This window comes from Hibiscus syriacus, unplaced genomic scaffold, assembly GCF_006381635.1.
Source record: "Hibiscus syriacus cultivar Baekdansim isolate YM2019G1 unplaced genomic scaffold, ASM638163v2 tig00111272_pilon, whole genome shotgun sequence".
Taxonomy (NCBI): domain Eukaryota; kingdom Viridiplantae; phylum Streptophyta; class Magnoliopsida; order Malvales; family Malvaceae; genus Hibiscus; species Hibiscus syriacus.
In genome coordinates this window covers 15581-76686 of record NW_024063039.1, presented here as the reverse complement: position 1 = coordinate 76686, position 61106 = coordinate 15581, and the positions used below count along the sequence as shown (strand labels likewise).

Here is a 61106-nt window from a genome sequence, read left to right as displayed (position 1 = left end):
GAGATGAAAAATAATATCATTGTACAAATGTAATTATTTAAAATAATCTAACTTTAGTTATAATAAAATAGATATTGTAAATTGAAACATAATATTTTATCCACTTGAGACCATAATATTTTTTTTTCATATTATACTATTTTATATATTAAATATGATACTTATGAAAATTATTTAAGAATATAAGTTTAATATATTAATTACATATTTAATGTATTATTCCAAAAGTTAGATAGTATAACAATTAAAATATTTTTTATGAATTTTCATACAAATATTTATAATTTAATATTAAAGTTTAACTTTTTATTAAAAAATATCACAAAAATAATTTGATAAAATATGTATTAAGTAATATTATATCATTCAACCTAATACTATAATTTTACATTCTGCTAAACAAACCAAACAAAGTAGTAATATTCCTATAGTAATATTATATTTCAATAATATTATTTCTAAATATAATTTTACATTCCATCAACCAAGCAATCCTAAAGATTTTTTTATGGAATAGATGAATTGAAGTTTAATTTTTTTTGTTGGGGGAGGGGAGGGGAAATGTTCACGTTCGGCGTCTTAATATACGGCTAAAAAAAGATATTATTGGTTTTGTTATTTTTTTATCGATTTTGTTATTGTTGGGTATTTTATCAGAAGAAAAATATTAATATTTTAAGTAGAAATAATAATTTTTTAGATATTTTTTACCGATTTTATTATTTAAATAATATAAAACTGATACAATCTTTTTCTAATTATATATGAGATATTCGCCTCAGTGACCAAAAGTGCCTTATAATATACGATTTTAACCAACTTTTTTTGGATTTGTCAAAATGACCAACAAAATCGCAATGCGAAATAAAAATCGCAACGCGATTTCCAGAATCGCAAATCAGGTTCCCAGAATCGCAACGCGATTATGAAGAATCGCAATGCGATAGTACAAATTCGCATTGCGATTTTTCAGAATCGCAACGCGAATATGAAAATCGCAACGCGAACATATAAATCGCAACGCGATTCTGACTATCGCAATGAGTATCCGTAAAATCGCAACGCGTATCTATAAATCGCAACGACAATACGTAAAATCGCAACGCGTATCCGTAAATCGCAACGAGAATACGTAAATCGCAACGCGTATCTGTAAATCGCAACGAGAATACGTAAATCGCAATGCGATTTTGGTTTCGCATTTTATACAGTTAATCTTAGTCATTCATATCATTTTTTTTTCGTTTTATACTATATCAACCGATTTTGTCGAATAAAAATATTATCATATCTGACCATTATAGATAATAATTTGGAAAATATATATTTTCGAATTTTAAGAATTGCCATGTCAAGATTATGCGATAAAATAACTAGACTTTGACCCTCCTTTCAATTAATAAAAATTTGAATAATCAATTAAGGTTGGTTTTTATGTAAAATAGTCTTGAGAATCAAATTCCAAATGCATTTGATAAAAGAGAAAACATTAAAATCTTTAAAAATTTATATACTTTTAACATTATTATAAAATATAATTATATTTAAATATATTTGAATTTATAATTTTTATATATTATAATAATAATGTCAATTAAACTAATGTTCAATCAACTTATATTTGAATATGATATTTTTAATTAATTTAAAAAAACAAACACTTATTTCACTTTATTTTTAATCATATAAGCGACTCTTTAAATTAAGACTTGTAAGTTCTTAGATAATATATGACAAAAAAAATTATATTTATCTACGCACTTAATTTTATATATATATAAGTTATAGTGGCTTGATGATATCCTTCAATCTCATCACTGTTAATTTTAATAGACAGTCGTTAAAAAATCATTTACCTGCGTATTTATCACGATTGATTTTTGTTAGTGTATTCATAATGATATTTTACTCTGTAAAAACATAATTGATCTTCACTTTCCAATCAACGGATGGATCTGAACCGCTTGTAAATTATCTGATTCAATCTCCATTTTTTAAAATCTAGTCTCCGTGTACGTAATAAGATACCATGAAGTGCTTACAATTCAACACAAAGGGTTGGGCGACTCCCAAACTTGTAAATCCAATTACCTTGATTATTTCCCCACCATAATATCACTATTATTTCCCAGCATTGACAACCATAGTTGGGTTTTTGCCATTCTTTCAAGTTTATCGCGCAAAACTCATCAAATGTATTTTTGTGAACATTCAAAAGTCATGGCATAACCACAACAACATTGAGCCTACAAAACGAACACTGAAATATCTATATATTATTTCACTTATATGATTAAAAATTAAGTGAAATAAGTGTTTGTTTTTTTAAATTAATTAAAAATATCATATTCAAATATAAGTTGATTGAACATTAGTTTAATTGACATTATTATTATAATATATAAAAATTATAAATTCAAATATATTTAAATATAATTATTTTTATAATAATGTTAAAAGTATAAATTTTTAAAGATTTTAATGTTTTCTCTTTTATCAAATGCATTTGGAATTTGATTCTCAAGACTATTTTACATAAAAACCAACCTTAATTGATTATTCAAATTTTTATTAATTGAAATGAGGGTCCAAGTCTAGTTATTTCATCGCATAATCTTGACATGACAATTCTTAAATTTCGAAAATATATATTATCCAAATTATTATCTATAATGGTCGGACATGATAATATTTTTATTCGACAAAATCAGTTGATATAGTATAAAACGAAAAAAAAAATGATATGAATGACTAAGATTAACTGTATAAAATCGCAATGAGAGAATCGCAATGCGAAATGAAAATCGCAACGAGTGAATCGCAATGCGAAAATGAAAATCGCAACGCGAAATTAGTTTCGCGTTGCGATTTTCATTTTCGCATTGCGATTCACTCGTTGCGATTTTCATTTCGCATTGCGATTCTCTCGTTGCGATAGTCATTTCCGCGTTGCGATAATATGTTTTGCATTCAACATAATGCAGATTGAAATCAACAAATCAACTATTACATTTCAATCAATTAAACAAGCACAAATATTATGTACACATCAATTAAACAAATCAACATTTACAAATCATCTTTTACAAATCAATTAAACAATAAAAATAATAATGAAATCAACTTTTGCACCCATATATCCATTTCACGCAGCTCACTTCAGGATTAACCTGCAGAAACCAAACATTGAATCAACAACACTTTCTACACATATAAAACCTACAAACAACAAATTATTGAATTCTAGCTACTTAACCAAACATTTTCAAACCAAAAAGAGTAAATATGTTTAACAACACTTGCATTTGACTTACAAATTGTTTATGGACACTTTCATAACGCGGATGCAGGTAGGCAGCGTCTCGCATATATCGCTCTAGCCATAAAATGCCGAAACCACAAGCCTACTGCACCTCTATCTCTATCGGTGGGAGGTAGAAAATGTGTACTTCCTATCGTCAAACGCTCCAAGCACATGCATACGAGAGGACCACAATCCCCTCTGGCTTCCTTCGTTTGTTGTGGCGCGATCTCGTCTCTGATAACTGTAATATTGAACTTCTTTGGCTTCTTGTTTCCAGACTTAGTCCAATAATCAATTGCATCCAAGAATTTAGCCAAATGAGAGCTCCATCCCTTAATCATATCTCTCAAATCAGACAATGATATGTAATTTATCATGATGTCATATACTATTGTCTTTAGGGATGGGAGCTGAAGCTCGACGAGAAGCCAATGAGTACGGTCCAAAACAGGGATAAACACCTGCATCGAAATGTAATAATTCAAATTGCGCACTTATTTATGAACACCTTTAAAATATTTAAACAAATATACTAACCTTATCGACCTCCCACCATGCAGGATAAAGTTTAGCTTGTCCATTAGCCAACACATATGATTCCTGTCGTTGATTCTTCAAGTGAACTACGTGAAAAGACGTCGGCATAATTGTATATCATGTTTTTTTAATATTTTTCTTCAATTTCCTTATAATTAGAAGACGTGTCACCCATGAATCAATATGTTATTTTACAAAAAAAGAAATATATTAGTGAATTACATAAATTTAAAAAAAAATCAAACTGAAATATAATAAATATAAGACTTACCCCCCATCGAAATAGCCGTTGTCTTCAACCCCTAATAATACACCCCACCAAGACCGTTCAATCAACAAATGCATATAATCGTTGAGTTTGTATATGTCAGCGTAACACCCTTGGCTCCGCTCATGTAGATAAAAATCAACTGCGGTCTTAGCCCAAAGGGTATTATCCAGAATTATTTCCTGTAGTTGTTTCCTCTCCACTTCATCTGCCGGAATGGTACTGGCCAGTAACTTATACGAAAGCCAACAGTCATCCATCATGTCCGACACGTGAGGGGGCTTCTCAATAATTCGATATAGTACGCCGTGTGAATCAGGCTCTAGAATGTTGGGAGGGACCTCTTCAACGATGACAGTGGCCTCTTGAACGGTGAGAGGGGACTCTTGAGGGATGATAGGGGCCTCTTGAACGATAGGGGATGCCTCTTGAACGATGACAGGTGAGTCGGGCTTTTTCTTACGGATTCTTCACACTATTGGGGTGAACGGAGACGTAATGGCTCATGCACGCCGTCTGATGCGTGAACTCCGTCTTGCAAGAAAAATCCAACGTAGAGCATCCACCTTAGCGGGCCGCTAAAAATAAATTAATACATAAATCAGTAAATAAACAGACATGATATTAAACAGTGAAAACAAAGACAAATATATTTCAAACTTGCACGGTATTCACCCAAGTCATTATTATATCATTGTTCACAAAATGCATCAGATAACATTCCAGAAGTAAGCACTTATATAAACATTTAAAAGGACAACATATAGGTTTAGTGCAGGTTCAATGACAACATAAAGAGTAGTAGTTTATTCTTGAAACTTAAATTTTCAACACTGTGAAGTTAGTATTTGTCTTTTGGTTGAAGTAATGCAATTCATTCAAGTTTCAATTTGCAGAAGAATAATAGAATCTGAAACTTAAAATCGCAACGCGAAAATGACTATCGCAATGCGAATTTGACTATCGCAACGAGAGAATCGCAATGCGAAATGAAAATCGCAACGCGATTATAGTTTTGCGTTGCGATTTTGGTTTCGCATTGTGATTTTGTCGTTGCGATTTTGGTTTCGCGTTGCGATTCTCTCGTTACGATTTTCATTTCTCGTTGCGATTCTCTCGTTGCGATTCATTTCGCGTTGCGATAGTCATTTTTCACGTTGCGATTTTAAGTTTCGTGTTGCGAAAGTAAACTATTTCTTCTTCTGTAAATTGAAACTTGAATGGATTGCATTACTTCAACCAAAAGACAAAACAAAGACAAATACTAACTTCAGAGTATTAAAGAATACACAGTTTAGCAGAATTGGCAGCAACCGAACAAATTTACTTTCAACCAAAAGACAAAACAAAGACAAATACTAACTTCACAGTGTTAAAGAATACACAGTTTAGCAGAATTGGCAGCAACCGAACAAATTTACTTTCAACCAAAAGACAAAACAAAGACAAATACTAACTTCACAGTGTTAAAGAATACACAGTTTAGCAGAATTGGCAGCAACCGAATAAATTTACTTCAACCAAAAGACAAAACAAAATACAAATACTAACTTCACAGTGTTAAAGAATAAACAGTTTAGCAGTATTGGCAGTAACCGAATAAATTTACTAAGCAATCTAAGTGAAATGGTTAATCTAAGTGAAATTACGAGTAAATTTATCATCAAGTTAAATATGGAAAATCTTAAACTTACCTCGTTGCGTAGAGTATGAACCTCATTCTGCAACAATACTACCATCTCACGTAGAGAGGCAACCTCACCACGTAAAGTAGACACCTCCACACGCCATGCACCATCGTTATCGCGTAGAGTACCGATCTCCTCACGCAAGGCATTGACCTCATCACGTAACTCCCTTGACTCATCCCGTGGATGTGGATGTGGAGAACAGGGAGATAGAAGTCGTGGCATCTTTTCCGGTCGCCTATCATGAGGTGATGGTGGAGAAGAGGCTCGATGATGTGACGGGATAGGTGATGGCTCTCGTTGTAGAGGTGTATAGTCGGGTCGATCAGTGATGGCTCTGGGTGAGGTGATGGCTCTCGAAGTGGAGGAAGTGGAGGCTGCTCATCATTCGTGCCATCAAAAAAAACGCTGACTAGCTTGCCACCAATCAGTGGCAAGCTCAGCCTCCGGGTGTCAGTCTCTGTAATGGAGTGTTGGCCTCCTAAAAATATAAAAACTCAAACAAAGTTAACGTCTACTATTAATAACTTGTTTATATATGATAGTATTTGTGTTAACTTACATTATTTATTATCGCATACGGTATTAAGTCTTCCCAATCCAACAGACGTTTCCTCTTCCAGGAAATAGCCCTAGGAATATCATTTGAAGTTTTTAATGCATATGTTCGTATGCTGGGGAAAGCCTCGAATATCCAAATCTACAAACAATATAATAACAAACATTAGTAATTGTTAAATAATTAATTATAATTTTGAAAACATTATATAGAAATTCTTACCTTAAAGGCCCAAACAAAGCCTGACAAAGTGTATTTCGACCCATCGCCACGCAAACTTTTGCGGTCATCAAAGGCAGACGACAACTTAGTCCAGGTAGCTTTCCATATATACGAACCCCACGGAAATAGATTCCATGCATTTAGGTCATCTACCAATAATATTAGCTCTTGAGGAATAGGTTGTCTGGCCTCTCTGCCTAAAAAGCCGGCATACAAAAGTACTAGAAGGCATACTCAGACAACATCGACGTCATTCATCCGGGTAAAACCATCTTTCTTATTAAACAATTTCTTCAGGTCGTCGACGTGTAAGTTCGGCTTCTCTATTGACTCATCAGGAAAAACCCGGGATAACCATGATGGGCGGGTGATATGACGAGTGTACCTGCCTACATCATCGTGTCCGAATCGTAGACCAGTGATTAAGCAGAACTCCTTCCGCCCAAAACAAGTATACGCCGGTGGAAAATGAAACCATATCTCTTCCTCACCACGTTGTATACTATCGGGTAGATTGCTAGTCATGGTCTGAAGCCACAAATGGGTCAAATTAGCATCTCCACCCGGATGTTGTACTCTCAGCCATGGCCCGAAGTAGGTTTCCTCAAACAATTTTCTTTGTGCAGGTGAAAGCTTCGAAGCAATTGTAGTGGCTAGGCTAACTTTATTCCTTAATGTCAATGAAGCCGAAAAAAATTTCTACAAAAACAATAAACATACCAAGTTAGATATACCAAAAACTACACTGTGAAGATATACCAAAAACAATAAACATAAAGAGTAGTAGTTTATTCTTCAAACTAAAATTTGCAACACTATTTTATCTTTTGGTTGAAATGAAAATCGCAACGAGAGAATGACTATCGCAATGCGGAAATGACTATCGCAACGCGAAATGAAAATCGCAATGCGATTTTGGTTTCGCGTTGCGATTATCTCGTTGCGATTTTCATTTATCTCGTTGCGATAGTCATTTTCGTGTTGCGATTTTCATTTTCATGTTGCGATTTTAAGTTTAGAAACTATTCTTTTGCAAATTGAAACTTTAATGGATTGCATTACTTCAACCAAAAGACAAAAACAAAGACAAATACTAACTTCACAGGGTTAAAGACTAAACAGTTTAGCATTATTGGCAGCAATCGAATGAATTTAATAAGAAATATAAGTGAAATGGTTAATCTATTATTGAAATTACCAGTAAACTTATTATCAATTTCAATATGAAAAACCTAAAATAATACAAATAATTCAAAATAAAAATAATTAAAAAAACTAACCCTCGGATGTTGATTTTCCATTTCTGAATGATTGTGAGGGATTTCTGACCGTGAATGGTTGTGAGGGATTTCGCCGGAGATAGGGACGGAAATCTTCGGAGATAGGGACGGATTTCGCCGTAGAGAGTGAGAGATGGAGATGAGACTGAGTTGTAATTTTAGGTTTTATGTTATGAGTTGTGATTACGGGATATACTGTTGACGGTTCAGTCTTCCGATAATTAATATTCGTGTTTGGAATTTGAAAATAAAATACGCGTAGCGATTCTAATGGCGCTTTAAAAATCGCGTTGCGATTTACGGATACGCGTTGCGATTTTACGTATTGTCGTTGCGATTTACGGATACGCATTGCGATTTACGTATTCTCGTTGCGATTTACAGATACACGTTGAGATTTACGTATTCTCGTTGCGATTTACGGATACGCGTTGCGATTTTACGTATTGTCATTGCGATTTACGGATACGCGTTACAATTTTACGGATACTCGTTGCGATAATCAGAATCGCGTTGCGATTTTCATATTCGCGTTGCGGTTCTGTAAAAATCGCAATGCTAATTTGTATTATCGCATTGCGATTCTTCATAATCGTGTTGCGATTATGGTAACTGATTTGCGATTCTAGAGATCGCGTTACGATTTTTATTTCGCATTGTGATTTTGTTGATCATTTTGGTAAATCAAAAAAAAATTAGTTAAAATCATATATTATAAGATATTTTTGATAACTGAGGTTATTTTTTCATTATTATATATTAAAGGCACTGGCACCGTAAATTCCCGGAGGGGAGGGGGATTTTCCATACTGCTAATTGCCCTTTGGCAAACTTTTTAGCTAAGTGGCTAAAATACCCCTAACATGGATCCCAATAAATCCCCTGTGAAACCTTTAATCATTGAAGCACATAGTTTTAAAGAATCATTATTGAAAATGTGTACTTGGGTCGACTGGGAACAATCTTTTTAGTAATAATAATTTTATAGTAGAAGTTTAATTTATTATATATTTTTTTGTCTGGTAAAATATGTTTATTATTGATTATTTGTCAAAATTTTTAAAATTTTAACTAGTTATTATTTAAAATTTATTATCAATAAAAATATGTAAAACATATCTTCGGTCAAGTAATTTTCAAATATATTTTCTATAACATTTAATTATTTAAAATATTTAAAAAAAAATTGTGGTCAAATTCAAAAAATTGAATAAGAAACATTTTTATAGGATGAGAGGAGTAATATTTATAATTTTCAAATGGCTTAATTCAACGCTAAATTCTTAAATTATATTTATTTTTTAGTTGAAAACTTAAATTATGTTTTCATTAAACGAGACATTTAAATTATAATTTTATAATTCTTTTATACTCTATTTTCATTGACGTTAAAAAAAGTTTAGTTCATCACTAATAATATTTAGAGTACATATATAAAAATTATTAGTTAATATCTCATTTTTTTCTTAGATTGTGAATTCAATATTCATTAGAATAAATTTTTTAATCCCTCTCCTCTAGATAGGAATTATTCGAAAGAAAAGGAAAACTTTAATGCATCAAACTTTTAGCAATTCAAACAGTCAGCGAGTATCAATATACCACAAAAATATCACTGTCTAATTTTAGAATTACTGGGCTGTCAAATTTGTAATTCAAAGTATAAAAAATGAGTAATTAAAAGAGATTTTATAAATATGAGAATTATTTTTTAAAATGAAACTGAATATAGAAATAAAGATACGAGTGTAAGAGCTTTATTCAGTATAAAAATATTGGCGTAGAAGGTTGGCCTGATGGTGATGACGAGAGGTGCAACGATACTGATAATGAGGAGTTCAGACGGTTAAAATGTACGGGGACTGTATTTGCTATTAACTCAATTATTTTTTTAATTTTCAATTAAATTTTATTAATTAGTCCCCCATTATATGGGGCAATAAATGAATCGTTGAAGGTTTCTATGAATTTATAGTTGAGATATCGGTTTAACAAAAATAGGTTAAATACTTAAAAACTATAATTTGAAGACTTGCGGTTGAATCAAGCATCTCTAAATTTGTTTGGAAATATTAAAAATAATTAACATCTCTTGATTTATAATTATTATTATTTAATAAAAGATTATTTAAAATATTACCAACATATAATTTTATGCATTGTCAGTAAAGGTGTGACAGATCATTAAGAATGGTTTAATTTTAAAATTTTACAAGATTATATAATCTTTTCTTTATTTGAATATGCGTAGAATTATACAGTATTGATGCATCAAATATTTTTTTTTAATTTTTATTACTTCTTAAACATATTACCTTTCTTGTGCTATCAATTTAATTAGAAAGTTTAATTTTAATATAATTTAATAAATCTCAATTTAATTTACATCCTCAGTGAGACTGGCGAAGAATTTAAAATCGTGGCCAGAAGGGTCTATGTGGAGATGGTGACAAAATATTGGGAGTATTCTTAAGTATGATTTAAAAATAGACATTAGGATATTACAGTGGGATCCATTTTTTAAATAAATAAACACGTTAGACGTTGTAGGTCATGTTATTAGGGGCCAAACCATTTATGAATCGAAGTAATTTGGTGTCGATTTTCTGTTAGGTTACAACCTACCGTAATTATTATTGCTGTTTTTATTTTAATAATTTTATATTTTCATGGCTATAAATCGGTCTTAAGTCTATCATTTTCGTCCATGGTTTGGACTTTCTTTTTAAAAAAATCAATCAATCAATTGTGAATTTTTGGGACCATTTAACTTGGTTGGGTCAATTGGAATTCTGTCTTAAGAGAGGTGACTTGTACCATACAATTGGCGTGGGATGCGACTCCCATGCCTACCCGTCCAGATCAACAAGTTAAAAATAATTTGATAATTTCTTTAATTAAAATAATTTCAATATCATAGAAATATTAAAATTTTCAATATTTCAGAATTATGAAGATTAATTTTCGAATTTACAAATTAAATTACAATTTTTAAAAGTAAATTTTATTTTTTAAAACGTCGACTCGCATGACCCCCTCGAGAATGTAACGTTACATTATTTGTCTGTTACGTAGTTTTCAAATTCAACGGCCCTTTTTATTTTTGTGCAGATGCCCAATGAGTTGTTGTGATAAGGTTATTGATAGCTATTTTCCAACGTTACTTTTGGAATAAGCTTTTTCATTTCTTGTTCAATTTTATTTATGTACTTAATCTCTGTTAAAAAATAACGTTAATAATGCATGTTTCTTTCCTTGTTTCAAGTGAGTCAATTCAAGTTTTATCAAATTTATTAATTTATCTTATTTTAATAATAAAACTGAGATTTAGAATTGGATATTTCTAATGTGTTTTATTGGGCATTTCTATTTCCCCCCCCTATATTTATTAGTTGTGCATAAAAATATGTTAAAAGATTTTATCTTAATTTTAGAAAATTATTCAATTTAACTTTAAATATAATTATTATTTATGTGATTATCAAATATCAGATAATATGTATAAAGTCAATAGATACATCATACGTTCAAAAGTAGAAAATTTTAGGTCAAATCTAAAAGACTTGCGAAGCTAACCTGTTACACAAGAAATCGCTAAGGTATGTTGGTGAAAAGATGAACGCAGCGTTAGTGGTAAAATAGGTGATATTTTTTTCTCAATTAAATAATAGAAAATAGACATTTTATTTTTTTTAAAAAAACTACTATAGGTTAGTTATTATTTAGAAAAAATCGACTGCCATAATAAAAAAAGGATAAAGTACTAGAACGATGATTTTTGTTTCAGTTTTGTTCACTTTTGATCATCGATTTTGGAAAGTATATAATCCAGTCACTTACATTATCGATTTATTACATTTTTGTCACTTACATTATAGATTGTTACATTTTGGTTATTGAACCGATAAATTTTATTAATTCGATAATGTACATTAGTAAAAGGGATTAATTTTTAATTTGACCCATAAACTTTAGATGAAATATTATATTTACCATAAACTTTAGATAAAATATCAATTTGACATTGAATTCAACAAAAATATCTCGTTGTCAGCCACCACTCACTATCTTTATTGACGATTGTTGGACCCTAAAAATATATAAGCATGAATGATACAAGTAGTTTAAATATTAAAATTTTTAAAATCAATATAATTTATAAATATTAAAAATTATAATTAATATTATAAATATAACAAAAAATTACAACTTAGCAATATTATAAATAAACAAGTATGGATTTGATTATGATATAGATGTAAATTTTGGGTCCTTATTTTTAAAAATAATATTAATGATATATTATTATGATTAAAGTAAAAAAAAGTGCAGGTTAAATTTATTGAGTTAGAGACATTTTTCGATGAAAACATACACCTGATTCACGTCATGGAGACAAAAAGTGAGTGAATGAGAAATTTTAGGATATAATGATCATCGATGATGGTAGCCGATGGTGACTAGAAGCGAAGGTGGCGAGTGACATTTTGCGACATGATATTTTGATTCAATTTATAGGTTAAATTAAGGCAAAATGTGCTTGAGGTCATGTACTTTTCCAAAAAAAAAAATTAATGTGGCCTTCGAACTTTGAAAAAACTCAATGTGGTCTTTTGACCAACTGTTTCTGTCGTTAACCGTTACGATGGTGGCACGACACTTCATGGTGCTGACATGGCGGCCATCGTGGCTTATAACATGGTTGTTGATGTGACAGATGGGCTAAATTAATTCTTTTTAAAAGTTTGATGGCCAATTTGATTTTTTAAAGTTCAAAGACTTATTTGATTTTTTTAAAAATACAAATATTTTAAATTTAAAATATAAAATATTAAAAAAACAAAATAACCCATCTAACACATCATGAGCCACGTCACAAGTCACTGTGAATTGTCATGTCAGTACCGCGGACCATCATATTAGCATCGTGAAGTACCACGTCAACATTGTAATTGTCAACGATGAAAACCGTTTGTCAAAGGGTCACATTGAATTCCTCCTAAATTTGAGGGTCACATTGAGTGTAAAAAAAATCTAAGACAACAAAGTACATGACTTAAATACTCTTTTACATTAAATTAATATTTTATCTAAAATTTAAGATAAACATAATATTTAATCTATAGTTCAAGGATAAAATTTAAAAATTAATTTATTACACTAATACATCACATCATCAAACTAATAAGGTTAACAATGTCCAATGATTTATTGACAAAAATATAACAATCGATAATATAATTGATTGAAATTTAATAAATTAATAATATAAGGGATAAAGTTTAATTTTTTTTTCAAAATCAGTAATAAATGATAAACAAAATTAAAACTAAAATGAGCATTTCGACAGTGAACCCAATAAAATGTAATCATATATGATACTCTTTTTTAGTTCCAATTAAATTTTAAAAGAATATTTATTAAACGGCAATTTAAAAAAACCTCCAACTGAGCAAGAGTTAAGAAAAATATTCTGTCATCAAACTCAGTAAATCAATCTTTTAAAAAAAAATTGGATGTTAAGTCCAAAACATAAAGAGTAGGAGGTGAATTCATAAGAAAATAATTCTATCGTAAAAAATATATATTTGTCAAAACCATTTTCCCCCGGGTGGGAAAAAACTTGGTACGAGTTGGAGGTTTTCTTTGAAAAGATTTTAAACTGTGAGGAGTCGCCACCAATAATTTTAAGGTGCGATTGGGACACCATAAAAACCGTGTGATTTTAAAAAACATCATTTATGGAATTATCATCATTCACACAAGAATCTTTCCTCGGAAGGGGATTATCATCGAAAACAACATGTATAGACTCTTCTACAACTAAAGTTCTTTTATTAAATACTTGATAAGCTTTAGAATTTAAGGAATAACCCAGAAAAATTCCTTCATCACTTTTAGCATCAAATTTGCCAAGATTGTCTTTACCGTTGTTTAAAACAAAACATTTACATCCAAAAAGATGAAAATAACTAATGTTAGACTTTTTATTTTTAAAAAGTTCATATGGAGTTTTCTTCAAAATAGGCCTAATCATTACTCGATTAATAATGTAACAAGCGATATTTGTGGCTTCCGCCGAAAAATATTTTGGCAAATTGTTTTAACAAAGCATGATTCTAGCCATTTCTTCTAAAGTTTGATTTTTCCTTTTAACAACTCCATTTTGTTGAAAGGTTCTAGGTGCTGAAAAATTATGGCTAATATCATTAGAATTACAAAATTCAGTAAATCCAAGACTTTCAAATTCAATTCCATGATCACTCCTAACACTAGTTATAGAGTAACCTTTTTCGTTTTGAATTACTTTTGAAAACATGATAAATTTTTCTAATGCTTCATCTTTAGTACTTAAGAATAGAACCCAAGTATATCTAGAATAGTTATCTACCAATACAAATGCATATTGTTTTCCACCCAAGCTAGTAGTTCTAGATGGCTCAAAAAGATCTAAATGGATCAATTGTAATACTCTACTAGTGGATACATCATTAATGGTTTTAAAAGAAACTCATTTTTGTTTTCCTTTAGCACAAGCATCACAAATTTTATCATTATCAAATTTCAGTTTAGACAGTCCTCTTACTAAGTCTCCTTGAATTAACTGTTGCAAAACACTCATGCTAGCATGTCCTAGTCTCCTATGCCATAACCAACTATCATGCTCATCCTTAGCAACTAGGCATAAATTAGTCATATCTATAGACTCTAAATGAACCATGTAAATGTTTCATATTCGATGACCAACAAGCATATTCCGATTAGATGCAATATTAATGACTTTAAAACCATTAGTATCAAACATGACATTGAATCCTTTATCGCACAATTGACTAATACTCAATAGATTATGCTTTAATCCATTCACATATAAGACATTCTTAATTTGTATGGAAGAGGTATTACCTATAATGCCTATACCTTCAATGTGACCTTTTGAGTTATCACCAACAGTCACTTCTCCTCCATTTTTGGCATTGAGCTCTATGAACCGGCTTTTGTCACCAGTCATGTGTCTTGAGCATCCACTATCAAGGTACCATGAATTTGAATTTGTTTCCCTTGCCTTGCAGCAATGCTCATTTTCCTATAAACATAGATTAATTTTTGATTTTTGGTACCCAAATTCTTTTGGGTTCATATTGATTAGTTTCCAAAATCCTAGTCCCCTTAGGTATCCATTTTTGTAGGATATCTTTATCTTTAGTAGTAATAAGTTCTTTAGGAACCCATATACTTCTAACAATTTTTCCATTAGAGGTTCTTCGGGGACCTCTATGATTGTAGTTTTTTAAAACCTTTTCTAACAAAGTTGGATTTTGAATTTTCTCCATTTTTAAAACGTTTTGTTCCAACTTTATCAAAAGAAGCTTTAAGATCATCAATTTTCTTTTGATGATCATCATTGACCTCTTTGAAAGTAAATTATGCAAATCAGAATTTTTATTTTCAAATTCTTCTAGTTTGATTTGCAAATTTTTTATTTTGCTTTCATGATCATTGTTGGTCTTGGATATGAGATTATTTTCATTTTTAAATTTTGAAATATCATTTTTATATTTTAAAAATAATTTCTCATAATCCAAAGCTAATCCATTATATTCCTCTAATAACTCATCATAAGATAATTCATCCGAATCGAATAAGTTAGAGGTTACCTTAGAATCTTCCCCTAATACCATCAAGCACAAGTTTACTACTTCTTGTTCCTCTTCATCAGAACCTTCTTCATCGCTTCATGTAGCCACGTGAGTCTTGTGCTTATTCTTTGATTGACCCTTTCTCTTCAATTATGGGTAATCATATTTGACATGCCCTGGTTTTTTGCATTCATAGCAAATGATCGGGTCATTCTCTTTAGGTTCATTCTTGAAGCCTTCATTTCATTTGAATTTTCTTCCTCGGTTTGGCCTCATCATTTTTCTGAACCGTTTGGCAAACAATGTCATCTCCTCATCATCGTCATCTTCATCCGAATAACTCTCATCTTTTGTTGATTTGAGAGCAACTCCTACGTTCTTCTTCTTATTCGTCTCCTTCTTTGAATCGTCTCTTTTCTCGAGGTCTTCCTCTTCTTTAAGCATCATTTCATGCGTGAGGAGAGAGCCAATAAGCTCATCGAGAGTCAAAGATTTTAAGTTCTTAGCCTCGATGATCGCCGTCTTCTTTGATTGCCAAGCTTTTGGAAGAGAGTAAAATAACTTCCTTACAAGCTTGTCATTTAGAATGATTTCTCCATATGATTTGAGACTATTGACAATCGTGAAGAAGCTATCCATCATAGCTTTGACATCTTCATCCGGTTTCATCCTGAAATTTTCATAGCTATGAGTTAGAAGACTAATTTTAGATTGTTTTACCTCGTTTGTGCCTTCATGAGTGACTTGTAGTTTTTCCTATATCTCCTTGGCGGTTGTACAAGATGAAACTCTCCCGTATTCATCTGGTCCAAGAGCACAAAAGATAATGTGAATAGCTTTGGAGTAGAGCTGGAACATTCTTGTCTCTCCTTCACTCCACAATCTCGGGTGAGTGGAGGGTTTGATGTATTCATCTTCTATGACATTCCATGCTCCCGTATCACTTGCTTGAATGAAGTACATCATTCTATTCTTTCAATAAGTATAGTTAACTCCATTGAAGAAATGAGGCTTGTTGACGGGTATTGAATCGAGAATGAAGTCGGAGCTTGAAGCGCCGACCATTGATAACTTGAATATCAATGTAACTTTTCACAAATCGATTCAAGAGCCGATTAAACCTTCAAATGAGTGAGGCACTGATACCAATTGTTGAGTTAATCGATTGATGGAATCGACCAAGAGGGGGTGAATTGGCAATTAAAATTTTGGTGGAAGCTTTTGCAGAAAATTGAAAGTAATTGCACAACGATTTGGAGTGGTTCGACTTTCTCAACCAAAGTCTACGTCTACTACCTTAGCTATCCACACTAAGGATTTTCCAACAAATTCACTAATTTGTTCTTTCTTTTGAGGCCAAAGAGATAACCTTACAACTCCCTCAAGAATATACCCCAGTTCTTGAGAACACTCTTTCTCAAAGAGAAAATTACAAATTTGCAAACTTACAAGGAAATCCTCACAAGACAATATGTTTGCACAATTCTAGAACAAAGAAAGAACACTCAAGAATTATACAATTGAGCACAATAAGTGTTCTTTAAAGCAAAATGAATATTGAATGAAAAATAGGCTTGAAATGCTCAAACAACGAGTTTGATGCTTTCTCTTTCATTCTCTCTTGATTCTTGTTGATTGTTGTTTCTTGTTGTTGATCAATGGCTTCTAAGCTTGTTTAAATACTCCTTCAATTGATTCTGAACGTTGGGGATGATTAGTGGAGTTAATAGAGCCGTTTAGGTGTGAAAACAATTAATAAAACTGCTTGGAGCATGGGGGGAATTGGTTCCCCCTTGTAGGGAATCGGTTCCTACAGTGTAAAAATATACTTATCACAAGTCTAGAACTGAATATACTACTCTAATAATACTATGCATATGCACTGACCTATATTTCCTTGTCTTTTCCTTAATCAATCCTACTTGTCAATTGTTCCGGAACTCGTTTAGGCTCTGTATCTACATAAATATAATTTTCAAAACAATTATCAGAAGCCTAAACCTTATAACTTGATATTAATAACTTAAGCTAATTTAATGAACCAAACTTCAACTTTTCCTTTAGGAGTATATACACTCCTGGTGTATCGGTACCTAAATTCAATTTGAAATTCGCAGGTATCGATATACCCCTTACTGTATCAATACATCTTCAAAATTGGTCTTAGTGTATCGGTACCCATTCATAGTGTACCGATACACCCTGCCCAGATCAGACTTTTTCACTCGAAAATTCCACAACTTTTCATTAAATTTCCTTATATAAAACTTCTTTTATATCACCCAACTCAACCACAACCATTTTAACTATTTTTATCATTCCAACACCTTATTATATCTCATATCTCATTCAGATTCTTAAAACTAAGAATCTTACTAAATTTTCCATGTAATCCAAACTTACTTCTAACACTTATAACTTCTTATTCATTCTTATGACAAGTCAAATTTAACTTCTAAATTCATTTATACATCCTTATTCAAAATTTTACTTATCCACTTCTTATCTTTAATCCTTCATAACTTACAAATCTTTGAGTTTCTATGACCTTTTTCATCTCCATCATGTTTCCTAAATCTTCATTAACCAAAACCATACTTGAATCTTAAGGATTAACTAAAAGAAATCAAACTCACCTTGTCTTGGGGTGCTTCACTGTGGAGAAGAAGAATTGTCTGGAAACTTTGTTTCCCAAAACATGCTCCACATGGGTATTAAAATACCCACAATTATTATTTAATTATTTTCCTTGTTCAATGACTCATTTACCCCTTTCTTCTTCTTTCATTTGTTAAATCATCATTCACCAAATGTTTCAATTAAATCCTTGATTTTTTTCTCAATTTATCTAGTTTGGTCATTGAAATTTAAAATCTCACAATTTGATCACTAACCCGGTATTGAAGATGTTACACGAATAATAGATATGGTCCCTTGAGCATTTAGGCGAGGGTCAATTCATATTACTTCTTAAATTAAAGGGACTAGATTGAAATCTAACTAAAAGTAGAGGCTCTAATTAATAACCTATTTAATTTTAATCAATTATTCAATTCGAATAATTAAAGTGGAACCTCGAGCAAAAGCGAGGACCAAATTAATAATTCTCCTAATTTAAGGATAAAGACCAAATTTAAAAGAGTCTAAATTTAAGGACTAGACCTAAAATCTAAGTAATCTAGATTAGTATTAAAATGTTCTAAATCTCAATAAAAAGGGTTTAATTAAAACATAAAAATTTAATACTAATTTAAAGAAATCAAAATTAAAGATAAAATTAAAAGCAATTACCAAGTAAAAGGACTAAATTGTAATAAATTAAAAATGCAAAGCTGAAATTAAAGCATAAAGTAAAGGATTAAAATGAAATTAATCAGAATATAAAGCTTAAATTAAGAAAATACATAAAATCAAAGCTATAATTTAAAAAACTGAAATGTGTATTAAAAAATAAATTAATCGAATAAAAAGAGGTGATGGGTTAATTTAATTTTACCCAGACCATGAATAACGTGCATCACATCCCATGGCGGGTCATAGAATAATTTGAATATAAAAGAAAACAGTTAGGGGATTAGTAAATTAATGGTTAAAAATTAGAAGTTTACATGGACCATAAATAATGTGGATCATACCACAGGGCGGGTCACCACAAGGTCATATTAACATTCGAATATACTTATACCAGTTAGAAGTTAGGAGTTAATTCGAAATACAAAAAAATGAATACAATTAGAGGGCTCAAATGTAAATACTGAAAAATGAAGTATATTAAACTGTGGGACTAAATAAAAAAATAGAAAAAAAACAATGAACAACTTCTAAATAAAAAACAATGACCAAAATGAAAGAAAATGAAAAATAATAGTTAATTCAAAATAAATAAAACACAACATGTCGCTAAAATGAAACTGGTAAAATCAGAGCATCATATTCAAATAATAAATAAATAAGGAAATGGTGGCTATTTTGGAAAAATGCGGCAATACTTGGGGAACCGAAGCATGTTTTTCCCTTTTTTTACCTTAACAATTACCTAACAGAACAAGAATGGGAAAATAACACAAACAAGACCTACAAATTTGAAATAAAATTAAAATAACCCAAACCAGTGACTAAGATACAAATATGTGGCTAAAGTATGAAAAGTTATATAGTGATTAGCCCAAATTTTTTTTCCTTTTAGGGTAATTTTTCTTAGGGATGGGCATGAGACCCGAACCCGACGGGTTCCGACCCAATCGGGTTTGTTTAAAAAAAATCTGGGTTCGGGTTGGTCAGGTTTTTTAAATGTGATGTTCGGGTCGGGTCGGGTCGGGTTCGGTTCGGTTTAAGGTGAAAAATACCCGACCCGACCCGACCCGAAAAAATTATAATTTTACCTTATATATTTAGGAATAATTATAATAATACACCTCTATATATTATTTTTTTCAATTAAGTCACTATTTTTATTAAATAAAAATAATATTTTATTATTATTTCGGGTCAGGTTTTTAAGTTATATATCGGGTCGGGTGAAATCTTGTTTTGGTCGGGTCGGGTCTCGGGTGGAGGACTCCTTGTTCTCGGGTCAGGTCGACCAAAAACCCGACCCATGCCCATCCCTTATTTTTCTAACCTAAAAGAAAACCTTTCCCACCATAACATTTTCTCTCAACTCGTCTCCTCCCCCTTCACACCGGCGGCCGAAAGACCAAAGCCACAAGACCACGTCGACAGTCCTTTCCCCTTCCTAGCATTGATCACGACGCGAGTAATCGACGAGGTTACTCACATGAGCCAAAGTCCTCTTTTTTCCCTTCCTCTCCCTTTTTCAACCGAAAAGGCCATGGATCTAGCCAACCACCTCGATATCGTCGATACTCCCCTCACAGGCCACCACCTATGGTGGCAAATGACCTCAACACGGCCTAAGACCAAAAAGAATAGCCCCTCTCTTAAAAAAAAGGCTAAACCGATACTAAAAATGGACTAAGACTCCCCCTTTCCTCGAACGACCATAATGGCCTCCAACCGATGTTCCTCGACGGATCACCTTCTCGTCGAAGAAGGCTCACTCTACTCAAGGTAAGGGACCGGTTGTCCGGTTTTCTCTCCCCTCTCTAAAGTTCATTATTTCTTCCGTTTCATACATGTGCACCAAAGAGAGACAAAAGAATGGAAAACCGGGGCTGAAATTTTCACCAAAAATTGATTTGATATTTTTATTTATTTATATTATTATTTATTTTGAGATAAAAAAATAGTGATTACAATATTTAATTCTAATAAATCAATAAAGTGGTGCCCACTCAAATCAATATACCATTTAATGTACTGATAATCGGAGATTAACATTCACATGGGGATGTATACCATCATTAGGTGCTCAAGTAAACAAGCAACCTCAAAATCATTGATATAAAAGATATTTTAGTAAGCATTTTTTATAACTTGGAAAAGTAATAAATTTTCAATCTCAGTTAAAATAATACAATTGATTTTTTCTATTTTTAAAACGTCATCTTCAATTATTTTAAATACTTTAATTTATTGTTTTTAGAAAAATATATACTTGAAAACTAATTTATTAGAAATTAAAAAAATTAAAATTTTTATCACTAATAAATAATTAAAGATGTAATTTCTTGTTGTTTTGATTTTTTCTGTTTGGTTGGATAGAGAAAAGGAAAATGCATACTCTACTTTAGCTTATTTAAAAAAAAAACTGGTAAATGAAAATAGGGTAAAGTACACAAATGGTCATTTAATTATAAGATATTACTTTATTTAGTCCCTCAAATATTAAAAAAATACAAAATGGTCCTCTAACTATAGAGTGTTGCTTTGTTGAGTCCATCTATTATTAAAAGTTACAAAATGGTCATCCGACTATTTATTATGTTTCGAACTCATCCTATTCCGTTAAAAATGAATGGTATTATGAGCTGAATGTTAATATGTTAAATATGATATAATAAAATTTGATCCTATAATCTCAAACGGTTATCATACCTCAATCATCATGTTAACATCCAACTTAAACAACCGTCAATTTTTTAACAAAAAAATGATAAATTTGATACATAATAAGATGACATTTTTATAAATTTTAATAGTTAAAAAAACTTAACAAAACAATATCATATAGTTCAATACTTCACTCTAGAAAACAAAAGCACTCTTATTAAAGTTAGGTTGATAGTACTTTTACAGAGAAAACATAAAAGTGTGAGGAGAGAAGATAATTATTTACACTATTATTTGCTTGTACTTTTAAACTGTTTTATTCAATTCACCAAATATTATATTAATGATTAAATAAATTTTTAAAATTAAAATATATATTGATTAAGTTATTGTTTAAAAAATTTATAATTAAATTTCAAAATTATTATTATTATTATTTGAATAACTTTGAATCATTATAAAATAATATTGTTTAGAAATTTCTTAATTTATTGACACATCATGTAGACACAAATGCTTAAACCTATTACTTATATATATTACATCCTTATATGAAATTCCAGAGTACATGTCTATCTCCAAAGATGTACTGGTCTTTTGTTCTATATTTTAGAGTTAAACCCTTAAAATATTTTATAATAAGATAAAATTATAAAATATTAATAAAATTTATCATATTATGATTATTTCTTACAAAATATAAAAAATCAAACATATAAAAGTAATAAAATGTTATAAAAACATCTTCATATTTGTGACATTTTATTTAAAACGTATCATCTTCGAAATACTCTTAAAAAGTAAAACTATGATATTTTTTTTAAATATATGATCCTAAATTTTGAGATGTTGATATATACGTAATATTTCGTGGCTTAATTAATATGATTTGTTCAAGTGGTAAGTAATTTGATTTTGTTTAAGTAATGTCTGAGGTTCGAGTTATTATGTGTGTAAAAAATCTATGTTGAAAAAATTACATAGTAAAAATTAATCAAAAACCGTGGGAGTACAACCAAAAAAATATTTCGTGGCTTAACGAAAATTTAAAGAATGATAGACAAAAGGTTTTACTTTCACATGGGGATTGGGGTGGAACGTCATATATATATATATATATATATATACACGCGCGCTGTCAACCATGTGTACATTTATCTCCCACCAGCTCACCATATATATATGCGTGCGCTGTCAACTATGTGTACATTTATCTCCAACCAGCACACCAAGCACACATCCACCTTCTATCATTCTCAATTTGTCTCTTTTGTTACAACTTTACAATTTCCCCCCATTAATATACCACCGTATAAACGGATATATATTATTAAATTTATAAATATTAACTTTATTATATAGGGTTTTTATCCGAAATTATTAAAATGCCATCATATATTCTGTGATTCCTCTGGACCTCTTATAATATATTATATGATTGAGAATTTTAGTTGGTTGAACAAAATTATAAGCTTCTAGTCTATTATTATGGGCTGTAATATGGTATAAATGAAACATCCACTAGCAAGTTGGCGATTGCTGTAAAAACCAACCATCCATTGGAAAATGTTATCTTTTGATACTTTGTTTTCTAAAAAAAGGTAACGAGGCAATCACTTGAATGTGACTCATCGGCATGGGCTCAAATGAAATGCTACAATGACTTTCAAACTTTTCAAACCATTATCACATCTTACACTTATCCTATTGGTTCTGTTATCTTCTCATTATAAACTACATAGAGAAATAAAATAAAATAAAAGATGCTCTTTGTTTTCAATACTCTACGTAATTTATCATTCTTTTCTTTAAAAAAAACTTCAAATTTACGACATAAAACAAAGGTTCATTTATGGTAAGAATAAGGTCCTTTTTCCCCAAGAATAAAAAATTTGAGGTGGAAGCAATGAGCAATCACAAAACCATGTGCCAACCGACTTAAATTAATTGTTTATGTGTAAGCCATTTACATTAAATTAGAACATGAAAAAGTTCAGTTGGTAGAGCACAAGGCTATTAATCTTAGGGTCGTGGGATCGAGTCCCACGGTGGGCAATTCATAATTCAGAGGTCTTCACGGAAACTGCTCTCAACCTGGTGTTAGGGTCAGCCTACTATACTACCTCCCCTACCCCATTATATATGGAAATAAGTGTCAACTAATTTAAAGCACGTGTTTGAACCTTTGAGGCATGGATCACCCCATAAAATATATTAATTATACTCTGAGAACATATATTTTGACAAATTCTAAAGAGACCCATATTGATAGATATAACAAAGTTACAACCGGATAGAAAGGGAGACTACTTACTAAAAGAACACGTTTCTCCCCTCCCTCATTTTCTCTTCCACTTGTTTGGTTGGATAAGAGGATAAGCTTTCGGGCTCGTATTAAAGTGGACCTACATAATTATTATGTTTAAAATATCATATTTTTTTGAACAACTTTTATTTAAGGAAGAAGAAGAGAAATTTAGGTATTAAATCTACATCTTAAAAAATTTATTAATTAAGAATTTTTAAACATCTACTCTAAAATTTATTAGTATTATAAATTTTAATACGCCGATGAATATGTTTTTATATAAAACTTTAGATATTATAGTATTTGCATTCTATATATGAACTTTTGATTTTTGCACTAAAACAAGTAATGGGATGGAGTTTAAATATCTTTTCTTTTTATTAACTTGAGGTAAGTATAAGGTAATATTTATTTAAAGATGATTTTTAATTATTTTATATTAAACATTTGTACTCATAGTATTTATGATGCTCAAATATGAGGCATCAATAAATAACATCAATTTTTTTTATCATTAATGTCACTTTATTCGTGCAAAATCTAAACTATCTAAGATAATATGTAGAATTTTATTATTCATATTTGAACATGTTTCGTTGACGGTGGTATATACTATTTTCGAACGGTAAGATAAAATATAGTTCGATAAAAGTTGGATATATATATATATATATATATATATATATATATATAGAATTTTATGTGTACAAAGTTGGTTTGAATTCACTTTTAAGCACAATTACCTCGGATTTTAAGATAAAGGACAATTTAGGCCTTGCATTGCATGATGTTTGTTGGTCCATCCTCGTGGCCTGTTGGAAACATTGGATGACAAACCCTAAACTGGTGCGAAGGAATTGTTTTTTTGGCCCAATAGGGTAAATAGATAAATTATTTGAGAAAATAGAAATTCATTTTGAGATTTACAATATTTTTTACATTGTTCATGAAACTCTTCACGTTGACATGATAAATTTCAATAAAAAATATTTTTATTTAAACTCGTCACTTTGAGGTGACGAGTTCGAATAAAATATATATATTTATTAAAACTAGTCACATCGAGATGACGAGTTTTAATAAAATACAAGTTTTTATTAAAATTTATCACACCGAGGTACAAATTTTGAATAATTTTTTTTTATTAAAATTCGTTATCTCGGCCTGATGAGTTTCATGTCAATGTAGAAAATATCTTAGATCTCAAAATAAACTTCTACATACTCTATTGGGCTAAATAAAAAACCTAAGCCAATTTTACCCAGTAATTGTGCCTTTGTTAAGAGCAATTGGAGGAATATTATTATTAGGCCCAATAAAAGGTTAAAGAGTATTGATCCCGCGTAAGAAAATTAAGGGTAAGTAAAATTTAATTTGATTTGAAAAATACTTTTTAAAATTTAAATTAATTTAAATTGTTAATTGGAATTTTGAATTTTAATTCAAATTTAAATATGTGAAATTTAAATATCTGAAAAATTAAAATTTAAAGTGATATATTTTGATCTTTAACTCGAGGAGGTTTGTTTTAGGGGATAGGGTATAAAAGTGATTGTGTTTGAAGTTTTTATTTTTATACAATTTTTTTATTTGAGGGTGGATAGAATTTGATTCAGCTGAAAAATAATAGAAATGAGATTTTAAATTTTGTAAATAGAGTGAAGCTATGTATCTTTTAAGTTTATTCGGTTTAAATTTTAAAATCCAAATAAATCAAATAAATTAAATAATAAATTAAAATAAAGATCACTCAAATCTTTATAAATTTAAAAGATTCTATTAAAAAATATGGCGGCCTTTTGACCGGTGATAGCAAGGAACAATAGCATAGGAGAGAAAATGAGAAGAGCTTGATTCCTTTAGGGGCTGTTTGGTTCGGAAAATGTGAGATTTTTTCGGGAGTGGAATCTACATTCCCCCATTTGGTTGGCCGGTAATCTCATTCCCGATAATATTTTATTACCAATAATAAATTTTTTGGGGTATATTACCGGAAATGTCATTACCCCCTCCCCTTAAATATTGTTGGATTACCGATATTTTGGACTAAAATACCCTTAAATTTTTTTTCTTCAAAAATATCCTTATTACGAATGTTAAATTACAAATTTATCCTTAAACTATTTTAGATTTACAAAAAAAAGTATATAATTAAAATTTTATATGAAGTTTAAGGGTTAAAATAAAATTTTACCCTTTTATTAAACTTTTTTATATTTTCAATTTTGTAAAAAAATTATATAAATTTTATGAATTTTAAATTTTTTAAAGAAAATATATAAATATCTTATAGTAATATTATAGTAGAATTCAACTTGTTAAAAAAACAAATATATAATAAAGACAATTTGGTCAAATATACATTCCAATAAACTTTTATTCATTTAACCAAACACGATAATCTTACATTCCTGCTAAACCAACCAAACACAAAATACAATATTCCCAGTAATCGTATTCCCTGGTATCTTTTATTCCCACTGGTAATATTTTATTCTCACTTGTAATATTTTATTCCCACTGATAATCTTACATTCCGTGAATCAAACACACACTTGGGATTTTATTATAACAACTGTATATTACTTTAGCATTCCCGATAACAATTGAACGACACATGATCATAATTTTTTTTTTATAAAAAATATAGGTTAGGGATGGCTCTATTAGTTCATATAAGGATTTACATAAAAATTTACAGATTGCTCATCAAAGGTGACGGTGATAGGATTCAAACTTAACTTTACAAAACTCAATTTATGAATCTCAACCACTTGTGTAAACACGACACATGATCATAATTTTAGATTTAGAAAATATTAGGATGAATTTAATATTTCTAAAATGGAGTGATCAAAATAAAAAAAAAAAACTTAAAGTTGTTCGACCACCCACACAATTATCGTATAATAACTTGTGTATCTTTGTTCACCTGCATCTAGGGATGGCAAACGGGCGGGTCGGGTGCGGATACCCCTCCCCCATCCCCATACCCACCTAATATTTTTCAATCTACCATCCGTCCACCATCCATGATGGGTACAAATTTTCAAATCCACACCCGCCCACGCGGGTACATTTTCAAATCCATCCCACACCCACTACCCACTAGCGACATACCCATCTAGAACCGCCTGAAAGCAAACTAATGGGATGTTGGAGTTGGTTCCCAGACAGTTCGTGATGGGATAGCAGTGCATGCTTCAATTTGTCAGAGGAGTGGCTCTACGAATGTTATGGAGACAGATTGTAAGGAACATGTAGTCGCTGAGCTGGATTGTTGAGTTGCTTTCGATGTTAATGCTCATAGTGCGTCTAATATGGGTTTTGAGGGGCTAAAGAACATGGAAACTGCTGCTTTTGATGTTAATGCTTATAGTACGACTAATTTGTGTTTGGATGGACAGAATGGGCTAAAGAACATGGAAAGTGCCGTGGTTAGTGAGATTATGAGTTTAATCAAAGAGCCGAATATTTCTATAATTAAAGATTAAATATACTTAATATTTGGTTAAATTATATCTTATATATTATACAATATTAAAATTTATAAATTAAACTCTAAAATTATACCTAAATTCATAATGATCCAAAATTTAATAGATATTTAGCTGGGCAGGCGGATGTGGGGCGGGCGGATGCGGGGCGAGTAATGTCTCAAACCTATTACCCGCCCACCACCCACGACGGGTACCACTTTATAAATCCACACCGGCCCACTATCCGCTAAAATTATACCCATTCTCGCTCCAATTAAAGCGAATATAATACAAAATCCACGAAACTGTATCCGTTTGCCATCTACCGGCAGCCTAAAGGACTAAACCTTTCCCTTTATTGTACCCGAAGAAGGAAAGAGCAAAAACAGAGAATGACAAGCGAAGAAGAGAGTGCGGTGAAGGAGCCTTTGGATTTGATAAGGCTCAGCCTCGACGAACGTATTTATGTCAAGCTCCGCTCTGACCGTGAGCTCCGTGGCAAGCTCCATGTACGTTAACTCTAGGGTTCCCTTTCAACTACTTTTATATTTCAATGTTTAATCTTCGAATTTCATTTTAGGTTTCCTTAATTTGGGCATTACCCCCTTGATTTAGGGTTATGTTAATTCAGGTAGTGTCTGGTAGCCCTTGAGAATATTCCGACTTCTATGTTCATATTTGAATTGTGCTATCAACTGCATGGGTATGCTTAAATATGCTTAAATAGGATGGATCAAAATCTTGAGGTATCTTTCCCCCTCAAATTCCATGGCTTGTCCGATTGATATGCTAAAATGATGCGGATTTTTGGGTGATTAGTAAATTTTCTAAATCCTTGTTTCCAGTTCACGGAGAGCTTGAGGTGAAATTATTAGTCTGTTTACTGGATGATTTCTTGATGTTTAGTCTTATTAATGATGTTGACATACGATACCAATAGTCTATTCTATTCTATTCTATTCTATTCTATTCTAGTATTTCTGTTGTAGTATCTATTTGTTTTAATTGCTTCCTGTTGTCTGTTGATCACTATGATTTGGTGGCATTTTAAGCAGCTGCTTGAAGTTGTTTTCTACCAAAGCAGTGTGAATAGAGATGTTAAGTTGCTGATTCTGATCTCCGACTTCATTTTCCCCCTCTCTCTCCCCTTTTAAGTAACTCCACATGTTTATGCCTTCTACATTTTCTCTTTTAATTGTGTCTTTAGACATAAAATTAAACTAGCCTCTCTCATACTGTTTTCATATGTTTTTACTGATAAAATTATTGCGCTAATTTATTTTTTTCTCACAGCTTTCATGAAAGATTGATCTTATTCAGAGCAATTGCAGCATGATTTTGTTGTTCTTTTACATCTAGACTCTGGTTCATAACAGAAAATGCTCGTTCATTTGTTATAATATATTTTAGTGTCAATGTGCGTGGTAATGCAAATGGTTTTCTTTAATTTTTGGTAAGACATCAAGGAAATATATTTTTCTAGCCATTTACCATCTGAACTATATAGGTGATGATATGAATACAGATCACTTTAGTTCTACTGAGAGAGCTTGACTTCTTCAGTAATACGAATTAGTTATTATGTTCTTATTACTTGCTGTTATAATTTTCCAACATTTTGATGCTTAGTTCTTCTCTAATGTGGCTTGCAGGCTTATGATCAGCATTTGAATATGATTCTAGGGGATGTTGAAGAGGTTGTTACCACAGTTGAAATAGATGATGAAACCTATGAGGAGATTGTTCGGGTAGGTTATCATATCTGTGTTCCCATTCAATACGAGTAATATTTGTTTTGAAAACTAATATATGAACTAGAGGTAGAAGGTGAGCTTTACTAGGTGTTGGCTCTAGTGGTGTCATTAGAACTTTGATGCCATTCTCGTTAACCCCATATTAACCATGAAGAATGCTTGATCCTTTTTATTAGGCTTAGCTGTTACATTTATTCACAAGGAAAAACATGAACTTATCCTATGAAAGTTGAAACCGGAGATTTCAAGTGAACATGAATTTAGGGTGTTAAAAGAGAAATTTCATGTTTTTGGATGATGATCCTATTTTATCCTAATTTCAGACTACAAAGCGCACTGTTCCATTTCTCTTTGTAAGGGGAGATGGAGTCATACTAGTTTCTCCACCTCTACGGACTGCTTGATTAGGAGAAGGGAAGTTTCTAGCACACTTTCTGGGAATGGATCACCTTTTGTCGAATTTCTTAAACTAGGCTGTTGCTCATATAGTATCATCATTGACCCCTGAAAAGATTATTGCTACATATTGATGAAACATTTGTGCATTTTTAGATAATTGATAATTCTTTATGATCATCCAATTTCTGACAAAAGGGGTAATGAACAACTCTTTTTCATTGTCTGCTAAAGATTGGAACATGGACCATTTGGACATGAAATTCTAGGCTACATTTGTAATGCTTAGCATTGCTTCACATCGTTTTATCTTCTTAACTAATTTCTATCAAAAAAAAAAAAAAAATCTTCTTAACTAAACATTTTTAGTTCAATATTGTAAAAAAGATAAAATGACAATTCATAAATTGCAGTGACAAAATACATTTGCACTACAAAATGCTTACACACTAACAACAAAATCAAATCTGAATGAATGCTCATTTGATTGATGTAAAACCTTTTTTCTGCCTTGGCATTTAACATTTAACACGTGAAAATTGAACTCGAATGTCAATGATTACAGCAAATACACAACATAACCTGAAACTAAGTAAACCAGGAAAAATAACACTGCCCCGTCGTTTGTGATGAAGCAGGTTTTACCACCTTGCCGCTTTTTCTGTCTCATTTAAGTTTCGTTCCAGCATGTTCCTGGACACCAAGAACACTGAGGTGATTGATTAATATTCACTCAGACTATACCGGGAGCGTCCCCAATCCAATTACAAACAGCACGAGGCCAGCGAGTTCTTATGCAGTCCACCAATGGTGCATGCTGTGGAGGTTGTTCGGGCTTAGCCACTTCACTTGATTCACTCCCCACTGTACCACGGAGCACTGCTGCATCCGTCATGAATTCCTCTGAGGTCCACCTTGGGGTTACTGAAACCCTCAATTTCGTAAGCCTGGGTCTTTTTATCGGAGACTCACCTCTAACTGTTGCTTAGCTGCCGTTCAAATCTGATTTTGCAATTCCATTGAAATGGTAAAGATCAAATATCTTTCTACCCATCTGTCCGGTTGAATCCGTTAGACTTCCCATGTTCTTGTCCAAATCCAAAATAACATTCCAGAACTCACTCCATACAATGAAGCCCGAGCCGCAAAGGCTATCGAGTTTGTCGGATGGAAGTCGGATACTTGTCTCCCTGAGTACTTGATGGAAAGCTTCCACGCTGATAAAGCCACCACCTCCACTCTGATCCCGGGCATCAAATGCTTTCCGGACCTGTAATTCCCTTCCTTCTAGTTCATATTCATCTTGAACAGCTGTATCCCAAGCAAATAGGACTGTATAGTGCGAAACTCACTTCCAACAACCCATATTAGTCATTTCGGGCACTTCAGATTTTGACCAACCTTACAGAAATTAAGGGATTCTAGAAGAGTGAGGAATCCAACCTCCTCACTTGTAGGTATACCCTTCAGAAACATGCCACCACCTAAATCCATCCTCCCGTCAAATACATTTGGAACAGCTTGCCCACAGAGCAATAAGTTAACAATTTCCTGAAATATTGTTGTATAAAATGCAATTACAACGGAGGAATGCATCAAGAACGGCAATACCAATTTCAAGATATTGAAGCCCTGTCCATTCGATATATATACACAATTTACTACCTGAGAAGCATGGCCAAATGGTGCAGTTACAAGGGGTAGGCTGGGATCATCCTGATCAGCTTTAACACAGTCCTAGAGAAAGGAGGAAGCACGGATAAAATTACATACACATGCAAACAAAATCTTAACACTGGACATACCGGTATATGCTTCCTCTTGAAATTCTTTCTGAACTACCAATATATTGATGAAGATGAAAATAAAATGGAGTTCTAAAGCCAACAAACTCACCAGCCCTCGAGAAAGTAATGCCGAGATAAGGAATAGCAGTGCTCCCATGCGACTTTGAAAAATGGGAATAATTGCTTCAAGCCTCTTAAAGGCACTTGTAGACGATGTGAACGTGTCTACTCTTAGAACTTTCTGCAAATCAGAAGCTGATTCAATTGAAAGGCTTCAAGTGCTTGCACGATGAACTGAAAATCATAAACAATTATCAGCAATTAATAACACAAAACAGGGCATAGCGGCAATTTATTAGCATATTCAGGTAAACTCAATTCCACTAACAACATCCTTTGGGCTGCCTTCGGATCCTTCAATGCCGTCAGAAACAACACTTAAAGTCGCAATTACAGCTCTTTCGTTATTTCCACATAAGATACTCGTCCTTTTAACCAGGGCTCTGTGTTCAGAAACAAAATTTTAGCCAAAATAGATATCAGGGAAAAGGAAAATATGAGTTATGAAACAACTGCAAAACTTGAATAAAAAAGCAAATATTCCGCCCAGACTGATTATTGCAGAAACAATGCAAAACATATACCGCTATCAGTCCACACAAATGAGACCAACAATATGCCTCAGGAAAGAGACCAACAAATGAGAAATCGAACATGCCACTTGACTTCACCTATCGAGATCAGGAATTATACCTCTTCCCAATTTCCAATTTCCAATTTCGTGAGCAGACAACAATTTTAGCAATCCTGATTCTATCATTCATGAAAGCAATCAATAGAAGGAACTTTGAAATATGTGGGAGATAATTAGATGATTGATGAAGTAAATACAAAGGCAAGAATAAGAAGGAATTTTGCAATCACCTTGTTTTTGCATCTTCAGTAAAAGCAGAAAAATTATTTGACACAACATATTGACTTTTGGCTGATCTCCTGGAACTCAATTTCCGTGGCTTGTTCGCTGCAACTTTACCCAATTCATCCGGAAAGAAAAGAAGATGTTTAAGAACAAATGCCTGGGCAGAGACGAATTATTGTCGGCAGAAGCGGCATTGAATATTTATCAAGTGAAAAACATCAGAAAAGAAACAAAGTTACATAAGGTGGCCATTCTAAAGAATGTAGCACAAGGCCCACCCTAATAGCTTTGCATTAGGCCATCAAATCATGTATCAATCGAATATTTCTTAACTAACATCCCAAAGAATGTGTAAAAATAAGTAAAGTGCATCACTGGTGAAAATAACAAGTTTAAGTTAAAGATATTCTATAACTTCATAAATTAACATATAAGCTGTAAGTTCTTTCAAATAACATAGGTATAACTGATATGTAGCAACCTAAGCATAAAAGGCCTGTGGAACCTTATGAATCATGCTGAAAAGTTATCCTTTCCGGCATTATCTGAACTAGGCTAGCATTAAGCCATTGCAAGGTTTTAACCTAACTGAAATATGCACAAGACCAAACTAAACTTCGAAACTGCTCAATATTGTTCCCAACGCTGTTCACGGGTATTCTTCATCATATCAGGACAGCTCTCCAATGTGGTTTTCTAAATCCCCAATTTCTTCATCAATTCTTAACCCATTTCCGAAACAAATTCTAATTATTAGTCAACTATACCAGAGTTCTTCACTAAAAAACCCTTGAAGTTAACCTTAATCATCCTAACCATTCATATCAGTTTGCCATGAGATAAACATGTGCATAATAGGAAGTGTTCTTTATTCCTGCAATTCATATGAAAAGCATCCGGATTATCTAAAGATACCAAAGAAGAGAACATTTATGCTACGTTTGGTTACATAAGTATTAGCACAAGGAAATCTTAAGTATTACATCACTTTTAAAATAGTTTGTTATATCATAAAGAAGAATTGGTACAAATCTAAACTTGAAATTGGAAAGATAGGCAAAAGCTCAAGTAAAAATAATACATATTCAAAACAAAAAAATATATTTATTCACTTTATTCAAACCAAGTCACGTGAGTGGCTAAAAATTAGCAAACAAAGTTCGTTTATTTCTAACTCGTACTAAAACATGGGAGAAAAAATAACACTATCACCAAACATAGATAGACTCCTAACTAATATTGCTTTATTCCAGATAAAAGATTGTTTACCTCATAAACTAAGACTATACCTTCCACCAACTACATTATGCATAAGAGATCGAAATGAAGTACAAAAATTCCATCAGTCTGATATGAAGAGAACAGTCTATAGCATATGATAATCCACTCCAGCTTGATGCTAGTGTAACAATTTTCAATTGCAATTTAGGTCTCCAATTTATCTGGGGTCAATATCCTTGATCACAATAAACAAGGAAAATTCAATCGTGCCAGCAATTTTAATTCTTTAAGTAACTCCCAATCTCCGAGTAGTAAGCTTTTTTTATAAAAAAAATAATTAAAATCAAAATCAAAATCTTAAAGTAATAGTAAAACACTACATTTCACCTTATACCTGATTGCTCCACTGAGCAAGTATACCCTTTGAAACGCCACTTCCGAAAACCATTGAAAATAAATGATAGGCTTCTTTCCCTGACAATTCACCGCCTAAAATAACTTCTTTGGCTTTCATTTCGGCCTCTTTGACTCCTAAACCTCTGCTCTTTACGATTTTTGACGTAGAACTAGAAGACGGAGCGCTATTAGCGGCAGCCAGCATCCGTTTCTCAGATGCAGCTGCCATGAGCTCGCGCTGCAACTGGTGGCTATCCTCGGGCGTTGTTGTCGCCGGTGAGATGGCAGCTTCTCTGGGCTTATAGGATGAGTTTATAACTAGTTATATTCATTGAATACATCACTAATATAAAATAGGGTAGAATTCATAAATAATCACAAAAATATTTAAATTAATTTTTTTATCATTAAATTTTTAAAAGTTACAAAATAGACATTAAACTTTAAATGTTATTAATAGATGAATAACATATTAAATTAATGAAAAATATCTTATTTAACCCCTTAATTATAACTAAAATTTCACTTTAATATTTTTGAACATTTTTAAGTAGTAATTCTAAAAAAAATTAAAATTTTAATTTTTTTTAAAAAATATGAAAATAAATTATTTTTAAAATTAAAAAATATTTTTAAAAAATCAGTTATCAAACGATGAAGTTAGCTTTTTTATTAAGTAAAAATTATTTTACAACTAATTATTTATTTAATTGTTGTTGTATTTTTAAAATAAAAAATTTATAATTTTTGACATCCGAAAATTTATATTATCAAATAATAAAATTATTTTTTTATTACTGATGTGATTTAAGCATTTCAATTTTATTTAAAAATTTAAATGTAATTTAAAAACCATACACTGGCTCAATTACAGCATTTCTCGATCAACAATCTTGGAGATCCGTTCATCGCGAGCAACTACGGAGTTCATTCAAGGCAGTTTGAAGTTGGTGTGTTAGATTGGTTTGCCAGTTTGTGGGAAATAGAGAAGAATGATTACTGGGGTTACATTACAAACTACAGAAGGCAATCTTCATGGAATTTTAGTTGGGTTAGTTTTTTCCTGAACATTGGTTACTTGGTACTTCCTTTCCAAACATTGTAATCTTATTTCAATTGGAAGGTGGAAAAAACTGATTGAATTTCGCAGAAGGGAAGTGCTTCCAGATGGGATTTTGTATGCATCAAGGGAATCACATTACTCTATCTTTAAAGCAGCAAGAATGTATCGAATGGAGTGTGTGAAGGTTGATACCCTAGTCTCGGGTGAGATCGATTGCACTGATTTCAGATCTAAGTTACTTGCTAACAGGGACAAACCAGCTATAATCAATGCGAACATAGGTCTCTCTCTCTCTCTCTCTCTCTCTCTCTCTCTGTATATATATATATTGTGTGTATTGCTCCGGTGCAAAAACATCCTCACTTGCACGGGTTAATTCCAACAAAAAGAAATGAATTTTGTTCAAATGAGAGATTTGACATTGTTTACTCATTACTGTAGGAACAACTGTCAAAGGGGCTGTAGATGACCTTGATCTTGTGATACAAACCCTTGAAGGATGTGGATTTTCACATGACAGGCTACATTCATTGTGATGGAGCTTTGTTTGGACTCATGATGCCTTTCGTCAAACGGGTAAGTTAATCACATCTATAGTTGTTTTGATGTGGATTTGAGGGAGGATAGCATAGCTCAGTTGTTCCTTAATCACACGAGTATAACTAGACTACTAATAATTTGTGATTTTTTAACTTGGGAATTGTAGAATGTAAAATGGTATGTCTTCATGTTCGTTGACATGTTTAAAAGGAATTAACATGATTACTAAGCTTGTCTATGGACTCTGGTCTCCGAGCCAGATGATTTTGTTTATAATCGTACATCAGTTTGTTTCTCGGACTCCTATCTTATTATGTTACCTCTCGCCCCGTCTTGTGGATCTCATTACCAGTTTGAGCTTGATATTCTTGATGGTGAACAGAACAAGTTTGTGGGTTGTCCAATGCCTTGTGGTGTTCAAATTACGAGGATGGAACACATCAATGAACTCTCAAGCAATGTTGAATACCTCACATCGAGGGATGCTACAATTATGGGAAGCCGGAATGGTCATGCTCCTATTTTCCTTTGGTATACTCTCAACCGAAAAAGGTTACGGAGGATTTCAAAAGGAAGTCCAGAAGTCTCCGAAACGCTCACTACTTGAATAACCGGCTGCGTGTAGCTGGAATCGGCGCTATGTTAAATGAATTGAGTGGTACTGTCGTGTTTGAGAGGCCCCGGGATGAGTTTGTTCGGAGGTGGCAACTTGCCTGTAAAGGGAATATAGCACACGTGGTGGTGATGCCTAGTGTGAGCATGGAGAAGCTGGATGTATTCTTGAATGAATTAGTTGAAAACAGATCAACCTGGTATCAAGGCCAGCAGTCTCCTTGTATTGTTGCAAATATAGGGAAAGAGAATTGTGTTTGTGCTCTACACAAGTGACAAAATAGTTTTTCTTTCTATATTCAGAATTATTCCTCTGCGTCATTGTAGCATGACGCTTGATTTTAGTGAAATCTAGATTTGTTTCACAAGTTAATGCTTGAGGAGTGCCAGGAAAAGAGCTTTAGGTTTTACATGTGAATTGTGATGGTCTTTGCTTGAATGAATTAGTTAAAAGAAGGATCGACTTAGTGCCAAGAACATCAGCCAGACTATGATACAACTAGATATACCAAAATAAGTGAAGAAACACGATTTATACATCAGTCACTGTCATACATCACCTCTCCTGAGGATAATTATTCTATATATTATAAAAATTAGCTGCAATATCATCTAGCCATCCATTATACGATGGAATTAGGACCTAATCTCAGCTAAACAACAAATTTAATTTCATATCTATTCCAACGGATGATAAAGCAATTCCTGGACATAAAGGGACTGAACCAAGCAAACACTCCACAACCTCAACCTGAAATGCATATATATACATATTTCCATGTACAAGATGATGCCTTGAATTAATTTTCTTCCAACGTGAAATTTAAGTGTGGTGATTAAAATCCATGAGGCGAGTTTGAGGCTGCCCATTGAGAGTTTGGTTGGTGGATGACTGAGGCATCTGTAGCTGCTGCTGGACACCAAAGTGTGTAGCAGATTGGTGGGGAAATTGAGGATGCCTTCCTCCGTTGAACGGATTTCCATTCATAGCTGACATTTGGCCGGCTTGTATCTTAAGCTGCTGCACTTTTTCCCTCAATGCATCATTCAGTGCTGCAAACAACAGGAATTTAAATGCTATATGAATAAGATATCTTCAAAACCTAGTTTGTTAACTATCTGGACAGCCTTGACGACCTAACAGGAATTGGTTACATACATACATTAAAAGAAATGATTTAAGACAATACCTATATGGCATCTAAAAACCACATGAAAACAAAAATGGCACGTATTAACCAAGTTGCTTACAGTTCTAAATTCACAACTTATTTAGTAAATTATGAAATGCAGAGGACCCACATGATGCAACCGCTTAACTCCGAAATGACAGAATTTTGATGGTTTTGCCAACTACAAATTGGTAATCAGTTCACTTATGAAGCTCCCACCCACCCGTATAATCTCTTTATCTACTGAAAAAAAATGAGAAAAACATACATACCCCCTAAGCTTTGCTTGTTGCTCCATAGCCTGCAGCCGTAGTTTGAGTTCCTTATTCTCAGTAGTCAACCCAGTAGTGTCTCTCTGCATCACACAGTAGAAATATATTAGAATTGTTTCCCTTCACTGTGGGCACTTCAGAAGAAATAAGTTGATAGGAATCTAGAAGTACAGTCACATCATTAGGTGCAAGATAACCAGAAATGCAAATGGCCAAGAGAGAAATTAAAGCAAGAAATCAGAAGGAGCAGTCATTCACACAATAATCAATTAACAATTTAGACATAGACATGAGTGTGTCACATCAACCAAATGCAACCATGCAAAACATATACTTATAAATGCTCTTCATTGTTAAAAAAATAAAATATCACATTGACTAATTGATAGAGTCAATTAAGTATGTGCTTTGCAGGATATACATCTAATATGTATTGAAATGTATCCACATGCAACACGGTCACATACAGAACAGACAAAAGTTAATTAGATAGTAATACTCTATTCATTCCTCAACTAACTTGAAAACATCTGGAGGACTCAAGAGTAAGTGATGGTTATCAAACATCTTTTTCAGAAGGTGCAGAATCCAAAGGCACCTTTCAGAGATGTAATGGACTGAAATTGACCAAACCCAACTAGCCCTATTTTATTACAGAAATGTCATTCTCTAGGCGTGTGAACGGCCTATTAAAGTAGAAAAAAACTTGTTCCGAATGAATCTATTTTATTTCTGTCGAATATGACTGAATTAAATAGAATTTATAATGTAACAACTTTACATAAAAAGATGCATAAAATTAGCAAAAGAATAAAACTGATTCTATCTAATTAAAACTGATTTTATCTAATAACTAACAGAATAAAAAAATGATTCTATCTAATTAAAACTGATCTTATCTAATAACTAACAGAATAAAATATCTAGTTAACAATCCTAATATTGTTGTGGGAGCAGAACCGAAGAAGCTCTGACATGGAACAGTTGAAAAGCTATTGCAAAAAGGAGACTTGTACCTTCCTCTCCTTCCTAGGCGGGAATAAGAAAAGTGCATGAAGTTTCTTTATTCTCAGCACTTAAAAAGGCATGGATCTTCTTTCAAAAAAGAGAAGGCACGAATCCACCTCAAGAATGCTAAATATTGCTTTTCCCTTATATATTATGTGATATTGTGGTACACCCTAAAAGCACTAAAAAAGATCATAAAACACAAGAACTCAGATTTTATTACTAAACACAATAAGATTATTTGCCTAATAATACACCTGAGTTACTTAGATCTCATTCCCATTAACATATCCCCATTGAACAAATGGGTTTAAAGTAGAGCTGGTTATCATGAATCACACATCTGGCCCTCAAAGTATAATGAAAAAAAACTATTAAAAATTACATTTCACATGTGTCAGATGAATATCAAATTATCGACCAAAAGTAGAGTCTCAGCCGATGCAACACAGGGTGGTGGACACCATGAACTGGCTGGTAGATTTAAAGTTGGAAAATGATTCCTAAATAATGCCTCAAAATATTCTATGGCACAAGTATTTCAGCATGCAGTACATAGCAATTTTCCCTCGTCTTACTTAGGGATTAATCAATGATCGTGATATAAGGTAATTAAGTATGTTATTTGTAAAATAAAAAACAAAATGGAACTTCTCAAGAAGGTCCAAAGTGGCTGACAACATAGATTATATTACCCAGAAGCAGAAATATAAGTCCATTACATTGAACCGTTCTTGCATTGCAATGAAGAGGATTCTATCATATGGAAGTTGAAAACGGTCGCATAAAGATTTTCCTCTTCAAAGTTCAAGTTGGTTTTAGGGTTCTTCCTCCCAAGAAATTAAAACCACTACCTTTTTTTTCTCCAGAGAACTACTAGTTCTTTGAAATAGTAGTAAATTCAATAAGTTCCAAATAAAATGGAAAATTTCATTAACAATTATTCCAATAATCGCAGATGTGATTTGACCTACAAATGAATACGCTAGCAGGAGTTTCATGCATATAATAATATGTGCATAGTAAGTCCACAACCAGAAGCTATGACACATACAATTAAATACAACTAAAGAAGATATGACTTTGACTTTGGAAAACCCTCTATAAATGATTGAGGTATGATATTATAATAATAAGAAGAGAATAAATAAATAGTACCATTTGAAATTTTGAATACAAGAACCTGAAAAAGTTCATATTCTAGAAAGGAGCAAAATGTCTGAGTTTGACTTTGGACTTTAGAGTTGTAAAGCCAAACTGAGAAGGCATAAAATGCAGTTACCTGTAACATTGTGACCTGCGCCGAGAGATTGGTAGCTTCCGACTGAAGTGTCTGAACCTTCCTCTCAAGCTCATTCGTGTATCCAATCTTCCTCTCCTTCGAGCGTGCAGCCGATTGCCTGTTATCCAGGATCCTACAACACAAAACGAACTTCATTTAGTAAGCAACGTAATTACTACTATACTGCAAACTAATATCCAAAAGAAATAAAACATTACAAAACAAGGGGAAGGGTTGACCAAGGAGGCAAAAACGAACTTGTTTTTGGTGAAGAAACGATCAGAAGGAAGAAGAAGAAGAAAACCATATAACAACCTTTCCTTTTAATTGAAAATTTTCACTTAATTTAAAAAATAGTACGTTGTAAACAAAAACAGATAACCTTTTAGCTCTCTTGGGATCAATAAGAGCAAGCTCAGCAAGTCTATCAGGAGCAATATGTCACGGACTTAATCTCTCAATAAGCCTCGTGCGGCCTTAGCTCCTTTTCGCCCCTCGCGATAGCTTAGTCAGCCTCACTCAAACTCGTGCTAATGTGGGAAAGGATTGACAAGGAAACAAAGAAGAAAGAAAAGAACTTTGAGAGAAAGCTTGTTGATATGCTTGAAAGCTTACAACTCTTGGATGATTTACAAATGAGCATTCTACATCTATTTATAGCCTCCCACCTCCTCAATGGACTGTGGAGATTGACTTGATCCTACGGTAGGGAGAGATTCTATAGAATTCTCCATAATTTTCTACCTAACATGGAAGGCTCTAGAATGCTTCTAGAATATGTACAAGTCTTGAGTGTTCTAGAATAATCTACACTATTCTATCAACCTCCAAGACCAAGTGTGGCCCAACATAGCCAAAATAGCCCAAAGTGTGGGGAAAAGGCCCAATTTTGTGACATTCTCCCCCACCTATTCTGGCGTCGTCCTCGTCGCCTCGTACGCTTTGAGATGTTCTTCGAACTTCCACAAGTCTTCAGCTAGTTCCCATGTTGCCTCGGACTCTGGTAGTCCTTTCTACTTGATTAAATACTCGGTATGCGGTGGGACTCCTCTCTTACGGACCGTCCTGCTTGTGAGCACCGTTTCCACCTCTTTGTCGTAGTACTTGGTTACTACGGGAGGTGCTCGATGCGAATACCCTCGGCATGGGTCTTCCTTGTCGGCATGATATGGCTTGAGCATACTTACATGGAAGACCGGATGAATCTTAAGTGTACTTGGCAAGTCTAAGCGATAAGACACTTTACCCACCTTGGCAAGTACCTGGAACGGTCCCTCGTATCTCCGTATTAGTCCTTTGTGAACGCTTCAGAGAACTTTGAACTGTTGTGGCAAAAGCTTCACAAGGACTAAGTCTCCAACGGAGAACTCTCGATGTCGCATCTTCTGTTCCGCCCACTTCTTCATCTTCTTCCTCGCTTTCTCTAAACATGCGTGGTCGATATCGGCGTTCTCCTCCCATGACTTAGCCATCTTGGTGGCTCTGGGACTTTTTCCCTCATCAAGTGGCATTGTCAATGTGTGCGGCGTGAGCAGTTGTTGTCTGGTCGAAAGCTCGAATGGACTTCGGCCTGTGGCTTCACTCCGCTGCAGGTTATAAGAAAATTGGGCGACGTCTAGCAACTTTGCCCAATCTCGCTGGTTAGCACTCACGAAGTGCCGTAAGTAACATTCCAACAAAGCGTTTACCCGTTCGGTCTGCCCATCAGTTTGAGGGTGAAAGCTTGTGGAGAAATTTAACTCGGTGCCAAGGAGCTTGAATAATTACGTCCATAGGCGTCCGGTGAATCGAGGGTCTCGGTCACTGATGATGCTCCTTGGTAAGCCCCAATGCTTCACGACGTTCTTAAAAAACGCTCGCGCGGCCTTCTACGCAGTGCAATCCTTGGGGCATGGTATGAAAGTCCCATACTTAGAAAATCGGTCCACAACGACCATGATCGAACCGTATCCTTCGGACTTGGGTAATACACTAATGAAATCCAACGTGATTGAATCCCAAGGTCTTTGGGGAACTGGTAAAGGTTCGAGTAATCCCGCCGGCTGTCGGTTCTCTACTTTGTCTTGTTGGCACACAAGACAAGTCTTCACGTAAAGCTCCACACTATCCTTCATATGGGGCCAAAAGTATGTTGTCTCTAGCAATGCCATAGTGCGCTTTTGACCCGGATGACCAGCCCACTTGGTGTCATGGCACTCTTTGATAAGATCTCGCCTTAAGTTGTCCCACTTTGGAACATATATTGATACATGCACCAGAGTCCATAATACATGCTTCTTTGGACTAATGTTTCTACTCGAACCTATTAAAAGAACAAAGTCTCGAAGATTCAAAGCATATCTATTCGGTAAGTATAATGTGAATGAATCATTAAACGATTCTAATGTTGCCCCCTTTAATGTTTCAGATTCGAGGTCGAATATTTTTGAAGAAAGGGAGGATGATACATGCATCACAAGGCTCACATCAAAGGAAGAAGTAATAACTCTTCCAAATGATCCACTCGTCCAAGCATTGGAAAAGAAGATCGGAACAGAAGCATACTTACGACGACTTTTTGAATGGGATTCTGATCTTATTTAGTCAAGATGTCTTCTGAATATACGACCGTCTGTATCTTATCTTTCCAACGGTTCTTTAATCGCATCAATCCGATATCGGGAACTCAAGATATGGCTATTTTACTGAAGACGGTGCATGTAGAAAGTCCTATACGGGATTAATACGAGATTTTGTAAATATTACGGGATTTTGTAAATATTACGAATTTTCAATATTTTTATTGATTATTTGTAATATAACTTAATATAGGATGATGCATTATCTTTTAGGATTAGATTTATTATTTTATTAGGAATTAAGGTTGGGTTAAAAATATTATCTTTAGTTATTATTATTTTATTAAGAATTAGAGTTAAGATATGTTTAGTTTATTATTATTTTATTCATTAGTTATTTAGGACCTTTAGAACTCAACCCCTATATAAAGGAGGCTTCATTAAACTTTGTAATTCAAGATTTCTTTGATTAATAATACAACGAGAGTTTGTTTTTGCAAGTGCTGATTGCCTTGTGCATTCGAAGCTTCTTCTCCTTGAGATCTTTCAAGTTCTTGTGAGGGAGATTAATCTTCACACTCCAATTTGCCTTTTCATCGCGACTAGGAGGGTTGGTTAGAGCCATATTATCGTGTTTTCCTTTTCATTGCGACTAGGAAGGCTCGATAGGGCATTATTCATCGATTTTCCACATATCCATCTACGTCATCAATCGTCTTTACCTTTCAACTTCATAAGGGAAATCTTTTGATTTCTTGGTTTTCTTATTTTATTTGTAATTCCTTTATCTTTTCTTTATCTTGTTTTAATCTTATTTTTTTATCTTGTTTCCAGCACCAAAAAGAAACCCTAAAGAACCCTATCTATTACCGCCACCTTCCCCATTCATCCCTTATTATTCTTCATAAAGTCTAGATCTTTTCTAGGTTTGATTCTTCAATAAGAGCAACGTTCATCAACCCGCCACCGTTTCCCTATCAATTGATATCAGAGTTGGGCCGATTCTTGAAAAGAAGCAAGCAATCTTGCTTGTTCTTGCACACAAAACCGTCAAGGTATCCTAACGGAGCTAGTCCAGAAAAGATTCATCGTTTCAGGTTCTTTTTATTTAATTTTAATTTAGATTCAAATCTTTCTTGTTAGTTTGCTATTTAAAAAAAACAAAAAAAAAAAGACAAAAAAACAAAAAAAACCAAAATTTCAAAAAAAAATTGTAAACAAAGATATTTAGGGCTGATTTTCTCCAGATATCATATTCATCCTAATATAAATCTCCAGTCTGAAATTTACCCAAATCGGAGTTCATTAGAGCCTTCAAATACATTCTTCAAGTTTCATCGGTAGATTCGGTCTAGGATCTTGTCGAATTTCTTGAAAATTCTACAGGAAGAATTTCGTGGTGAAAATTTCCAGATTGTAACTTCATATATTGAAGATCATTTACACAAAAAATCATAATATGTGGAGATCAAGAACACCTTCGAACAAAGCGATCAAGAAAAACAGATTGTTTGAGGACTCACCATTCAACAGAGTCCACTGGATACTACTAAAGGTATTTGGTTCTGAAATTTTACAGGTGGTTTCTTGACGCATAGAAAGACATTCAAGAATTTTCCCAAAATTTTTGGACACCGGTAACCCCCTCAAAAACGTTTCTCAAGTTGATCCAGCATTTTCCAGGTTTCTGGGTTGGTTCCTTTTTTTTTCTTTCTCTTGCTGCTTTAAGTTCTTTTGTTTTTTCTTTTTATTGTTCTTGTGCATTATCTAACACATTATATTTCTTGTGTTAGTAGGACTAAAGAGTTTGCATACTTCTTCCTTCTTTGCATTCTCGTTCTCTTGGAGTCTAACCCTTGTTTGGCCTCTTACAACTTTTAAGTTTTTTCTTATCGCATGTGCTAGTAATCAAACTCCGATACGAACTGTGGAAGACTACTTGGTAAAGTGAGTTTTAAAGAGTACAAGATCGGCTTACTTGCCTCTCGTTGTGTTACTTTCTTGGAGTGACTTGTGAGGTTTCTTGCTTTGTTGAATTTTCTTCCTTTTATTTTTATTTTACTTTAAAATTTTCTTTTGAGTATTATGATTTCAGGATGGGAGACAATAACAACAAGACACTTACGGATATCTTAGCCACACTTACCCGACTCACGACTCAAGTTGAAAGATTTGATGAAATCGTGAGAGAACGATAAAAACCACAACTGGATCTACCAAACCAGAATCCAAGACCAAACAATGCTGAACTCTTGGTACCTGAGCGAGAACAACCACGTTTTCAAGCACCAGAACTCTTTACAAAACAAAAGTTCACGGTCCTGTCTTTCAAAGGAGACAATGATCCAGACATGTACATTGAATGGGAAGGAAAAGTTGATCTCATGTTCGCATACCATGACTGCCCCCAAGCTAAACAAGTTCACCTCATCACCACAGAATTCGAAGGATATGCTCGAACTTGGTGGATGCAAACAAGGAAAAAGATCCAGAACTTCCAAATTCCAACAATCACTTCTTGGACCGACCTCAAACAAACCATGAGGAAGCGATTCCTACCGACACATTATACACGAGAAGTTAAACTACGACTAGACCGACTTCGACAAGGTAGAAGTTCAATTGAAGAGTACTATAAGGAGATGCAGTCCTTACTCAATAGGGCTAACATAACCGAAAAAGAAGAGGTCACCATGTCAAGATTCATTGTCGGCTTAAACTCAAACATCATTGATCTTCTTGATCTACAAGGGTACGAAAACCTTGAAGATGCACTAAAGAAAGCAATGACAATCGAAGCACAAACCCAAAGGAGATCTCGATTTAGTGAACATTACCAAGGTACTTCATCCTCTTACCAAAGTAATCCTTCAAATCATTCCTCATCTTCTACTCTATCTTCTCTAAAAAAGCCAAGAGATGACAAACCTGACAAGGAGAAAGAACGACCAGCAAAGAATGACACACTTCCAGTCCTTAAAGATCAAATGATAATTTGTGAGGAGGTAGGGAAAGCAAAAAAAGAAAAAGTTGAGAAAGAGGCAAAAGCAAAAGAGGTCACTAATTATAAAAGCCAAAAGAATAATGACCCATGGGAGGTGAGTGAACCTAAATGTGAGAAGAAAAGAGTGACTAAAAATCTATATGTGAGCACAAAAGAATTGAGAGAGAACTTTCTTTACAAATAGCCTTGCATCCTTGTTCACTTTAGGGAATCAATTATTTCGATTTCTAACATTAACAAGGATTTGCCTAGTGTGTTTTCATCTATTTTACAGGATTTTCGAGAAGTGTTAGGTGATCTACCTAACGAACTACCACTGAAAAGAGGAAAACAACTCCAAACCAATCTAATTCAAGGTTCCATCATACCTCATCAAACATACAATCTCGAAGAAACCAAAGAGTTGGATTTGTTACAAAAAGGCTACATCCAAGAAAGCCTTAGTCGTAACGCCAACTTAATGACGAAACATGATTTGAACAACTCTACAGGCTTTATAGTTTGTGCACAGGAAATCCATGTAAATGATGAAATTGTAAAAGCAACACGAGACTGGCCCACACCATCTTCCATAGCCAAGAGTTGTCGAATAATATTAGGTGACCCTCCTGACGGGTTACCACCTGAAAGCCCTAATCACTGTGCCATATCAATGAAGAGTCACGATTTACGGGAGTCCAAAGGTAAGTATTTTATTACTCATTTTAATGACAATGTAACGTACTTCTTCTCCTTTTTACAAGGTAAGGCTCGTGATGTTGTCATCCATACTAAACACAACTCCTTTAAGTGCGTAACAGACCGAGGTAAGCAAAATACAGTAGACAATGCACTACCACGAAGGTATACTCTTACCTATCAAACGCATACTACTATTCCGAGAATTGAATATATCAAAGATGTATATCACAATAACTTGGATATTTTTGATATTTCTACCCATACTTTTAAAAGTGTTTCTAATGAGCTTTATCTTTTATATGAGTTTCCTTGCCAACTAAACAGGTTTTACAGTCCACAAATCTCCTCCAGAGAATTCTTAATTCATGAACCACAATTAGGAGACTTAAGAGATTACTTTAACAAACCAGTTGACCTGGTTTTTAAACACTCATTCTCGCCACACAAGAATAAAACCATGGATAAATTATCTGAAGTAATCATGCAGAAAGCCAACAGTGGTCGGCACCATGTTGAATTTCAACCTAAACATCAGATTACGAGACTTGTATGCAAAAGAGGATTTTAAGACTACAAGAAAACAGTTCCTACAAAGAAGAAACCTCGACTAAAACACATAACGACACATCACATTGATCTTGGTAAATGTTTCACAAGTTTTTCTTTCAACATATCTAATTCTCTTTCTTTTGGATTTTTAGATTCGAGGATGAATCCTTTTGAGGTGTGGGGGAATGATACATGCACCAGAGTCCATAATACATGCTTCTTTGGACTAATGTTTCTACTCAAACCTATTAAAAGAACAAAGTCTCGAAGATTCAAAGCATATCTATTCGGTAAGTATAATGTGAATGAATCATTAAGCGATTCTAATTTTGCTCCCTTTAATGTTTCAGATTTGAGGTAGAATCTTTTTGAAGAAAAGGAGGATGATACATGCATCACAAGGCTCGCATCAAAGGAAGAAGTAATAACTCTTCCAAATGATCCACTCGTCCAAGCATTGGAAAAGAAGATCAGAACAGAAGAAGACTTACGACGAATTTTTGAATGGGATCCTGATATTATTTAGTCAAGATGTCTTCTTAAGATATGACCGTATGTCTCTTATCTTTCCAATGGTTCTTTAATCGCATCTATACGATATCAGGAACTCAAGATATGGCTATTTTACTGAATATGGTGCATGCAGAAAGTCCTATACGGGATTAATACGGGATTTTGTAAATATTACGAATTTTCAATATTTTTATTGATTATTTGTAATATAACTTAATATAGGATGATGCATTATCTTTTAGGATTAGATTTATTATTTTATTAGGAATTAAGGTTGGGTTAAAAATATTATCTTTAGTTATTATTATTTTATTAAGAATTAGAGTTAAGATATGTTTAGTTTATTATTATTTTATTCATTAGTTATTTAAGACCTTTAGAACTCAGCCCCTATATAAAGGAGGCTTCATTAAACTTTGTAATTCAAGATTTCTTTGATTAACAATACAACGAGAGTTTGTTTTTGCAAGTGCTGATTGCCTTGTGCCTTCGAAGCTTCTTCTCCTTGAGATCTTTCAAGTTCTTGTGAGGGAGATTAATATTCACACTCCAATTTGCCTTTTCATCGCGACTAGGAGGGTTGGTTAGAGCCATATTGTCGTGTTTGCCTTTTCATTGTGACTAGGAGGGCTCGATAGGACATTATCCATCGATTTTCCACATATCCATCCACGTCATCAATCATCTTTACCGTTCACCTTCATAAGGGAGATCTTTTGATTTCTTGGTTATCTTATTTTATTTGCAATTCCTTTATCGTTTCTTTATCTTATTTTAATCTTATTTTTTATCTTGTTTCCAGCACAAAAAATAAACCCTAAAGAACCATATCTATTGCCGCCACCTTCCCCATTCATCCTTTATTGTTCTTCATCAAGTCTAGATCTTTTCTAGGTTTGAATCTTCAATAAGAGCAACGTTCATCAACCCGCCACCGCTTCCCTATCATATATTCTCCGTCCCTTGGTGTAGAGTAGATCGTCCTCTACCCAGAACCGTTGGGTTTTGCCATCGCTAGCCAGCTTGACTAATTCTATCGTCATTGGATCTTGCTCAAGGCCCTCCTTTATGGGTTCCAACACGGTTCCCTTGGCTAGAGAGATCGCGGCAAGCTCTGTCTTTCGACTTAAGGCATCGACTACGACGTTGGCTTTGCCCGACTTGTATTCCAACGTGCAGTAGAACTCGGCTAGGAAGTCCTGCCACCTAGCTTGTTTTGGTGACAACTTCTTCTGAGTCTGAAAATAACTCGTCGCCACATTGTCGGTCTTGATGGTGAAGTGCGCGCCGAGTAGATAATGTCTCTATACTCGCAAGCAATGGATGATGACCGTCATCTCCTTCTCTTGCAGCGTGTACCGCCTCTCGGTGTCATTCAGCTTACGGCTCTCAAATGCTACCGGATGCCCCTCTTGCATTAGTACTAACCCGATAGCGAATTCGGATGCATCAGAGTGCACCTTGAATGGCTTGGTAAAGTCAGGTAGGACCAAGACAGGTTCTTGGCTAACTACTGCCTTCAAGTCCTCAAAGGTCTCCTGACATTGTTCGGACCACTCCCACGTCTTTCCCTTCTTGAGTAGGTCCGTCAATGGTGATGCTCGTGCTGAGTAACCCTGTATAAACCGGCGATAATAATTTACTAGACCAAGGAAGGACCTCATCTCACTTACCTTGGTCGGCGGCTCCCACTCGGTTATGGCCTTGATTTTTCTCCCGTCCATCAATAGCTTCCCGTGGCCGATTACATGTCCAAGGAAGTGTACTTCCTCGGTGGCAAACGTGCACTTTTCCTTCTTGACATACAGCTCGTTCTCTCGAAGTATCTTGAACACAATCCTCAAGTGGTCTATATGTTCCCCGATAGAGTTACTGTATACCACGATATCGTCCAAGTACACCACCATGAACTGGTCCAATTACGGTTGGAAGAGCTTGTTCATGAGCGTGCAAAACGTCGTCGGTGCATTGGTTAGACCAAAGGGCATGACCAACCACTCGTACGATCAGTATCGAGTGATGCATGCGGTCTTTGGCTCATCGCCTTCTTCTATTCGAACTTGGTAGTAGCCTTTTTGCAAGTCCATCTTCGTGTACACCTTGGCTCCTCCAAGTCTGTCAAATAAATCGGCAATCAAAGGGATCGGGTAGCAATTTTTAATGGTTACCTTGTTAAGTGCCTGGTAATCGACGCACATGCGCAACAACCCATCGTGATTCTTTTGGAAGAGTACCGGTGCACCATATGGTGCATTCGAAGGTCGAATCATTCCCATATCGACTAGCTCCTTGAGTTGCCTTCGAAGTTCCTCAAGTTCGGGTGGGGCCATTCGGTAAGGTGCCAAGGTAGGCGGCTTGGCACCGGGTTCCAACTCAATCTTGTGATCCACTTCATGCCTTGGTGGAAGTTTATTTGGTAACTCAGGTGGCATCACGTCCTTGTTCTCCTCTAAGACTTCACGGATGATTGGTGATAGATTATCCATTTTCTCGATCTTGTTATCTTCCTTTAGCATGGCCAAATAAGTCATGACCCCTTTCTTGATGCCTCTACCAAGTTGTATGGCCAAGAGTTGTTTGGCATCTCGACCTTGCTCTTTCGGTACCTCGACCGTGGGGATCATGCAGGGAGACCCTTTCTCCAAGATACAAACTGAACTAAAGGAAGGCATAGGGATAGCGATTACCTGTCAGAGAAAGTCCAACCCTAAAACGACTTTGAAGTTGTCCATGAGAATGACAGAAAAGTTCATTCGACCCTTCCAAGTGCCTAAGCGTAGCTCGACCCCTCGTGCCACGTCATAGAGTGATGTCGCTTGTGTATTTACCATCTTGAGCCATCCTGTGCTCTCAGTGTACTTCAGGCCCAAATGGTTGGCTTCATCTTTAGACACGAAGTTGTGGGTAGCCCCTGTGTCCACCATAGCTCTTGTCGGCTTCTCGTTGATCACCGCTTCCATATACATGAGCCCATTACTTGGTGTCAGTGTCAACAACTTGCCCTTCAAGGCGTTTAGAACCTGGAGTGATCCCATCTCGGCTTGAGACTCTGTGTCTTGACGATCGACGATGGCAGACAATGAACCAAGTTTGGGACAGCTACTCATCTGATGCGGCCCTTTACACAAGAAGCATCCTCCTTTAGGAACGAAGGTCTTTTTCTTCTCTTCGTAGTCCCTCCGACCCGGACGTCGATCTCGATCTCCCTCTTTAGCTTGTGGCCTTCGGTGATCTCGGTCTCGGTTACCTTGGTTATTCTCCCGTCGTTCTCCCCCTCCTCTGGCTGGATACTTATCCTTGTTCTTCGCCGCATTGGTGTGGAAGTAGGGTTGGAAGTCGATGAGTGACTCGGCGATGGCCTCATCAACCGTTCTAATGTCCCGACGATACATCTCTTGCTTGGCCCATCCTTGTAGTCCGTCAATGAAATAAAACAAGAGATCTTCTTCGGACATATTGGGAATTTGAAGCATAAGGGTTGTGAATTCTTTCACATAGTCCCGCATAATACCCCGTTGCTTCAACTCCCGCAATTTCTTGCGAGCCTCGTAGACTACATTCTCGGGATAAAAGTGCTTCTTGAGTTCTTTCTTGAACTCATCCCACATATCTAACTGACAAGCCCCTCGCTCAATGTCGGCATGTTTCCTACGCCACCATAACATAGCAGTATCAGAAAGATATAAGGCAACGGTCTTTACCTTGGCGGCCTCATCGTTAAGGTCGATTCCCTCAAAGTATTACTCCATCCGCCATAGGTAGTTTTCGACTTCCTTGGCGTCCCTTGCCCTGTTGAACCCTTGCGGCTTGGGGCACTCAACCCTCGAGGTGGAGACATTGTTAGCACCCCCGCTAACGGCAGCTCTCTTGCAGAGCGTCAAGTCCTCCCGCATCCCCTCGATGCTTTCATGTACGGCTTGGATCATATCCTCTAGCCGTATGAACCGAGCTTCCACCTCGTTGTTGGTCTCTTCGGCATTTCCTTTGAGTGTGTCAACTTGCTCAAAGACATAGTCCTCCAACGTCTTGAAGTCGTGCTGGACCCTCTCTCGCCAAACTCCGCCACCATCAGTTCTAAGGAAGCGCCCTCACGGGCCTTACTTTGGTCCCTCTTATTCTTCGGGTTGGTGGGTGCAACTTCTCTCCCACGTTCCTCAGCAACAGTCGACTCGTTCGAGTTCCTGGCCATTCCTACAAGACACGTGCACGATATTGACGCCTTTACCGGCTCTGATACCAACTGTCACGGACTTAATCTCTCAATAAGCCTTGTGCGGCCTTAGCTCCTTTTCGCCCCTCGCGATAGCTAAGTCAGCCTCACTCAAACTCGTGCTAATGTGGGAAAGGATTGGCAAGGAAACAAAGAAGAAATGAAAGAACTTTGAGAGAAAGCTTGTTGATATGCTTGAAAGCTTACAACTCTTAGATGATTTATAAATGAGGATTCTACATCTATTTATAGCCTCCCACCTCCTCAATGGACTGTGGAGATTGACTTGATCCTACGGTAGGGAGAGATTCTCTAGAATTCTCCATAATTTCCTACCTAACATTGAAGACTCTAGAATGCTTATAGAATATGTACAAGTCTTGAATGTTCTAGAATAATCTACACTATTCTATCAACCTCCAAGACCAAGTGTGGCCCAACATAGCCAAAATAGCCCAAAGTATGGGGAAAAGGCCCAATTTCGTGACAAATAGTTGTCTTAATACCGTCGACAACCATCAAAGACTAAACCTCAAAAGATCCATCCATGGAGTTAGTATGCCTATGGTGATCCCTCTTCCCTCCCACCCCTGCTTTCCCGCCAAATTTCTCATCTCCAGCTCCTCCGGTAATCGGTCCAGTCAACCCCAGTCCGTCGAAGATATCAGAGTCCACAGAAAAACTACGGAGGTGAGAAGAGATATGCCTAGGGTTACCGAGGGAGGAACGAGAGGGTTGGCCGTTGGATGAGGAGTCATCCGAGGAATCGGTGGGAACGGTGATGAGTGGGATTGGATGAGGAAGGAGGGAGGTCAAGGGAGGAAAGGTCGAGGTCCGAAGGGTCGAAGAGGAGAAGATCGTCGACACGGAAAGTAGTATCGGAGTGAGCCCGCCGGTGGAGAGCTTCACGGGGAGGCATTTAGTCTATCGCTACGGTCCGCTTTTGCTCCATATTTCAAGTTAAGTAGGCGGAAGATACGACGGCGTTCCCGTTTTAGTGGAGCAGATTATTACTAGTATTATGCTTCTATAATTCTGAAGCGAAATGATTCGAAGAACAATGGGGAGAAATATAAGCATGTTTGAGATTCATACCATGGAAACATTGCTCAACTATTTTTCTATTTTTGTTGTACTCTACGTTTAATGTTTCGCCTTGATTAATTTAAAATATCAAACTTATTATCATTTGAATCAACCTGTTCGTATTCCTAAACTATTTTAACAAAACAACACCAGGAAAAGCTTAATTCACATATTGGTACCTAAATTATATCCTTCTTCTCATGTTAGTACTCTTTTTTTTCTCACACAAGCAATATAATTTTTATTTATGTTTTTTTTTCTCTCTTGAAGACGGCACATACGTCGGTCATCATTAATCAAATATGATTCTTGATCTTTCAATTTCTCATAACACTTATTATATCCAAATTATTATTTATTTAGAGTGATATGCCAACTACTTAGGTTGACATTTAATCAATTAGTAATTATGTAGATTTTTTTATTTAAAATTTATTTATTTGAAAAAAATGTAATTAAGGAAAAGATGCGATTATGCCTAAATTAAAAATTCATATTTAGGTTTGGTGCGCTAGTTAATCTTGATATTATTATCTTACATACACTATAATTTTCATGCCAACAAAACACACTTTATAACATCTAATGTCTTTAAAAATACATCTTTGTAACATCATCAACGGTCACGTATTGATATATATAATCTTTCATTCTAAAATTTCATTCTTTAATATATCTAATCAACATTAATGACATGATAACAACACCTCTCTAAGATATTATAAATGCACATTTAATAGAGAACAAAAGAGAATAAACATACCTCTCCACAGAAAATCATATCAACATCGCAATGACTATCGAAATTATCATCGAAAACATCCCTATTCCACCTTGTACGATTATTGTCATTTTATCAGCAAACACAATTATAGAGTGTTAAGACGAAATTTGATAACATGCCAATGAATGTTCTGTTATCGCCGATAAAAAAATATCACAATGGTGGTACCAAGATCAAGAAAATAATAATTAAAAAAACGTGAATTGTGTGTGTTGAGCATAAAGAAATGATGTAGTAGTAGGAATCTCAGGCGACAATTGACAACTCACAGATTCTAAACATTACAATAATATTTTGTTGAGAAAATGGCCGTGAATTTGACTTTTGGACAGCGGCCACCATGTGGCAGTTAGCCGCCTCCGTTTATCCTTATTCATCCTCACCAGCTCCTGCCATGACATGATGCCCCCGAAAACAAACTACTACTTTCTTACCATCAAATACACTTAAGATTTTTTTTTTGGATTTTACAAATTACATTATGATTCTTTCATTACGTGCTTCACTAAATAATTTGAAGTTAATTACCATTTTATGTTAAAGTTTATTAAGTCCGTTTAACTACCACTTTAATATTTTGTGTGTTTAATGAGAATATTATAAATATATTTTCGCATACTATTTCTTTTGGTTGCAACAATAAAAACTTTTTCAAAGAAAAATCTAGTTTTCTTTTTATTGGTTTGGTGTTTCACTCATCTTTCTTTTTTTGTCTTTGTTGACCGGCGATAATTCTAATTCGTTCAGATCGCTAATTTTTTTATTTTTTATTTTTTACTAAATCTGTCAGTATGACATGTTTTCTTATGTTCTTTGGCATGTTTTTCGGTAGTTTGATCGTTTATTTATTTATTTTTCTTTAAGGGTTGATTTAATATTGTCACGACTGATCAAGATGACTCTTATCTGATATCTTATTGATATTCTTTGTTTTGAACCTTCGAATTGAATTTGAATATCCGATTTACGTTGGTGGATAGCTTTCACGTCGCTTGAGTATGATTTGCGATTTGTTGGTGATCTTTCAATAGTTTGATTCTCTTTTGTGGTTCGTTTGTCAATGTGGTCAGATCTGTTTATATTTATATTTGTTTGAGCTTCTTGGTTAGATTTTTAATATTTCCTTGTATATATAGTCTTTAATCTTTATGTGATCTTAAGTTGCTAGTTTTGTTTCAATAATTATAAGAAATTTTTCTAATTATGTGCTTAATTTATGATTGTGATTGTAAATCTTTATAGTAATTTGTGATTTTTGATTAAACTTAGTTGTTTATATATATATATTGAATACTAATAATTTATATTATATATTTGATGTTTTTTTAGTGTGTTGCGTGTGTATCCTTTACACGTGACTTTGTTTTTTGAGTGGTTTATCTTAATATTTTAATTTAGAGAATAATATTTTTTATGTGTCGTTTTATATCTCTATCCATATTATATTTTTTATATTCTAATTTAAAAGTAAAATATAAGTACATATTTAATTCTTATTTTTTATGTGTTTAAATACTAATTTTAATTAATATTAAATATTAATATTTTAATTTTAACATGATTTTATATTTATATTATCTTAATGTTAGTTTTCATGTATATTATATCAATTTTATTATAATATTTTAATTTAATTATATTTTGTAAATATTTAGCTTTTAGTCATTGAATTTTAACTGAAAAAACGTGCAAAAATACTACAGAGACAAGTACAGATAGGGGTGAGCGTTCAATCGAGCTGAGTCAATTTAAATTTTTTTGAGTTATTCAAGTTGAAGAGTCCTATTTTATAACTCGTAGTTGACTAAATTTTTTTTTGAGTCAAGTCGAGTTGAATCGAATCAAATTTTTAAGTTTCTATTTAAATTTAATTGTAAAAATTTACAATATTATGACAATATTTGATTCTAATTTAATTGGAATTTTATAACCATATACAATACATTTTTTTATATGTGATTTACATATCGATTGACTAGACTTAAACTTGAAAATTAATATACTAATTACTAAAAAATTTGAGTTATTCGAGTTTTATTTTACAACTCATTTTTAACTTAAAATTTTTTAGTCTAGTCTAGTTTATGAAATTATAACTCAAAATCATTCAATTTGAGTTTTTTTAAGTCGAGTCAAAGAATTGATTTTTCGATTCAGATCGAATTTTACTCACTATAAGTACAGACAGAGCAGATGACTTGAAATGTTGAATTGTTGGGCTTTTCTCATCCCTATAACCTTGTTTTTCTAAGGCCCGACTCCCCGGGTGGGAGGGGATCAAAGTTTTTGTTTTAGTTAACGAGATCCTTATGAATGTTAAAGTTAAATAGATTAATCCTTTGCCCTTTCTTTTTTATTTAAATATTTCTTAAGTGTCTATAAATTTTACAATTAGTTAAATTAAGCATCAATTCTTTTTCAAATTTAAATATTTTTTAAATTCTTATAAATTTCAAAGTTAAATAAATTAGACCTCAATCTTTATAAATTTAAAATTGATGACTTAGAAGATTAATAATTCAATTTTCTTTTTCCATATTTTAGGTTAATCATCTTTGCCCATTTTATCTGATACATTATGCTAAATTATGTAAGTTTGTTATTTGTCTCCACTCTTCATTTTGAAATAATAGGATTAAATAAGTAAGGATGATGTAAAGAATTAAATAAAAATTTATTATTAGTTATAGATATTAAATATTTGGGAAATTTTACCGAAAAGTCACCCTAACAATACAATATTACATGATAGGTACTTTTTCTCTAAATATTATCGATCTAGCACAAGTTTTGACAGAGTGATGATAAAGTGTGTTTCAGAGAACGCGCATTGCAAACGTGGATGGAAGGCGTGGATCAGAAAGTGCGCCTTCATGGGGTTCTGTCCGAATTGGCGACACAGTAGAAAGGCGTGGATCATGAGGCGCGCCTTCGTGGGGATTTCTGACACGTGGGGGAATGAACATATAATGAGGCGCACCTTCCATTATTCCTTCAATTATTGCCTCTTCTAGCTACGAGCCTTAAATCCCGACCAATCACCCATCCTCCTCCCCTATAAATACACCCATGAATCCAAATATCATACTACACCAAAATTACCTTCATATTCTTCCTTCTATCAATTTCTTCTATCAAGCTAAGTAGATTTTGTTATAGTTTTTAGAAGGTAAAACTATTTTTTATTATAATATATTTATTTCATATTTAATTATTTGGCCAAATTTTATTGTACTAATTATTTTTTTATTACTTTTTATGATTGTAAAATGAAAGGCATGATCATATCTTGAGACATTTTGTCGATACGGTAACAATATTAAATTGTGTTATTTAAATTATTGTGAATATATTTTTTAATTTTTTTGTATTAGTTTATATTTTAATTTGTATACTATTTATTTAATTAGGAGAATGATCGTATATTAGAAACAATTATTCGTTTTTACATATATAAGACACTCAATCTTTCAAACTCTCAAAATGAAGCATATTTTAGCTATTGTTTCTATGATAGAGAAATTCGCGAAGATGAAATCGGCGTTGTCTTTGCATCAAATCATTCTGTCACCTTATCCTTCAAGAGAAACATCACTCTTGAGGAGCTAATCACTAAAATTTAAAGGAAGGTTCATGTTGGAAGTACTAGAAGTCTGTCCTCACTTCAGTACAAATTTCCAACTGCAATATTTTCGTTAACTTATGCAGCGTTCGAACTCTCCAACGATGACGATGTTGCTATGATAGTTGATGCTCAAAATCAAAATTCAGATGCTGTTACACAAATGTATGCAATATTTGTTAAGGTGTATGTAATTCGTGGTATGTCATTAAGTTCCCACTATGGGCTAGCTCAACAAGTTTATCAAGTTGACAACCCAAATCAAGTAATGTGTAATGATTTTACCTCGTTAATGGGAAATTCACATCTTGGTATCATCACATCAAGTTCAATGGGGAGACATTTATCAACAACTTATTACGATATCTACCGAGGTGGCTCCACGAACAATTCGTATGGCAACATCGCTTCCAGTTCAAGGGGAATGCATTCATTTGCCAATTTCTTTAACCTGAATATGGAGATGACTTTGACACAATAATATGTGCAGTACCCATTTGACATGATGCCTTCAAGTTCCAGGGGGAGACATTCAACTACAAGCTTCTTTGACCTCAATGTGGAGATACATACGACACAACACTCAGTTCAAAACCCATATGACTCGATGCCTTCAAGTTCAAGGGGAAGGCATTCAACTATTAGTTTGTTCAACCTAAATACCAGCATCATAGAGGAAACTTCATCTCCACCAGAAGAACCTCTTCGCGAGCCAGGTGCGGATGATGCTGAGACTAAACTATTCGTTAAGCCAGAATCATCGCAGTTTAACATGGACTTCGATGATGATGATGTAGATGAAGTTCCCAGAGATACAAATCGAACCTCCAACACACACGTATGAAGGTGGCTATGATGCAATGTACATGCCAGAATTTACGGATATGCCTAATGTTGGTGACTACAGTTTTAATTCATCAGTCAATGATGTTGAGTTATATATCCGAATGGATTTTCTATCCAAAGAAGAAGCGATGATTGTAATTAAGAATTACAATATTAGTACTTCTGTTCACTCCAGAGTCGACCGATCAACCATCGAAAAGTATGTGTGTAACTGTGTTCAACGTGATAAAAGATGCAACTATATGGTTCATGTATGGAAGAGGAAGAGAAAAAACAACATATGAGAACTAATAGTGTACAACGGTTCTCTTATTGTCGACGTTATGCATATTATCCAATTGACATCCTTTTTGCCTCGTCTAACGACGTTATGCATATTGTCGAGATTCCTAGGTGCTTTAGGAATATATTGTGCGAAACCAAATTGGCGGAGCAAGCGATCAGTAGTATGTCACTCGACAATATAATAACATATCAAAGGGACCACCATTATCTATATATCTAATGAGCCATTCAAGTGAGGTGAGATGAAAAACCTCATTTCTTTAGTAGAATAAAGAGCCCATTAAAACTAAAAAAAATATATAATTCTTATCAAAATAATATTCTAATTATATAATGATAATTAAAGGTAAATAATAAAATTTAAATGCATACTTCTGTACTAGCCTTTTGATCAATGAGTAGACAAATTTCTTCCAATTCATCTGGTATATCACGATGATTTTTCCTTGTACATGCCCACTTATTCAATGTAAAAAATATTTCATTTTATACTCAAAAAATATTTATATACGAACTCAGTATTGAAATTACCTCAACAATAACGGGAAGATTAACGAGTTATTCATGACTGGACATAAAAAGTGCATGCAATACCACGCCCATGACTGGAGAAGAAGACATCCGCCGATAGTATTTTTTCGATAATCAGTTGCCTGATACATTTCCCTATACAGAGATGCTAAATCTTTGGAGCCCTAACTGAGTGAGTTGGTAACTCGAAATTCTTCAAGGTAACGTAACTACATATAATGAACTTGGTTGCGAGATTTATCGAGCATAAAATCCCTTCTATGAGTTATAATATGCAAGCTCGACCAATTATTTTAGCCTGTTCCTTGGAACAGACTTCACTCAAATGTTGAAAATTTATAGCCAACCATGATAACAATATTTGATCACTGTTGAAATTAGGCGAGATACTCATCACACAAGAAATGCCAATCACTATCCTCCACACGAGAAATAACATCTTCATCTACCAGAATCCCCAAATGCATGTAAATATTCTCTAACGTAATAGTGCACTCCTCACACGGAAGATGGAATGTGTGTCTCTGGTCTCCACCTCTCAATCAGAGCATAAATAAGATTAGATTCAAGGTTACAGTGTCCTTCATATTTCGTTATGTATCCGAATCCAGCCTCGGCTAAATATAGCCAGACATGACTCGATATCTTTAACTTAGCATTACGAATAAATGGATCTAATATATTGTCATTCCTTTAATTAAATAAATAGTTTACAAATTAATATATAAAATAATACTAAAATAAATAAATAAAACACTCACAATAATTAAAAACAATTTAAAAATGTTATTGTATCGGTAAAATGAATCGAGATATGATTCTCATCTAAAGGTAACAACTCACCTTCCATTTTATAAATGCAAAAAAGTAATATAAAATTAGTACAATAAAATATAATAAAATAATAAACTATTAAATAATTATAATATAATAAAAAATTAGCTTCTAAAAACGATAACAAAACTTACTTAAAGCTTGATAGAAGGATAATAAAAGGAACAATGAGAGTATTTCTGGTGTGGTTTGAGTTTTGTATGAGGAGGTATTTATAGGGGAGGGGGAGGGGCGGTTGAGCAGTATTAAAGGGGTAGATGAAATTTAATGGAAGGCGAGCCTTATGATCTGCGCCTTCCCCACGTGTCAGAAATCCCCGCGAATGTATGCCTCATGATCCTCACCTTTTCACCGTGGAGACAGCTCGGATAGAACCTCAGGAAGGCGTGCTTCCTAATCTGCACCTTCCATCCGCGTCTACAATGTGCGTTCCCTAATACACGATTTATTATCACTCTATAAGAAAGGGTGCTAAATCGATAATATTTGGAGAAACGATGCCTAACAGGTAATATTATATAATTTGGGTGATTTTTGGGTAAAAACGCCAAATATTTGTATAGGTTACACACTGCAAAAAGAATAAAATAAAATAGTAATTTTAATCTCAATTTTTTTAAATTTTAATTTAAAATATTTTAATAATTTTTTATATTTAAAAATTCTACAATTTAACCAGTATTCTTTCTCAAATTGTTTGTTATTCGTGAACCATTTTATATTTTAATTCTTCAAATGTTTAATATAAAAAATAAGTGTATAAACTATACTTAAAATTAATTTTTTGTGTCTAAAGAACTTTTCGCTAAAAATAGATATTTAAAGTTTTTACCGTTATAATTTTAGATGTTTACCGTTAAAAAAATCGTTAAGTGATACATGTCATGTCCAAAATTTTTTAAAATATTTTATTTTAAAAAAAATCTAGACATAACACGTGCTACTTAATTATTTTTTAATGATAGATACGTAAAAATATAACGGAAAAAAAATTTAAACACGTATTTTTAATGAAGAAATTTTAGATATTAAAATATTTTTCTAGATATTTTTTACACATTTTTGTATTAAGCGGACTTGATAAAAGATGCACCCAATTTTGAGGGGGGTAAACCAGTCTACTTGAAGTTGAATTGACCCGCACCATTTCCCATAAATGGCCACACTCACCCCACCAGGGCTTGTTCCAAGATTTTGATCTCTATCCCATCATAAATAAAGCCACTAATGAAAATATTGTAAATATTATAAGAGAAAATCGCCTCAGTGACCAAAAATGCCTTATAATATACGATTTTAACCAACTTTTTTTTGATTTGCCAAAATGACCAACAAAATCGCAACGCGATATCAAAACCGCAACGCGATTTAGAAAAGCGCAACGTTGAAAAGAAGATCGCAACGCGATCTTCCAAGAATCGCAATGCGATTCATAAAATCGCAACGCGATCTTCCAAGAATCGCAACGCGATTCAGAAAATCGCAACGCGATTCAGAAAATCGCAACGCGATTCAGAAAATCGCAACGCGATTCAGAAAATCGCAACGCGATCTTCCAAGAATCGCAACGCGATTAAGAAAATCGCAACGCGATTCCAAGAATCGCAACGCGATTCAGAAAATCGCAACGCGATTCCAAGAATCGCAACGCGATCTTCCAAGAATCGCAACGCGATTAAGAAAATGAGTAAATTCTTTCAAAAGTTGTTGCATTTGTTTCTTTCTTAAGAATTTTCTCTAAAAAGATAGTATCCGCGCGGACGTGTCGAAGACACGTATTACCACGACCACGACCACGACCACGACCACGACCACGACCACGACCACGACCACGACCACGACCACGACCACGACCACGACCACGACCACGACCACGACCACGACCACGACCACGACCACGACCACGACCCGACCCGAGACGAGACGGCGGTGGCGGCGGCGCGC

At 33.9% G+C, this 61106-nt stretch overlaps 3 protein-coding genes and 2 pseudogenes across 3 annotated transcripts; 2 read left to right on the top strand and 3 right to left on the bottom strand.

The window, feature by feature from the left end:
• The first annotated feature begins 27593 nt into the window (after positions 1–27593).
• Positions 27594–29463, top strand: LOC120157431 (sm-like protein LSM3B). The gene is made up of 3 exons (XM_039168551.1): positions 27594–27746; positions 28890–28985; positions 29315–29463. The coding sequence occupies exons 1-3, from the start codon at positions 27630–27632 to the stop codon at positions 29393–29395; spliced, it is 294 nt and encodes a 97-aa protein (XP_039024482.1). The 5' UTR covers positions 27594–27629; the 3' UTR covers positions 29396–29463.
• Positions 29464–29874: 411 nt separating this feature from the next.
• LOC120157430 lies at positions 29875–32080 on the bottom strand (annotated as a pseudogene).
• A 2486-nt stretch (positions 32081–34566) lies between these two features.
• Positions 34567–36201, top strand: LOC120157441 (annotated as a pseudogene).
• A 631-nt stretch (positions 36202–36832) lies between these two features.
• Positions 36833–41120, bottom strand: LOC120157440 (transcription factor VIP1-like). Its single transcript, XM_039168556.1, has 5 exons — positions 40922–41120; positions 40042–40099; positions 39660–39792; positions 37370–37452; positions 36833–36978 (listed from the first exon to the last, which is right to left on the bottom strand). The coding sequence occupies exons 1-5, from the start codon at positions 41118–41120 to the stop codon at positions 36969–36971; spliced, it is 483 nt and encodes a 160-aa protein (XP_039024487.1). The 3' UTR covers positions 36833–36968.
• A 7850-nt stretch (positions 41121–48970) lies between these two features.
• Positions 48971–51153, bottom strand: LOC120157439. Its single transcript, XM_039168555.1, has 4 exons — positions 51066–51153; positions 50709–50946; positions 49793–50612; positions 48971–49651 (listed from the first exon to the last, which is right to left on the bottom strand). The coding sequence occupies exons 1-4, from the start codon at positions 51151–51153 to the stop codon at positions 48971–48973; spliced, it is 1827 nt and encodes a 608-aa protein (XP_039024486.1).
• Positions 51154–61106: the final 9953 nt, after the last annotated feature.

What these genes read in the sequence shown, in the direction of transcription:
- LOC120157431 (XM_039168551.1), top strand. Translation starts at nt 27,630, where the DNA reads ATGACAAGCGAAGAAGAGAGTGCGGTGAAGGAGCCTTTGGATTTGATA. An exon ending in AGCTCCGTGGCAAGCTCCAT is followed by an intron (nt 27,747 to 28,889) that starts GTACGTTAACTC and finishes TGTGGCTTGCAG; the next exon opens with GCTTATGATCAGCATTTGAA. An exon ending in CCTATGAGGAGATTGTTCGG is followed by an intron (nt 28,986 to 29,314) that starts GTAGGTTATCAT and finishes TCCTAATTTCAG; the next exon opens with ACTACAAAGCGCACTGTTCC.
- LOC120157440 (XM_039168556.1), bottom strand. Translation starts at nt 41,120, where the DNA reads ATGGGAGGAGAACGCCGATATCGACCACGCATGTTTAGAGAAAGCGAG. An exon ending in GATACGAGGGACCGTTCCAG is followed by an intron (nt 40,100 to 40,921) that starts GTACTTGCCAAG and finishes TAAGTCCGTGAC; the next exon opens with ATATTGCTCCTGATAGACTT. An exon ending in CGCAGGTCACAATGTTACAG is followed by an intron (nt 37,453 to 39,659) that starts GTAACTGCATTT and finishes TGTGTGATGCAG; the next exon opens with AGAGACACTACTGGGTTGAC.
- LOC120157439 (XM_039168555.1), bottom strand. Translation starts at nt 51,153, where the DNA reads ATGGCCAGGAACTCGAACGAGTCGACTGTTGCTGAGGAACGTGGGAGA. An exon ending in GAAGAATAAGAGGGACCAAA is followed by an intron (nt 50,947 to 51,065) that starts GTAAGGCCCGTG and finishes ACACACTCAAAG; the next exon opens with GAAATGCCGAAGAGACCAAC. An exon ending in GCACAGGATGGCTCAAGATG is followed by an intron (nt 49,652 to 49,792) that starts GTAAATACACAA and finishes TTTCTCTGACAG; the next exon opens with GTAATCGCTATCCCTATGCC.